Source organism: Nesoenas mayeri, assembly GCF_963082525.1.
Source record: "Nesoenas mayeri genome assembly, chromosome: 1".
Lineage (NCBI taxonomy): Eukaryota > Metazoa > Chordata > Aves > Columbiformes > Columbidae > Nesoenas > Nesoenas mayeri.
Genome location: NC_137541.1, coordinates 45,910,043 through 45,970,990, shown reverse-complemented (window position 1 = coordinate 45,970,990; position 60,948 = coordinate 45,910,043). Strand labels below are relative to the sequence as shown.

The window sequence follows — 60,948 nt, the reverse complement described above, 5'->3', positions numbered from 1 at the left end:
CATCAACTGAAAAGAAAATACAACTTGATTATTTTCCAGTAACTGGAGACACTTTTTGGTTTGATTTGGTTTTATTTACTGCAGAGTGGAAAAGGATTCTGGTTGTGATGGTTTTGTTTGTTTGTGTGTTTGGTTCTGGTGGTTGGTTGTGGGGTTTTTTTTTGTTTATTTTGTTTTGGTTTTTAAATAAAGATCTTGTTTTACATCGTGGCTGAAAGTCAAGCAGACTTGAGGGAGAACTTTTTGCAGTCCTTAAATCAAGCAAAATAAATTCCAGTAAGATAACAAGACCAACCCTGTCTCCTAGTAGTGGCACTGTATGCTAGTACATTATATTCAGGAATGTTTATCAAAAGAGTCTGCACAGTGTTTGTATATTTACAGAAGTTTACCTCCCTGCTCCCCTGAGGGCCTGTTCCCTCAGGCTTCTTCCACATTCCTTAATCTGACACAAGAAAGAGAAAGCCACTGTAGCCAGAGTCCCACCACCACCTGCTTTGCATTTGGTTAGAGCACCCCAACAATTTAGTGCTAACAAAGGCTAACCCAAATGCTGCCTTCCTGAGTACTCCTTTCCTCTTGAAGGTTGCAGGGCTTGAAGCAAGCGAGTGCTTTGGTCTACGTGACAACATACCCACCAGTTACTTGCCTCCTTGACAAAGTGGCCTGGAGATCCTGTCATTCAATTCAGTTCGTCTTTGGAAGCTTAATGCTACATTTGTGTATTTCCCAAGTGTGTTGAGGAACAGCGCCTGGATAGAACAACTGCTGACTGTGGTCAATAGTCATCACTGCTCTAACTTACAAACAGTAAATTCTCTGTGCAAAGAGTTACTAGCAGATGCATCAAGTTTTGCTGGTTCAGAACATGAGAAACTCTATATACAAATACCCAGTAATTTAGAATTGAGAACCGTTAATACATATGACTAATTTGCCCTATCATTCTAATTAGATTCAGAGAGAAAATTAACTTATTAGGGCTGATACACATTATGGTGCACTCTCTCCTGACCACACTCTTTGCACTCCAGCCTAGTAAAAAGTACACCTGGCACTTGCAGTTCCTTGGATCCCTTCCACAGCATCATACCATCTTTTGTGGGCGTGGGCTTGTAAAGTGGAAAACCCATTGGATTAAGGCAGAAGACTGACATAAGCGAACAGCTCATTGCAGACATAGCCAGTTAGACACAATCTGATTGAACAGGCAACTGACTGCCAACAAGTATGCATTTATGTATTTACAGCTTAAAGTCCGAGAGTCTTTGTAGCCTTCTCCATCCAGTCCACACATTTAAACTGACAAAAAATAATTTGTATACATACAGCACTTAAAAAACAGGGAGAGGAAGGAAGGAAAAAAAAAAAAAAAAGGAGGAAAGCAGCCATACCGGCAGCTTCATCTTGGTATAATCATCCTTTCTATGGCACAAATTATATGATCCCAGTTTTTACAAAATATTGCCAGAAGCGTCACTGCGAAAAAAGTGCAAATGATATGAAAACGGCTCTTCATCATAGGAGCAATGAACTTTGCAATAGTAGAAACGCACACTAAGATGACAGTCATGAAGGCCAGGATAACATTTATACATTTCCCCAGGAGCACTTTGGCATTAACCGTTTCAGACTGCTGTGCTTGCTGTTCTTGTTGATGAAGCTCCAGCTTTGAAACCCGGGTCTGGCAGGATTCCAAAGCTTCCTGGAGACAGAAAACAAGAATTAGGGCAGCTGTATTTCCATACACCACTTTTCCCATTTTAGCTGCAGAGCCATCCATCAGCTAGATTTGAAGTGCAATTTATTACAGACTCCTAAAACTTGAATAAACCACCAGCTCTTTTAAATATAAATGCCCATATATATCTGCATGTGTGTATCACTGCCTGCTCAGGCATAATCAAGTCTGACAACACTGTCCAAAAAGTGGTTTTTACATTTTTCATGCCTGAGAAAAAGTATCATAATTAACGTTTCCGACAGATAATGTTTCCTGCATATACTGATGAGATAAAGTACTGGCAAAGCTGTTGCCATGGCAACTTTCACTGCATTAAAACAGCATCAAAGTTTCTTTGTATATGCTCTAGAAAACATTAGGGTAGAACAAGCTTGCTGTGATACTAATTAAATCTACTTTGCAATATGTACCATTTGGTTTACACCACTTCTCCTGCCTACATTACTTTTTCTCTCAAAGCCACCCATCATCCAGCGCTGGGACGGAGTCCTCAGGCAGAGATTGCCTTCCCCCTCTGTTACTGTGAAGACATACCCCAAGTGGGCAGCGTGCAGCAGAGAAATGCGTGGTGATGCTTTTAGGGGATTCTCTCACACGACATATTCCACTTCACATTTTGTTCTAAGGCAACCTTAGGTGCTCACCTTGCTCCTCTGCTTGAGGGTAGACTAAAAATGGTCTTTAAGTAAAATGGTTCTTAAGTCACTAACCCCATGCTTGAGCTCTCTCAAAGTGAATCATGGAAAAATTTCCGACTGCTTCACTTCCTTGCCAAATGCTACATTTTTGCTGGAGTTGGGACTTGGGCACCACTATGTAACACAGTGCAAGGCTATAATTTAATGAAATCAATCAACCTGACATAACCTTTTATCACTGTGTAAGAGAAAAACTATGCTCCAGCACCCCTACTTTATTTCCCACTCTTGAACTTCAAACATTTTTCTTGCACTGGCAGGGGCGTTCACTCCCCTGATCACATAGTAAGATGATTCAACCCAATCCTCTGTGTAAAAACAAACAAAAACCCTGCACAGTTCTCCGTTGTTTCGACAAGCTGAACTGGCCTGCCGTGTGACCAGTTGGGCACCAAAGTCAGCATAAAGCACACAGCACGGCACCTTACAGAGGGCTGTTTCCTTTCACTCTTCCAGGAATTAGTCATAATACAGAAGACAGTTCTTAACAGGTGGTGCGAAGTCCCTTTGGGTTCATGCACGCTCTCCACTACACACTAAAGAACTTCACTGGTCCTTCTTCCGCTGTGACCCTAAGTTATTCTCAAATCATCTCATGCTGCCTTAGAGAAAGCCCAGCTGCACAAGTATGATACCTGCAGTTCCTTATTGAGAGGCTGAACAAGTATTCCAAACATGATTTGCCCATCCCTTACAGACAGAGTGCACCAAAGCTAGGTTGTTACTTAAAATATCCACAACTTAAACGCTTTTATTCTATTTAGCTTATTTGCCAAACCCCTAAAGAGACAGGTTTAAACAGGCCCAACTGTACAGAGATAAAAGAAACAAGGCTGTATCAATGTAGCGCTTAATTAGTTTTAAAAGTCTCTGACACCCCTCCAGGGTTCTGCTAATGAGCTGGTGAACATTCACAGCCCTTCTGCTGAAGAACCTGGGTCTCATTGAGTTTTCACATCCTCAAGATGTCTTTACAGAAAGGAGTTCTGCACGAGAGACCTCTTTTCTTTAACTCTACAAAGGACACTAATAGACTTAGATTCAGTACCATCCCTTTCCCACTCTGTTCCCAGAGGGTTCTTGACTCTCACACCAAGGAGGGACCAGGGTGACAGTCCTCTCTATGGTTAGAAGTCTGAGCACAGGACAGGGTGGTTTGTTGGTTTGTGTTTGTTTGTTTTTTTACCATCTGAGCCAATGTGAAGACAGTTGTCGAGCATTCCTCAGGTTGATAGTGAATTTAAACCCAATGTAAGGCAAACCAATCTTTTCACCATTTTTCACCACTTGCTCAGATTTTAGGTAGAAATATGCATTATATGAATGATTATATTGTATCTAAATATTCAGGTATGTAACTACATGCTGTCAGGACAAACTTGTAGACATTATTACTGGCTTTTGATTGAAGCCAGACACAGCTACAACTGATCATTGGGGTGAACACAGCCTACAGCTTTGATTATAGGGGCTGTTGTGACCATGGATTAAAACTCTTAAATTAGAACTGGCAAACTTACAAGTCTATTTATCAATTAGCTGTCTTTCTTTTTACTTTACACTCGATTTATAATAAGCCTTGCCAATGATATGGCTACATGTTGTTGAAACTGAGCAAGAGGTTTGTGTTAGGACATTGTAAAAAGTGGCATTTTACACAATACAAGGAGACAATTCCTTCTTCCTCTGATGCAAGAAATTAAACCAGGGCATTTTTCATCCACTAGTCTGCCTAGGCTATATTATCAATCCCAACAGAAAAAATTCTGAATCCACTGAAACAAATGGAGACTGTCGCCAATTAAATGTGCTGGGTTTTTACCATAAAACAGACAAAACACAGGTTTAACTATTTCCCCAGATTCCTTATTTACAAAGATGCAAGTATTACAGTACATGATTGCTATAAAATGTTGGAAGATTATGGGTAAGGAAAAAGAAAAAGTACCTGAACATCTCGTGATCGCTCATATGCCTGATACGCCACCTTCTCCTCTATGCTGGCTAGCTCTTGTTTCAAGTTTGCTGTCTCATGTTGATGAAGATCAGTGAGGTCATTTAACTGGTCTTCCAATCTTTCGTATCTTATTAGGAAAAAAGGTCTAATTTTAGTGCCTTTTATTCAAGTAATTCTAGATCATGAAAACAATTACACATTTTAAAAGGTAACTTACTATGGATTCATCTGACTGGCATTACAGAGCACATAGAGAAATTGGTAAAAACTTTGGAAACTCTCCATAAGCATTTATTCAGTGAACTGAAGGCCTTTTTTGAGTGTTTCTTGCTGGCAGTGGATGTTAAAAAGCAAATATTTGTACATCATTGGCAAATTATATGAACTATAAACAGTGGCTCAGGGTATCCAAGTCACATTTTTCAATTTCTCCCTCTTCATTTAGACAAGAGGATATGGTTGCAAAAGTAAGCCTGAACCAGTTAACAGCTTGCCAGTAGTGAAAGGAAAAATAAATTCCCTGGATCCCCTCTCAAACAGAACTGCAAGGTTTGCCATTCATGTCCAGCCTGCTCTGGCATGTCTCTACACGGTAAACCAGTTCAACTAAACCATCAGGAAACCAGAATATATATTTTTTTTGTTACTTTGAAACTTGGTTTAACACACAAAGGCAAACACTGCAGTTGACACAAAAATGATGGAGGTAAAATTGTCTAGCTGTGGAAACAGTGGCAGAAGGCTGCAGATCTCAATGGCAGTGTGCTGTCAGAATGGGCTGCTCTGCCTTCTCCTGAAGCCAAGTCCCGAGTTCAGGACTCCATTCCCTCTGTTCCTTCCCCCGTCATGTTCCCACCTGATATTCAGCCTTCTCTTGTATTCAAGAACTTTAAACACGGGAAATATTAAATATTGCATTTCATACTGAGTTTTTGCCCATTAGTGTAGTAAAGAATGCAAGAATCAACACTTAGTTTAACAAGCAATACGACAATTGGGATATAGGTACAGCAGGTGCAAGCCCTCTGTAGAACGTCTCTCACTTCCCACAGTGGATGATAAAGGAATAAATTGTCAAGTAACAACGGCAAGGGGAAGTTCTACTACAGCACTTAAAATTGTATTTCGTAGCTGTACATTATAGCAGGGTACAAAGTGACAACGCATCCACAAGATGCCAATGTGTCTGAGAAGTCTTTGGACAAGGTACTGAGGACTGAAAGGTCTATTTATCAGCTGTATGTCAGCTCTGCTGCACCATAGATTGGTTAGTATTTTGAAGTCGCAATAGATCAGAATCCTTCCACCAGTTACAAAACAACTGGCATCTCCTATACGGAGTATTCACATCACACAATATGTCAAATGAGAGAATTTTCTGACAAGCCTTCAACAAAAGGCAAAGAACTACCACATCATTTGACAGGAAATATTAATGTTCTACACGTATTTTCAGTTATTGGAAAGAGTGGAATATTTTGGTACCAGATACTGACTGGAATATTTTTTTTCTTGTTTCTGAAATATTACACACACAAGCACACACCCACATTTACACTTTCCAAACAGCTTCTATACCCATTCAAAAGTAATTTCAAGAAAACAGTTTCAAAAGTACCTATATCGTTCCTCTTGTAACATCTGAGAAATAAAGCCATAGTCTCTTTTAAACTGTGTTTTCAAATTCTCAATATCATCAGCCAGTTGGGACTGTGTCTCCTTGATTTCCCTCAGTTCCTCCAAAATCATGGAAAGCTTTCCTTGGCTGTCCAGGGTACCTGCCACAGCAGGACCAAAGGAAGCATTCCCATTACTGTCTGCTGACCCAGAGGTCCCGCTTGAGCATTCATCATCACTAACATATTTTGGTTTGGCAACAATGGTGGCACTGCCTCCATATGTTCTAGAACTCGTTTCTGGCCGAAATTCATCCAAGGTATTTTTGAGATGAGCAATGTTGTCTGCACTACCAAATTTGTTTCGGATCAGGTTTGCAAACTCTCTAGACTTGCTGAAAACAAAGACGGGTGGTGTCAAAGATACACCGGGCACACCCGACTTGCTGCTCTCTGTTGCATGCCCAGAGGTACGGGACTTTCCGTGCTGAATATCCTTCAAGTTATCTTTGGAGGCATCCTTAGCAGTTTTGGAAGATCCATTTTGTTCAATATCCTTGAGCTTTTTGTGATACTGTTCCAATTTCTTCTGCAGCTGCGCAATGGAGTGGGCAGATTTCTGGTTCTTTTTCTCAAATACTTGTTTAATGCGCCCAGCCTGTTGCTTGTCTGCACTGTTTACCAGTTTCAAATACTCAGCCACGTTTCCATCTCTAGCTGTTTGTTCAACTTTGATTTGTTCTGTAACCTTGAGGATTTTCTGTTTCAAGCTATCTGCACTGAGTTTGACTTTGTGAAACTCTAGGACCCCATCTGGTACATCGAAGTTCAGGTTGGTGTCAGAGCCTCCACGGCGAATGTTAAGCGGCAAACTCAAGGTATTCATGTCATGTCTTTCCACCTGAGAGAAAAAAAAGAGATAAACAGAATTTGAATTTTACTTATTAAAATTCAACCTTCCATTTCCTTTTCCACATGTAATTATGACAAGTACACAATATAAAGCAGCTTATAGTAGCAAAATAGAACTAACTTTTCTTTGAAACTGAGAAGCATTTTTCTCAACTTCCCTAGGTTGATAAGCAGCCCAAGGAACTGTCTGTCCCTATTAGAAAAGCAGCAAGATGAATTAGAGTGAAAATTATATAGTATATAGTCTATAGTTTTTCAGAATAATTTACAGTAGTTCACAAAATCAGAACAACACCTAGTTAGGAAAGGCTCCTAAATATATTTTTTATTATTAAGATTTTTAAAGAGTTCATAACTGATCCATCTTTCTCTTAGAAATGGTCAAACACTGATAGAGATGTGAACAGATTTTCCCCTCTACAGCAGTGTTACACAATTCAGTATATTTTACCAGGTTAAATTCCCTTTTTGATACATGCTCCTCCCATTCAAATTCATCACACAATTCAAAGTGTTTGCACAACTAGCTGAACATTCTTGGAAATTTACTGCACGTTTGAGCAGGAAGCGGCTGCTAGTTTTTAGTGCAGAGAGCATAGAGAAAGAATTGGCCCAGATTTGACTTCCTATGCTTCATGAAGATGCTCAACAGCTTTACCTGCTATGGCTAAGTTTGTTTTAATAGAAATTCACTGAGTGTGACTTACAGTCAGAAACTCGGGAAAGAAAACCACATTAGCTCAAGCATAGGCTCTGTACACCTTAACAATGCTCTCAGGAAGTGTAACAAAAACAATCAGGCAACTTGGTCACAACACAAACAAAACAGATTATTCATCTTCCGCAACAGAAAGAAAAGATAATCTGACACAAACATAAAAAGTATTTCCTCATATAAAGTCAAAGCCATGGAGGAGGCATGAGACAAGAATGATCTAATCAAAATAGCTTCATCCCTATTATCATCTTGTATTGGCCTCTGTGACAAAGAAAGTACATTTCATTAAAGGTGCCACAACATCATATCTGTAGAGACTGCTTAACAAATGCTCTAGCCATAATGGGTTTTCAGAGCTTTAGCTTCAGAGGGAATAATACAATTATCAGGCAAGACCATTGCAGAGACAAGGCAGAAGCTGTATTAAATAATCTTTTCAAGATGCATTTGTGAAATGCTTTGACTACTCATTGCTTCAAAATGCCTGAGATACTATGTTAATAGTTTGACTTCCGACTACAGTATTTATTACTGTCTGTGATACTGAAGAACTTGCAGCAAGACCTATGCACACATACATGCCCAGTTGTCAATCTTTTTCTTGATTAAACAACCAAAACCATAATTAAGTATTGCTATAAGGTTTGTTTCCCTATTCTTGTACAGTTTTGGTGGCCCTCCTGGAAAGTCTCTCCAGCATTCCTGTATTGCCCTCAAAATCCAGGCTCAGGAACCAGCCATGGTGTCCTCGTGTTAGTGACAGGCATGATGCACAGTTGGATCAGGAGAACTGTTCTCAGCTGGTGTCTATCATGATGGGTTACAAACACAGAGGGAATAATACAGCCATAAAATTGGATCTGCACCTGACCATATCAGAGACAAGATCATCTCTACTCTGACCTTATATTCTTAAATTACTGAGGATTACAGTACTTTTTATTTTCCTTTTTCTTTTTCTATTGTACTGACACTTGAAAAATGCAAACTGAAGAGTTCTGGAGTTGACAAGATTTTCCGAAGAATATTGGTTAATGGTGACCTTTAAGACTCAGACTCTGTTCCAAGGATTAAACCAGTGCTGTGGCCTAATAGCTCTGCACTTTACCAGTTTGTGAAAAATACCAGATACTGAGCCATATGCTTAATTATTAAAAAGAGGTACAAGTAATTTTTATCAATATACCTAGTATCATCAGTCATATGTGCTTCACAGAAAATTGACTTTATTGACAAGATCTCATTTTAGCATTTGCACAGATATGACACACACAGATGGCATTCTATATTCGGGGTGATGCCTAATTTAAAGAATAACAACAATCACAAACTCACTCAAATTTTTATTGACTTTTTTTTTTTAGCTGGACAAGTCTTAGAAATATAACTAATAATAAAAAAAAGCTTTAAAAGATCACTTTTTAAAGTGGTAACACTCATAGCTAAAATATGCATTTAATATAAGCAAAAACAGCTTGACCTAGGATACTTGTATATTTTCAAAGGCTCATACAGCAAAGAAAAGCAATTGAGGCAAAGAGCTGAAAAGCTTACGCACTAGGTCTGCACTCCATATTCCAAATATTTCCTTAAATGGATTTACTGGGTCTGGATAAACTCAGTAAAGATAAAAAGCTCAGTATAAAACAACAGTTTCCTGAAACAACCTAAGACATTTTTGAATAAGCTTTGGCACAAAATTATACTGTAATAAATCACTGAATTGCATATATACACAAGACAGATCCATCACTGATGTCACTAAGGACAAGCTGTACATAATTCCAAGAATGGGTGGGTCTATCTCTAACCTTTACACAGCATTAAGTGTTTACTTCCTTAGTACAAAATAGTCTAAAAATATATTGTAATAATTGGATATAAGCCCAAACCAGATCCCTTCTCCCTTATGTCCTTTCCCTTACTAGAATCTCAAGCGGTCAGCAAGGTCTATCATCATCATGTACCCCCTGCCTTCCTGAAACTTCAAGGTCACAGCATCAGCAGAGATCAAAAGAATAATAGTGTCGAGGGAATACATCTGCTGAAAGTTGCATTGCTTTTGGAGTTGAGGAAATCAATTAGCATGTGGCAAATCTACTTCCGAAATGAGTAAAACTAACCATAGGGTCAGTTTAAATTCAGTAAAGTTTAGGAAAGAACTGTGTCTAAATTCCCAAAACACCACTAGAAGTAGTTTTTTAGTTTACTGGATTCAGAGCTCACCAAGGGTACAGAATATTCATATCCAATAAATTTCTCTGATTGTATTTGGCCAAAACGGTAGTTGTCCTTTTGCCATCATGACATAAAGTTGGGCCAAGCAACAGAGGCTCTTAAATATTCTCTTGACATAATATACTTTTTTGTTCGTGGAGCAGGGTTTTTTGTTTGTGTTTGGTTTTGTTGGCTTTTTTGTTGTTGGTGGTGGTTTTTTTTGGTTGGTCGATCAGGTTTGTGTGGGTTTGCAGGGGAGAGGGTTTGTTTTTAGGGACTGTTGTTTTGTTGTAAATCAGAAGCAAGCAGACACTGGAGGACCCATGTGTCTATACAAGTGGCCTATCGCTTTCCTGTGATGTGGGCTGGAATCCTCCCCCACACAGGAGGCTGAGCGCACACCTCCCTCCAAGTAGAGAAGTGCTCTTCCAGCTGTGCTATGGGAGGAAATGATGAATGCCACCCATGCCTTCTGTGACTCTCTGGTCACCAGCGCCTGACAAGGGCACCAAGCTGTTAATAATAAAGAAGTTGTTGAGAGATTGATTTGTTTTTCTAAGATTTTCATTATGGTTGCCAAAACAAAACAAACACACAGTAGTGGCCCCAATAGCCAAAATAATTTACCTGAGACCAGCCACACTTTTGGAAGTGAAGAGCAATTAAAGAAAACAGAACAAAATCATTATTCATCTCTCCTATCATGATAACAATTAATAGGAAGCTGGGGATTAGCAATAGATGAGATGATGAGCAAGAGATAAAGTCGAAACAATCCCAAGACAAGTGGTAACAGAAGGAATGCAATGCACCAGCCCAGGGTCTGAGGAAATACCAGAGACATGTCCAGGATCTGGCTTCTAAGAAAAACCGCAAAAAAACAATTTACACATGATTACTGGTATAGCCATAGCTGATGTTAGCTTGAAAGAAATCTGCGACTTGGAGAAACCACTGCATTTTATGGAGCATTTCACATATACACTTTGCTACATTCCAGTTGAGAACTAATTGTAATGTTTTTACTGATTACAGACTAGCTTTTAAAAACAGTGATTTAGGAGTGCAGCAATTCAGGCTTCTTGCCTGCATCAGAGCCGGACACTACTGATGACCAGATAGGTAAATCTCAGAGATAAAGCAACTTTATTCTGCCCCAACTCCCCTTTTTTCCAAGGAGCCAAGCAGATCCTTGGTTGCATGGTCAGGCTGTTCATGCAGACCATTCCAAGCCAAAGTCCAGATTTTCAAAAGGGATGGCAGAACAACTGCTCGGTACAATGACCACAGTCACACTACTAGGAACCTTTCACTAGGCATGAACTGGCAGGTATACTTGCCATTTTAAATGGTAAAGGGAGGACTGGGTGAAAGGCAACCTGTCATTTATAAAGAAGCACATATTTATAAAGAGTCACAAAGATGATTAAGAGAGTGGGGCATCTCCCTTATGAGGAAAGGCTGAGGGAGCTGGGGCTCTTTAGCTTGGAGGAGACTGAGGGGTGACCTTATTAATGTTTACAAATATATAAAGGGTGAGTGTCACAAGGATGGAGCCAGGCTCTTCTCAGTGACAACCAACGGTAGGACAAGGGGCAATGGGTGCAAACTGTAACACAGGAGGTTCCACTTAAATATGAGAAGAAATTTCTTCTCAGTGAGGGTGCCAGAGCACTGGAACAGGCTGCCCAGGGAGGTTGTGGAATCTCCTTTGGAGACGTTCAAAACCAGCCTGGACACCTTCCTGTGTAACCTCATCTAGGTGTTCCTGCTCCAGGAGGAAGATTGGGCTAGGTGATCTCTCAAGGTCCCTTCCAATCCCTAAGATTCTGTGATAAATCGCTTTTTTATTTACAAAAAATTTGAAGGCCAGAGTTTCCAAGGCGGGGCAAGGATTCTCTCCCAAAGGTATCGCTGGGTGTGTGACAGTCCCATTTCTCCTGCAGACAAGCACTGGTTTGCCAGCAGAAATCAACTACCTTGACTTCTGATAAATCTAGACCCTGTGGCTACAGTGAAACCTCACAAAACATAGCGCATCCTAAAGGCTCAGAAGTCCGAAGCATTGAACTGTTGAATAGGTGAGAACATCATGCTTAACAGCCTATGTAGATTGGCCATTACATCCTCTGGTTGCAAAATGCAAATCAGACATTAAAAAGTTATTTCTTCTCCAAAGATCCTGGGTGAGAACCATTTGGGAAAAAGATACCCGTAGTGAATAGAGCAAAGGGAGCATGCAGCCCACCCTCGAGCACACATCTCGTGGCTGCTCAGATGAATCACTTCCTCCGTTCCACTGAGTGTGTCAATAGCTCTTCACTGGCAAGTGAGAGAGCTCAGCCACCTATGTTTAGGTGTCAAACTGAATTCTGCTATTTCATCAATCTCTTTTATACTCTTTTAAGAAGTGGCTGAAAGAAGCACAGAGAAAAAGCATTTGCAAGAGAGAGTCACTGCATATACGCATCAGGCTCCAGAAAGCACACATCTTTGGGTTGCCTCACTAACAGAAGCAAATCATGAGGACACAAAGTGATCTGCTTGTTCAAATAAACCCAGTTTAAAGGTAGTTGTTTGTTTTTGTTTTTCTTTCAGCAAACAGCATCATTACCATCACCAGTCATAGCTGTGCAAGCTAAACAAAAGCTTATGATGACAATTTAAGTCTATCTTGCAAGACTTTTAGAGGGGTATCTGATTAGCACTTAGAAGAAGAATCCCATAAGAAACATACAAGATAGAATTAAGGCAACTCTAAAGCTTTTAGGGTTTAGCAATAGCAACAAAAATAATCAGGAGTAATTATCTTTTTTTTCAAGAAGTATACATATACCAGTGGCACAGGGGTTCCAATGGGTAAAGAAGCGTGCAGAGGAGGTTATGTTACTTTTTCAGGATATTCCAAAGCAGACTCTGTTTAGGGAGAGAGTTTTACCATCTCTTTCATATTGACTGCTCCTTCTAAAACCCACAGGAGAAGAATCCTTAATGGAAGGTTTAAAACCATGCTTAATTATCATAAAAGGTTTTAAATTATATAAAATCAGCCCCCAAAACTCCTGTACAGTACGTTGCAGCAAAACACCTTCTGCTCATGTTTTTTTAGAGCTACTTAACAGCAATATCTAGAAGTACCTACACTCAGAACATCATACTAATAATCATGTATAGGGTTGAGAGTATAGGAATGGAGGGAGATGGCAAAACCTGCTTCTAAAATACTTTTTATCAGGGAAATCAGAGATCCGGGGCAACTGATTGTCTGAGACCACCCAGCAAATGCTGATGGGGTCAAATAACAAAGAAGGTTGTCCTTTTACCATCAGCAGCTTATCTATCACCTATCAAAAAGACAAACATTAAAGCTGTAAGACACCTCACTAACATACATCAGGGGTTTATTCCAGTTGGTAGTCAAAGATAATCCCAGATACCTCTTGGCAAGTATCTGCACTTCAATATTTAAAGGCTGGGGAGCTTCAAGGCCATTTCACGAGTAAGGCATAACACAGAGGTGAACTGACCTGTAGAGCTTGGATACTTTTGAAAATGTTCCCCATTATGCCAACATAGTCTGGTAATTATAAAAATTCAGTTGCTGTACTATGCAACTTCAGCAAGACCTCAGATAGAGACTAAGCAACTAAGCATACTGGGCAAGACCTCAGATACAGAACCCACTCCTTCTCAGGGTCAGTTTGATCACCTGTCTTTCCCTCCATCTTAATTCTTTATATTAGCACCACAGAGCTGAGACTGTAAGCACAGGCACTTCGATAAGGATGGAAATGTAATTTTAGTTTAAGCAAAAAAAGTTCAAAATGCTTTAACTCTGCAGAAAGCAATGTCAAAGAAGGCATAGAAACATAAGTTTAGTGTTGATAGAAGGACAGCTTTTACTCCCTCGGTATATTATAATTTGGTCAATGCAAAATAGCCATGTATAACCTGCAACTCAGGCAGTCAAGTTCACACCAATGTTGTTTTGCCTCAAATCCTATGGACATGCCCAGTTCAATCTAGAAGTATCCCAGAAATAACCTTTTATCTAATTGCTGGTTAAAGGACTGAACTAGGGCCAAATTAGCTAGGTCACTGCTTGTGTGTAAATAAATCTTTAGATATGGTACTATTTGAGATTAAACCAACAATGGGAGAACAATGAGGGGAAGAGGCAGTTTTCTGCTTCATTGCTGACACCAGCTCCTTCAAAACCCAATGATCTCCACTGGAAAGTCTCCCGTGTCACGACTTGCTCTCAGTCCTGTTTCCAGGTTGCTCCACAGCATAAAAATGACATGAGCAAAACAGTTCCAAGACAAACAACTTTTGTGCCTAGACACTGCAAACTTCAACAGACAGTCACGTAAAAACAAAACAAAACAAATCACAGTTACAGGGAAAACAACACAGCGATGTACACATACTCAGATTTACTATGTTTAAGGATCTTAAGCAGGCAAGAGGTAGGCTTCACACCCTACAGTTAACTATGTTGCTTTAGATCAGTCCCACTCTTCAGATAAGTGCCAATAATTAAGGAGGAGCCATTAAAATACTCTCTCCTAACTTCTCAAATAAAAATAAATGCGACTTTTATGTGTATATTTCTTCTGTCGCAGGTTTCCATAGCAATATAAGGAAATACTTGGGAGCCTCAGGTGCTACATGGGTGGCAAACGGAGAGGTGCTTTTGAGAAGCCTGCACTCCTACCGAAGGAGAGCGCCTTTCACCTGATGCAAATCCTTCAAAACACATCCACCCTGAATCAGTGCGGGGGCGACACATTTTTGAAGAGTGATGCAAGACATTCTGTATCTCTTCTTCTAGACTAATTGTTCAACTCACTTCTGGTGTTTCTAATAAGTGCTTTCCCTCCCTCCCTGCTCCAGCTTCTATGGTTTTTCTTCCCCTCCTATTCAGTAATAAGCTTTCTTCTTCTAAATATATCCAAATAGGTGGCAAGAATGAAATTTTCCAGAATACTGTGAAATACTCTGAAAAGCCACCTGCTATACGTTTTCAATTATTAAATCATTTTCTATGAATGAGAATTTGAGGAAAAGCCAGCCAAATCCCCATCATGACTAACCACTTCTCACAGTCACAGCATGTGTTTCTGATTTTCCACCACTTGTGATTTAGAGTGTGCTTTCCTTGGTAGCACTCCCTTGGCTACCTTCACATCACAAATTATCTATTCCATGCTGACAAGGCTAAAACAGGTCGCCTGCTCCCTCCATCTGGTTCATTCTGTTTCACAGTCGACTCTTAAGTTCATTGTTATTCAGATTGTCTAAGCGTTTCCTGAAATCCAAGCTCCTGGAACTGCACAAACATAAGAGACTTCCAAGGAATATTATGAAGTTTCTTGCCCTCAGCTACAGAGAAATAACTTGCACATCTAACTTAAGAGTCAACAATCAACCAAGTCCTCCTTTCCCCAAAATGCTGACAATTTAAAGGAAATTTTAAATATGTGATTTATAGAAATACAAAAACCAAACCCACAACCCCAAACTGATTTTAGAAAGTCTAATGCATTACTATTTACTGCTTTTTGATTTCAGCACTTATATAAAATCTATTTTGTATCAGGAACATTTAGACTTTATGGTAGCAGGGATTTTGGAAGTACTATCACTCAGAGAGAAAAAAACACTCTAAATCGATAGAAGGGCCATCGCGGGCAAAAGACCCGAGATGTGGGTCTTTTTGTTTATTTTATGTTAAACGAGAACAATAGCTCCATCACGCATAAGATCTCTTCATTTGCGTTAATGTTGCGGCAGCACATCCTGAGCATGTAAACAATCACATCTTGTCCTGTACATGAACTGAGTCACTTATTCAAAGCAGCCTGCTTGCTTCTGCCTTTTTTCTCTGCTTCTCTCCACACTAGGCTGATAAATTAAAATTTTGAAAACACATTTCTGTTCTATCAGCAGTTCTGCCTATGCACAGGACTTTGAGTTCATTTTTTGATACGAAAGCCTAATCAAAAGATAAGGTCTGCTTCATTACATTACGTGACTAACAACCACAGGCTGTTACACAGCTGAAATGTCATTTTTCACTTTTATGGGAACTACTGGAAGGCCTACAGCCGTGGCTTTGATCCCTCTTTAAGAAGACTTCACATATACCTGACATTTCTCCCATCTCCCTAACTTTTAGACATGAGGGGCTCTAAGCTTTGCTTGTTTGTTAAGTTCAACACCTGGAAGCTTCTCCTTCCAGGTTCCAGCAGCAAACAAACCGACCTGTTGGAACTTGGATGTGTACTGGACACAAGGTCGCTCCTTCCCCACTCCTCCCTACCCCTGCCCTTATACTTCAGGCTGCTCTTCAGGAAAGGATCTCCACTTTGAAGAGCATTATATTTACCCCTCCATGATACCTAGTACATCTCTTAACAAGGTAACTTCATTTTGTAAAGCTTAGTTACTTCAATACACAAGCAAACTTTCACTATTTGCCAAATTACACATATATTATTTTTGTCTCACACCTGATATCCAAGGCTCGTATTTGTAGCCAATATCTAAAATAAACCCCAAGGAGGAGAACTGCAGGGAGACTGAACCACCAAAAATCAAGAGCTTTGGCCATACTTCATGATCTACATATATTGAAGGTAAAAAAAAAAAAAGAACAAAGAAGACAAGCCCAGAAAAGAGAGATGAAAGATTTTATTTTAAAGCCTGCTTTTGCCCTATTGGGAAAAAAAAGTTCTAGATTTTTTTTATTAACAAAATTGTATTTCATTATGCAAGATAAGGACAACTAAAACTGGAACCACACAGGTGCATTATTATACAGGTTATTCGTTAATGCTGCAATAATGGTATTTTAAGCTACTATACATAACTGATTAACACTGCTCTGAGTGAACTCTGAAGAAAACAATTGCAGCGTGGTAAGCGCCAAAATGCCCTGCAGATGCAATGGATTGAAGCCTCTACCTCCTGAAGACCCCAACAACAGAAATTTAAAGCATTCTCTTATTTACTTTTCTTCTTAAAATTGCAAAAATATTTTCTTTTCTTTTCACTTAAGGGGCAATATACAGCATTAGGCAAAAGAACCACCAAGAAACTCTTGCTCCGTATTCTTTGTGCATCTTTCTCCTGGAAGAAAATGAAACATTGACCCTCAAGTTAATATAAATAGCATTGGTTTAAAAAGTAAAATTATAATGAACAAGGTTTTCTGCTGCTTTGACTATACTACTAAACTAGGTCACAGGCAATGCTTTCAATTTATTAACAGAATGAATCAAATCTTCTTGAGAGCAACAATAATAGTTCTCCTTTCTCTGGAGGAAATGTCTTCAAGTATTATCTGTATGTTTATTATCTTCTTATTTATATAAATGTACAGTATTAAAATATGCTTTTATAAATATTTTAAAATAGGCATCAAATTATTATTACAAGCAAGTACTAGTCCACAGAAAATCTCATATACATTAAAAAAAAATAATGCAATGTTTCAGCTGATGTGCGCCTTCTGGCAAGCCTGCTCTTGGCACAGTATTTTAAGTTCACAACCTCACAATCAATTCAAATAGTTACAACTAAATATGAATTGGGGGGCAGGGAAAAGGGGAGAAGATAACTTTTCCAGAAAAAATTAGACAGGAATAGCACACATTTTGAAGATGAGCACGTCTCCCAGAATCCTCCTTTTAAAGAGGCTCCATGTGCACATAACAGCAACACAGCAGAGTGAATGACTTCAGCTCATATTTTGTGTCCTCTCCAGAAAAACGTTTTGAGTGTGCGCCAACTGCCTATTTGTTAGTTGCAAAAGAATACAGTCCTTTTAGAAGCCTACAAAAAATGTAAATTAAACTCTTAGGTGAAGCGTCTTGAAGGAATCACTGTACATTAAAACACCGTCTGTAGCACATGATTTTAAATAGTTTCTCACACAATCTTTTAAAATGTTTATGAGTTCATACTGGAAGGAGTCATGAGAGGTTGGGGGATTGTTTTCTAAAATAATACAAACAACTTTCCTATCAGTCTTTTCTCTCTGAACCAAGTTCAGCTGAGACTGTTATATCAATTTTATTGAGGTAAAATAATTCACCATTTGTACTTAGTGATACGTCATCTCCATAGTCTTGTTTTTCCTTTTTCTTTCAAATTTTTGTATACACCATACACTTCAAATACTAATGCACATTATAGAAGATATCTCAGCCCATAAAAGAAACTACCGTACAGAAATTCCACAAGTCAATGAGATAACATCAATTAATTAAAAACCAAGCAGAAGGCTTGCCTAACTGAGAAGAAAATCAAGGAGATTCATTAAATTAGAGAGGAACAAAACCCTAAAGTAAAATTATTATCTAGTCTTAAAAATATCCCTATCCTGAGAACATATTTCCCCAATTAGTGAGATTTATTAAAGTGAATTACTTTGAGATAGCAATTCAGACAATTTTGGAAGATAAACTAGGTTAAATTATACTTATGTCACTGTATTACTTGCAACAGAAGTGTCAAATCACTATTATTCTAAGTTTTAGGGGTAAAGAACGAAACTGTTTTTCAAACAACTGCCTTTAATGGGGATTCACAAACTTTTGAGAGTACTGTACAAAACCTCTGATGTCATTTTGAAGAATCTTGAGTAGTAACTTATGTATTGCCAGGGTAGTACTGGCAAATGAAAGCAGACTTTTCCTCCCAGCAATGTTTGCAAACTGAAAATACAGCAATCGCTGTTTGGCCAGAATTAAAATGTCAAGGGTGGAATGAACTCCTGCAGAATGAACTCCTCCAGATACTAAAGGCTCTTTACAAAGCTCACTGCCTTCCACTCCAAATATAGAGCACATTTGGGGAACACCTCTTCATGTAATATAAATACACAGGAGAATGTATATTATGCACAACAGCTAGGCACAAATTCAGTGCTCATAAACTAAATTAAATATCAAACAAATATAAATATCAAACCAGCTCCTTTCTTTCTATCATCCAACACAAAAACCATTCTCAAAGGCAGGACTGTGAGATGAGAATCACAGGCAAGAAACAGTAGTGACTTTGTTGAATAGATTGCTGGAAAAAGCTCAGAAACTGCACAGTTGTACAGCACATGGAACTGCAGAGAACGGAATAGATACAGTAAAAACAACTGTGTTCAAGTTGGTCTGTCTTAATCTGCTAAAGCCACGTTGCTAATCTAACAGGTGTTTAATACGGTGAAATTAAACCCCTTTATCTCAGATATCATAATTGAGTGGGTTAATATTACAGACCAATTTTACGCAACTTCTTTGCTATATTAATATGTTTACACAAAACTGTGGTCAGTGTGGCACAGATCTACTCAAGAACGATCATAGGAGACAAGCAGGGCTAAAAAGGCAACACCAATGATGCAACAGCAACAGCAAGAGTCACATAAGAAAACGACAAGCCATGACAGCTTTGCAGCCTGTATTGCTTTGACTGCCTTTTCTTGCCTTTGGGTAAGTGCTATAGGCCCCGTCCTTCACATTCAAGGACTTTGAGGTTTTTTAAATTTTTTGTTAAAACTCTATCTAGGAGGACAGACAGGATCAAGGCCTTTTCAATGTTTTTAGAGTCACAATTTAATTAGGATCTCAGCATCATTAAGGATGTTTTTGGTGTTTCATCCCAGCCCTTCAGGGCAAGTGATGGTGTCAGAGGGATTATTTATTTAATTGAATAGGGCAATACTTGGAATGTTTAGTTGTTCTGGGATAACGTCTCTCAGGTAATGATAAAATTATTCTTCAAATAATATTTGTTGAAACATAATTAAAGTCCAGAGAAGTTTACTTTACCAAGATGTTTATATATGGCCAGATAAAGACAAAGAAGGCAAACCTTATCAATTCACATCAATGAAAACCTAATCAAACTGAGATTTTTTTTGAAGAAGAAACTTTAATATTGTAATTAGAATACTGTAGTACAGTCAACTTTACATAAGTAAGAACATGTATAACATGCTACAGAAATAATATCTACACTAACAGTTATGTGTTTATTAACAGTCTAAGTTTGTATATTTTATTTTGAGTTACATCTTTCCTCTAATCTTCTTGCTTTTGCTCATCTAATATTTGAAACCTCATCTTTTCATCTGAAATGAGTGTAATCATGCTTTTTATCTGGGCCATATTTTACCTGGTACAATATTTAACAAGATTTACAAAAATTGCCTATCTATGCATTAGGTTTCTTAAGAGTCTTACAAAAAGAGCTATAGAACATCAAGACTATCCCAGAAAAATCTGTCTTTTTGAAATACTACTAATGATTTATATTACACCACACAAATGACAAGTGTTTTATTTTGGATACTGCAGCATTCAAAGTGCATGATTTTATGCAATCCATGCATTTCAGTTGGACCGGATACTTGAAAAAACAACTGATAATATTGCTTAACTAATAAAACACAATCTAAAATGAGAATAGATTTTGCTATAACTCCAGTAGTGTCTTCTATTAAATCCACAGTGATGGGTAAGTCAACTGGTATAAATACATATGATAAAAACAAAAGGCTCAATTTAGACTTCAGTGTAGAGCTGTGTTTTACATTGAGAATCTCTTCCAGCACTGCTGGTAAGCTTCACATGCTCTGAAGAAACATAAAAGCCACCTATATCATCTAAGCAGGAATGGCAATAGGAGTTATTCATTCTATATCTAACAAAAACTTCAAGAAGGAAATGGATATTTCACATTCTTATATAGCCATAACCTGTGTTAGCTAGACCAGCATAGCAATAATAATTATGTACTTCTGAAACAAGAGCACATGCTCTTGCTTTTCTGCTTCGTCAAATTGTCATACACACACTGGCCATCCATGACTTACACCTTCCAGGAACTGAGTCACACTTCTCTGCCCAGTGTATTAAAACAATAGAAGATACTTCAGAGTGTTTTTAAGAGTTATTTTTCAGCTTATTGAAAGTCACTACTTCCCTTATCTAACCATAGAAAACTGGGAGAGCCTCTCTCAAGCCACTGCCATAGACAGACAGTTGCACGCATCATATTTCTGTACGAAGCAACAGGCTGCCCAACTCACCTAATTTTGTTCCCCACATTCTTTGGCTGTTACAGCACAACAGAACCATTTAAAGCAGGATATGGAACTTGAGTCACGTGCTTCCCTACCTACCTTCCCCGTATTATTTTATTATGCCATAAAACACTGCAATAAGCCTGATGGTCTTTTTAAGGCAGCTTGGAATGTCAATTCTGAGCATTTAAAAAAAATTATCAACAGTGTTCGGCTTACGTTCAAGCTAAACAAAGGATTTCTCAAAAGCACGTAGACATAAATGCTAGTTGCCAATTCTCTTTTAATGCTAGTTCCTACGTATTAACCTCCAATTAGATTTTTCTATTTTTAGACTTGTGGAGATATTAGCAGGCTATTCACCAATATGATTTGATTAGAAATTAAGCTGCAATCAATATTCCACTCCTAGCTTGCCTGCTTGCCTCCCTCTCCTTTGAACTTTCTAAATAGATTCCCCCCCTCCCCTTAAGTTTCTATTCAGACAGTCTAAAAGGATGTGCTTTATCACATGGTTACCTCTGGTGTAAAAGATTTATAAACATATTACCATATTCAGTCATAGCAACAGCACAGAGAAAAGGAACAAAGCGGAGCTCAGTGGGAAAGGAAGCAGACGGGAGTCACGCTGTCCTTGGAGCCCAAGCGGTTCCTGGCACGGTGCTGAGCCAGGGCTCTGTACCTGAGCAGGGAGCTCTGCTTGGCCACACGATCCCGGAGTAAACAGCCCAACATTCGACACCGGAGACCTCAAAGCATTGAAAGTGGGAAAGCAACACAAAACCCAACACACAGTACTTGTTTTAAAAGATCAAGGCAGTAGAAAATCGTCTAAGTATCTTTTCCTTTTATCTCTCATTCAGTCATGTCCTTAGAGTAATTTAACCTGCATAAACTACCATCTATAAATCAGACATTTATTATTCTCAACAGGCAGATGAAGCTCTGTATCCACTACCAAACCCTCAAAAATATGCCTCCTGTCAGATTAGCCAATAGTGCTAGCCTAACTACAACTTCTGCACAGTGCGTTAATACTCTAAACTGTATGACATGTTGAAAAAAATATTTTCCAAATACTCTTCCTAAACAAACAGACTGACAAATACTCTCATTTTCTGTACTCAGTTACTTGACAAGTTCGAGTAATGCAAAAATCACACCATAGCTCTTTCACAAACCGTTGCTGCCAACGGTTTCTCGAGCAAGTCCCACCTTTCAACTACTGCTCTTTGCTCATCCATGAAGTTTGTCTTGCCTCAACTTCAATTCCATTATTCCTAAGGAATGCTTTTACCTTTTGCCTCAGTGAAAACTCCACAACATACGTCCAGGTTGGCCAAATCCAAAAATTCAGAAGCCACATGCATAGAGGTTATGTTAGAGACTCCCTTTCCAGAACAACTTGTATTTGCTGCTGTGTCAAGAAGCTTTTGCTGACACACCTTTAAATTCAGAGAAATAGAGGGTTGTTCAAGAAATCATAGTGTAAACTGCAATGGAAGCTACTTCAGCTTATGCTCTCTAGTTCTTGGCATGTACGGTGAGTGGAAGGAGCAGGTTGGAGGCCTCACCTTCTGTACGCAGGAGTTACACACTTATGGCTTATGTTGTACATGAGCTAAGGAGGAAGCTTATAGATTTTCAAACATTCACTAAATGCTTTGGGAAACTTTAATAACACAGTTTCAGTGATCTGCACAGGCTAAAACCTTCCAGGCAACAGGAACAAAACATGAGCGCAAGGAACTCTGACCTCACCAAACAAAAGAGCAAATGACAAGTCACTTCTTTAATTGATCTGCTCTCCAACTAAACATTTTAAAGGTCTGTCTCTACATACAATTCTGTTATTAATCAGGCAACATTGCATCATTTTAATTTTATGGAATAAACTGATGTAGTTAATTATTCATCCCATTTGGTCTGTAGGCTTTTCCCTTGCTTTTGACAACGTTTCTTGTTCATTTACTGCTTTAACAAGAGTGTTATAAAAATAAAGGTCAGTACAGAAATAAATACACCAGGCATTATATTCCCCTGTGTAATTTAACAATATTTAGACAACAGTCATATAGCCTGAAAGCTATAATTCAGTAAAAATTACTGAAAAAGCCTGTTAGGACTGTCTGCTAGCTGAAAGCCAATGATTCACCAAAATAAAAGCAGCTACACGTTCAAACACTTTCAGGTTCTCTTAGTCACAGATACTGGGACCTCTATAGTGTAGTATAGCCAGGTAGAAACTCTTTAGCACATTTAAAGTAGTATAAATAGACCGGTAAAAACAACTATTTTTCATTATTTAGCTTTTTATTGAAAAGTTGTTTCACCCCTCTTAGTTTGATGTAGGTGATGTTTAGCTTCTGATATAGACTTCACAATACAGGATTTAAAAGATTCATGCACAATTCTGTGCACACATTCTCGTTTAGCGTGCAGAGCTAGGGCTGGAAGTTAGAATGTAAATAACTTAAGACACTTTTGACATGGCATAATAAAAAATTAATACCATTTTGACGCAGCTTTTCAAGTTCTCTAGATGGCTTCTGGGTCACATGAGGTAACAGATATGAAAAGTTCCTCCTATGTTTAAAGTATCACAATATTGTGATATTCGATTACCTAATGCATTAGGGTTGAGACTTCTGTGAGAACTAATCACACGTTTCCTTACAGTTTTACTATTATCTGTAGGGAAACAAAAGGACTCTTCCTGAAAATACCTCCTGGAAAGAGCATTGCTCCAGGAAGTATGTAGTTTCATTACATGCAGCAACAATGGTTTAAGCACTATGTAAGTTTTAAACCAACCAAAGAAAATTTGTTATAGCCTAGAAAGCTAAGACGCAACTACAAGATAAGCTTACCGTCAGATAAAATCTCACAGTGCAACTAAAAGAAAATCTAACAGATTCAGTAGACATACTATCAGATGGTCATGTAAGAGGCTGATAAATGCGAATGTCCATAAAATGACTAGAGACTCGGCAGCCTGCCAATATCCCTTACAGCAAGCGAGTCTGGCAAGGTCTAAATATTTTGAGAGTAAAATGATCAGAGTTGGGGTATTATGCCTTTGTGAACACCGTCTGAAGAGTTCTCATTTTTAAGAGTAGAAGCTAAAAGTCATAGCTGGTAGTTCTAGGTATCTGTCTCTGGCATAACCTACCAGAATTATAAGAGTGGTACTTCTGACCTGTAAAAAGGCAAATCCTAGAAAATCTCCACCAGTTGCAAGAGAAGCACCAGTGACAAACTGTATCTCAAAGTTTGCACTGAGAAAGCCATGCCAAATGTACTTAGTGATCTGTGCCATTGGAATTTGCCTCTCTCCCAAAGCACACAGACACACTGGTGGGCAAGATGAACCAGGGATGAAAAGAAATACTAATCATCACATTGTTCTTTCAAACCAGCCACAAGTTCTAAGTATTAAAACATGATCTATTTATTTCCCTTTTGGTTAGTGTTGCCTCCTGAACCTGCTCGGCATGTGTTCATAAGATGAAGATTTTGTGATCTCCTGCCCACAGCAGATCAAGTGTCACAACTGCTTTCATTGTTGAAACATTCAGGGACTTCTGTTAGGCCAAAAGTAAACAAAGTGTGTCTTTGACAACCATTGACACTTGATCTGTGCTTACATTTAGATTCCACATAGCTCCTGTAGCCACCTCAGGTGAAATTTCATCCTCAGTCTGATACCACAGGCATCTGGCACCTTGTACATAGCGATTTTGCTACCTGCAAATCATAACCTGGGCTCTTAATGTCTTCACTTTTTCTCATCCATAGTATGGTTGGCATCCGTGAATGATGATGGTAGCCACTTTGGCAGGTGGAAGCTGAACCAGTCACTATTTTGGGTGAAACAGGAAGGCCTGAAATTTTTTTTAAGTATTAAGCTCAGATAGGACATAACAGGACCCATTCTGCTTCATCCTGGAGGATGGGAGGGTGCCACATATAAAGACTTTGCTTCAAATCACAGCTTACTGGTTGAGCACAAATTCATGAGTTCTGTTTGAGCAGAGTTTGCATGAGCAGAAGCCTCACATGAGCTCAGGCTTTTCACCTTACCACTTTCTACCCTTCCTTTATATTATTTTTTGTGAACTCTCTGGTTCTCAGTTCCTTCTGTCACTGATTCCCTCTCACTTTTCTACCTATATATCCTGCAATATGTAGGTAACTTCCCCTCACCCAGAACTTCTGCAGGATCTACCCACTCCACAAAATTTCCTGACTCAATTTAGATTTTGCTAATCTCTGAGCCAAGGAGTCTAGAAGCTCAGATCTAGCTTTATAACATCTACAACAGAAGCATACAATTTGTCATACAACGTCCTGTAAATCATATCAGTATCCACTCTCATTAGGAAATTTGGAGAAAATAATCTCACAATCCAAGCACAATCTTTCCAGTAGGTCATTCTCAGTCTCTCAAAAGATGCCTTATCAAATGCACAGATACTCTTTAGCATACATACTTGTACAAGGAAAGCAATAGTAGCTTTAATTCTAGGAGTTAACAATAAGTTAACAGCAGCAACACAATGCAGCTGCAGAAATAAGAAACAATGTGAATGCAGAACGAGCAGCTCTATAAACCATGAGGCTTCCCCACCAGCCTGCCAGTGCATGAAAGAAGCTTTTTTCTCTCTAGTCTCTTCTGTATGCGCCTTCACTTCTCAGAAATACAAAAATAAGTATGAAAGGGCTCCTATATTTAAAACCAATACAAACAAAACCCAAACAAACCCAGGCCATTAGTGAAAGCTTAAGTGCTGAGTTACTATTGGCCATAATCTACTCGTGAGGTTTCTTTTTTAAGCTTACAGCAATTGAAAGAATAACTTAAAGCTCTGTGGCACCTGCATAATGAAAAGAATTGCCAACATCTTTTTGTCTCTCTTTTGCACCACTCAAACAACTGAGATTGGGAGGATGGTAAGTAATATTTCAAAAGCAATTTTAGCTGAATGAACCAGAGCCATGATTCTAAACAATCTTCAAGAGAACTAACGTAGGTAGTCTGAAGACTTTGTACTAAGGCAAATGTCACTGTTGCAAGTCAGATGCTCTTAGCCAGTCATTTCCTGAATTCTTTTTCTTGTTATTTCACATGCTTTAAAATCCATTTTCCTGAAGAGTTTATTCCCTCATTCTCCAGGAATTTCTTTGCAGTGACTTCATAGTAGTCCACTAACAAAGGCACTGATATCATAATCTGTTGCCAGGGGAATCAGTTCAGATGCAAAATGTATCATGACTTTACTGCAGAAATGAATGGGGAAGGAATACTCCATCAAAGATGAATGACATGTTTAGTCATATATGCCACCAGCAATGGGCATGAGGAAAGAAATTACCTGTAGGCTTGCTTGCCTGTCAAGATTGTTAATGAAAGAAGAAACAGTTGGGTTCTAGGCTTTCTTCAGCTTAAGACAAGTTCAAGGAAGCTTCAAGGAAGACACCCCAATCACCAAACTGACAGCTAAGAAAATAGCATCCCTCTGCCTCTCCTGAAGAGCTCTGGCCACTGGACCCCAAGATTTATGAAGGGGTTATAAAAGACAGTAGGATGGTGAGGACACACCCCAGCAAGGGGAAAAAACTGTCCTCATACCACAGACATGTTCTAAAGAAACACACTGTCAGTGAAAGAAGGCCCACTAGCATGTTGCTTTGTGTTCTCAGGCTTCCTCTTGTGATGCTTGTTGCTCTGAGCCCCTAAAGTGCGGGGGCCAACCTGCCCCAGGAGGTGCAGAGGCCTTGATCAGATTCCGCGCCTCAGAAACATGAGCTTCCAAGCAGCTCAAACAAGATGGTGGGGAATGCACAAGATGTCCAACAGACTTCTTTCCTTAGTTCAGCAGCAGCTTACCCATACTGCACTATTTCTATGAAATACGTTGAGTCTAATTTTTATCCTATTCCTGTAAAACTGTATTTTGGACCTTTTTTCCCCCCCCACATTACTATCACCAGGGTTTGAGCCACACATCTCTCCCTTTAAAAGAGCAAATTGTGCTTTAATGTTCCCCACCAGACATGACCTGAATGGAGCTTACAAAAAAATGCATCCATCACTACTTAAAATTACAGGAATAGCTTGAAAAATTGTATGGTATGCAAGGCAGAGTGCTTAAACGAACTGCAGGCAGAACCCAATTTCCCTACAGTGTTCTTACCTCTTCATTAAATGCATAACACAAGCAATGCCATCCAGTTACCTCTAAAACCATGACAGGCTGGAATTGGCTTATATATCTAAATAATTCACCACTGATGAGAGGTGATTGCACTCCAGCTTGAAATCAAGACAAGACAGCCTGCCACTGTTCAGGCTCCTCTGTGCATATTTCCCCACTTAAGAACCCCAAGGTGTTGGTTACAACAATTTTAACTGTTGTGCCTGAATACTCCATGTTATTTTAAAACTCTACTGGTTTTATTTTTTTCCTATTAAATATACCCATGAAAGAGATTTTCATCAACTAGTCAGAGGACAGTAAGTACCTGCACCGAAGAGCTTACAACCTTTGGAACATTTTATTAGACAATCGTGCTCTATATGTCAAGTATGAGAAAAGGTGATAGGAAAATTGTGAAAAAAAAACCCAAACACACACACACAAAGACCACCACCAAAACTAACCAAACAAAACACCTCTATCGGCTGATGCCTCAATTTTCAGATTATGCATCTTCACAGAATCACAGAATGGCTGGGGTTTCAAGGAACCTCTGGAGATCATCTAGTCCAATCCACTTGCTAAACCAGGTTCACCTGGAGCAGGTCACACAGGAAGGTCTTGAATGTCTAAGAGAAGGAGACTCCACAACCTCTCTGGGCAGCCTGTTCCAGTGCTCTGTCTCCCTTAACATGGATGTCTACAGTTTGGCAAGCAAAAGTTGAACCAGAGCTAAAAACTTACCTGCAATGTCGAGCTTTGTATGCAGCAAAGCCCAATACATACTAAAAAACCAGATTTTATTTCTTTAATGAAAGCACAGTAAGTGTAGACAAGCTGTTAAACACTTAACACTTGGTAAGATACTATGCAACAGTCCACTCCCCAAAAAGCAACATTTGCTAATTTTTTATGAAGGTCATGATTTTCTTGCTTCAGTGGCCATGAAAGTGAAATATTAATGTCATGCACAGGAATGAAACATACTGAAAATTCCTAGGACTCTACCAAGACACCCAGATCCAGAGTTTCAGAAGCAGCAACCAGAGCTACTTCAGTAAAAACCATTCTTCCACACTATGTGGCAGCTAAGTAGTGCAGAAAGGCATTTCAAATATTTGAGTAACATCAATTGCTTTTTGTGATCACAAGCATGGATGAATCCAGATTCTCAAAAAAATTTCAGGAACATCACTACCCTATGCACCTGAAGACAACGAAACGCTGTCAAACAGAATCAAGCGTGTCAAAAAAAAACAACCACTGGACAGCAATGAGCATGCTGTGTTCTTAGAGGAAGAATTCAAAATTCAGATTGACAAGAATTTTCCATTTATCCCCTGCCACATGAAGCATGTGTCCAAATTTAGTTAACACTAGCCTTCTGTGAACATAGATGGAAAAAACAAACAAACAAGACCAACAACTGTTCAAAACTAAAACCTAAGATTTTAGTTTCCAATAACAAATGTAATCATGGAAATGGCCAGAAAGAAAAAAAAGGAACCAATTCTAAAATTTCAGTGGCACATTCTATATGTATCAACACAAACACTTCCTATGGCATGTGTGCTCAATGAAGAGAGCAATGGTGTAATAGGAAACAGTCACATCAAAATGCAGTGGATACAAGATTAACTGTGCGCATCAATTGTGGAAGGAAGCACTTTGAGTAACACCAACCACCACACAGATTAAAATGTTCTGCTGTCAATATCTGCTTCTTCACTTGACGTGTTTTGCCTTCCCAAAGGCACACCATCTCATTTTGAAGACATCTACCTTTCTTCACAGTGTTTTATTTGGCCACATATTTGCTGCTAAGAGCACAAGAGTTGGCTGGGATGTTGTGTTGAAATAAAACTTGCCTTTCCAATGTTCCTACAGAGCTCTCTCTCTGGCAGGCTCATTTGCTCTTTCTATACTCCAACATGACACACTTACGATGCTAGAGCACCTTTGCCCAAGCATTTAGGGCTGATCATTAATAGAACTTTCACTATGAACACACTTTTGTCAATTTATCTCTACCCTGCTGATATGGAAACTTCATTCAAGTCAGAGTATAAAACTCCCCTTTGTGGGAGAGCTCCATGGTAGTCAGACACTATCAGAGGGCACATGTTACACTTGATTGGCAGCTGAATAAGTGCTAGTGAGGCATCAGATGGCTAACTTGATTGTATATTAACTCCCTGCTCCTTCTTAAGGGTGTCATTATTGTTAGCAACACAATGCAGAGGAGACCACAGATTATTAAGAACTTGTTTTCACAGAAAGACAGAGAACCCTTTTGCAGGGCTGCTTACACGCAAACTGACGGTCAACCCAAAGATAGCAGCACCAGACTGTGTTCAGAACCAGCATACAGGCATCTGCTTCTAAGGTTACTAAACAAGCTAAATAGGAAACCACATACCTGAGCACGGCCTGTATATTAAGCAAGCTGTCTGCAGTTTTACAGCTCAAAAGCAAATACCAGTAACTGCTTTAAAGACAACAGCAACCCAATTGTCTTGCATCTGACAATTGACAGATGAACAGCAATTACTATGACAAGTTGGGTGAATTTTCCAAGAAGCATCTCTAAATCACTGCTAGAAACCACATATGCACACTAAGTCTAGCCAATCCATTTTTTAATAATAGATTGGATGTCCCTGGAACATTAATCTTCTGTTATGCTGTGACTTTATGCTTGAACTGGCAAGCACTATGGGCAAGAACATCTACGTGTTAACATAGCATTGCTATTCTTTAAGCAGTAATTTGTGGATGGCTTAAATTAACCAGGCTACAAACTCCAGCACCACACTGCTCATCATATAACTTTTTCCAATACACCTGGAGGGTCTCAGGACCACCAGCTAAGGCAGAGGGCTACACTGAATATGTATTCTAGTCCAACACTGTTAAGCAAAATTAAGGCTTACCCATCACTAAATGGATTGCATTGTTAGCTAAGCAGTTTAACATAATAACTTCATTTGAACTGAAATACAAGCATGTATATATTTCTCTGTGTGGAAAAGCATGAGACAGGAGACCTGACAGTTCTCTACCCCTAACAGAATTTTGGAAAGTGTTCCATAATGCAATATTATCCACTACTTCTTAAGAGATCTGAGCCTTTGCTCAGCCTGAGCAGCTGCATGGCATGATTGCTGTATTCCCTTGGATACATACAAATTGACAGAGAGGTGACAGGTACAGTACGCTGTATAATCTCCCCGCAATCCAGCAGAAGCATTAGTTGGGCAAAATTAATGAAAGACAGTATCATGAGGACTCCAGACTTGCTTCCTACAGCAATAGCTTCCCAGATCCCCTCACTCCCCAACACCTCAATACCCTCGGATTCTCTTCTGTCCCTTCTCTTCTGCTAAGAATATCTTCTGCTTCTTCCAGTGTCCTTAATTGTCTTTTATAATGGCTCCAACTTCATCAGTGTCCCTTGCACAACCCTTATGGCCCAAACAGGTGAGCAAGAAAGCATATTCTGTGGACTATCTTAAACTATCTGCCTACTGAACGACCAGCAGGCTGGCCAGTGGACAAGAGGCAAATTGTCTCTGACTTTCACTCCCTACAAGAATGGATAAGTACGTAGAGAGGACAGATAAAATTAGTTTCATAAGATGTCTGGGATCATTACCTTTGAAGTCTCAAGTCTCCTGTCAAATTTATTAGTCAGAATATATTCACTTCAAGAGACCTGAGTGATGCAAAAGCCTCAGGAAACATGGAAAATAATTTCCAGGACAGAAACAAAGGACTTAAAGGAAATTCCTGGCTCCTAACACTGAAGTTACATTTGTAAAATTATCAGGCTTCCTTCCCAAAGAAGCCATGTATTTTTCCTCCTACTCAAGTTTGGAAAGTAATTTCAGAACATCATTATTCCCATAAATAAAAATTTTATCTTGATTTACTACCTTTACTTGCAGTTAGAGCTTTCTCTTCTACACCCAAGCAGATTTCAATCATTTCTCCTTGTTTCCTTTGCTTAAAGGAAAATTATACCAGATGTTTTGCAAGATTATTAACCATCTCTAACCTGATCTCTCTTCTATTTCCCTATGGTCCATGAAATCTCCACATACTGTTTATCACATGGCACCATAGCAAGATTGACTCAGGTCCACACTCATAATTCTACGCACAGGGAATTCAGCAGACATGGTGTTTATCTTTGCTAAGATAACAGATCATATTAACTGCCAGGATCCACCACCGGTTAACCCAAAAGTTAAATTTATTTCGCTTCCTATTTACCTCCAAGTCGTTAAGTCTGTCATCACTTGTTCCTTGAAAATTTGCCCAGAGATCTATTAGCTTTAAAGCCTTCCAGGTCACTGAGGTTATACTAAGGCCTATATTTACTTCATTTCTCTTTTACAAAGAGGTCCTACAACTGCTATTCTCCTGGAGGAGCTTAGTCCTGTTAACTCCTTGCACATTTCTCTCCACAAGTCCATGTTTTATTTTCACCTTGATTACAAATACCTCTAATTTCTACACATTCACTCTGATTTGTCATTCTGCCTCCACTCTTAAACACCAGTGTCTTGACAAACAACCAGGTCAAAAGTTAAATGTTTAAATCCTATACGCGTATCTAAAAAGGCTAATCTCATTCCCAGTTAACCTTCACTGAGGAATTCACCTATTCTCTTTTTATTTACACAGCAGAACATACTGTTTCTAATGCTAAGAGATTAATAAAGTAAGCACTTTGGAAACAATTGCTCAACAAACAATTTAAAGGTATCCAAGAGAGATGAAACCTAATGAGACAGAAAAGCTGAGAATGTGTTAGTCCAAAATGAAATGGATGCAGAGGGAAAAAAAGAGAAAGGTTAATCTAGGAGATAACAGGCAATCTGAATGCTTCAGATTGGGGAAAACATGCCCAAAGAATCTGAAAAATGATGCATCATTTTCATAAAACCTCTGGACCAGACGTAGAGCTGTTAATGTGAGGAATTTTGTAGGGTTGTTTAGAGGGCTTCTGGGTCTTATTTAATGCTATGAAAAATCTATACTGATATGGTATCACAGGTTCTTTGTTACCAAAACTAAGTACTGTCAGCACTACAGCTACCACAGACAGTTCAATTTATGAGACTACTGGCTAAAATCATGGTATCACACACAAGAACAGGAGCAGTTTAGCAACTGAAATACTAATGTTTTAAATAAAAATAGTTAATACGTGTTGCTACTGTAAATCGCACTGGACCCCAAAAGAGGATATGTCCTGAGCCAAGAACAATCAAATTCTCTTTTCTTGTGGTAGCTTGCAGATGAACAACGATTAAGAGCAACTTCCTAATCTTCACAGCCCTCACCCCTATTCTCTCTATTTCATGCTTTCATAGTGAAGTTGATAAACTACAATTTCTATACAAGTTTTCCCACAGATGGAAAACTGCAGGAACTGGTACCAAATACAGCTCCTGTAGAAAAAAAAGAAAAATAATCACATTCCATGCATTTCACATGGTGTGATTTTACAATTTTTTTTTTTTTTTTTTTACAAATAAAAAAGTGGAGGAAAACATCAGCCAGATTTTCTAAGATAAATACAGTATTCATCCTGCAGTTCTGTTTGTGCTCATTTTTCCAAAAGGAAACATTAAATACATAAAATATAGAAAGGGTATAAACAGTTTAAATATTTTATACATGCATATATGTATGTATGTATAAAATACACAATGGCATATTTTAAGACAACAGAATTACATCTGTGTCCTCTTTGTTTCTCTCCCAGAAAACACAGACAACCCCAAGTCCAAAATCGTTACTACTGAAAACACGTATTTGGCTCAAACTTGTCATTTTAAATTAATGTCTAGCAATTAGGAAACTCCATTTGGCACCTGCAAGAGTAACAGCTTGCATACCAAGAACACGGAGTTCTGAGTCCATTTAGGATAAAAGAAGTTATCTTGAGAGAGCCCTGTTGCCTGAAGAACACACCTTGCCAGAAAAAGAGCTTTATAAAGACACCATTATTTGTTGGGAACACGGGGATGGCTTGACATAATTCAGAAGAAGGAGATTAAAAATAGGAGTGGTTTTTTTCTGGGAAGTTCAAATATCAGAACATTGCAATATTTTCACACTGCCAATTTGTTCACTTCTGAAAAAAAAGTCATCCTCCCTTTCTAAAATGACAAAGGGCTGAATAAACAATGCAAAGCCTGCTCAGGCAGAAGAAAGCTGAGCATAGCACTAGCCTAAGGAATACTTCTGAGCATTCAGCATTCAAAAAAGCAAGCGCATCTGCTGTGACAATGCTATGGGGTTTGTGTATTTGGAAATGAGCTGTTGCATTGAGGACACTTTGTACCTTTGTTAACGTAACTGTCTCCTAAATCTTATTGCTATTGCAAAGATAATGACAGCAGATAGGCTTGTCTACCCCAGGAGGAAAAGGCATTTCAGAGAATGACGCAACTTTATCACAAGTCTCCCAGCACTGAGAACTGAATCTTCTAAGTATGTTAATCACAGCACTGGAAGGTACCAGGCACTACCCTTCTAAAATTAAAGCTTCCCCAAATTTAGCAAAGAATAATTACTACAGAAAATAAAGATATTGCTTCATGTGTTGGCTAGTAAAATATATGGCAAGTTCACTGCCCCTTACATGAAAATTTCAAAACCACAGTTTAAATACAATACTTCCAAGTCAATTATAACTCCATAGCATTAGAGCACGCTGATAGGATGATTCAGTATATTAAGACATGAAACTGATCAAAATAATCTTGTAATGAGAATTTATTCCCATTTCCAATTCACTAACCCTGCTTTAATAAAAGCACGTATTTAACAGTCCATCAGCCAGTTGGTCACCAAAAGAGCAACATCATGAGCAACATATTTGGCCCTACATAGAAACACACAGTAATAAGTTTTAAATAAGTATTCAGAGGCAGCTATTAACACTTTGTCTCACTAAACTATGAGGAGTTCACACCTCTAAAATTAGCAAGTTACACTGGATGTAACCAGAGACAAAAATTTATTTGTAAAAATAGAAATTAAAGAGTCTATTGCAATGTGCAAGGGATATTAATAATGTGAATTTAACTCTATGTGACAGTTTAAAGCTATCTTGCTAGGCAGTCTACATATTAATTGTAGCCCTTTGTTTTCCTATAATCAGACATAAATGTGATTAAAAACAAACCAACCCAAACCAGTATGAAGGTTCTGTTTTACACATAAAATTACTTTCTCCACTTTTAAAGACAGACATTCTAATCCAAGTCCTCAGCTAAGATTTCAGTTTCTGTATTAAAAACTTCAGAACAAGTTCACCCAATCAGCATCTCTAACAACTATATAAGGCTGAACAACCTTTGTATCCTCATTGCTATAGAAAGTGGCAAGAGAAGCTACGTGTCTGCAGGGACCGGTGCTGCAACGCCCTACATAGCACCCATGAGAAGCAAGCAGGCACAAATATTAACTACATGGTTACCCTTGAGGAGTGATGAGCAACAGACCCAAAATTCCTTAACTCCCAGACAGTGATTTGAGCGACAGCACTGTAGATAAAGGGCAGAAATTTCCTCTTTCCCACAGCTCCCTCCTTTCCCCCTTTCTCTTCAAAATGTCCACTCAGGAATAGCAAAAGCAATTTCATATTGAAGATTACAGGGCACACTCTGAAAAGAAGACATTGCAGTCTGGGGAATTCCCTGACAGATCATCCTGAAGCAGCACTTACAAGGGGAACTAACACATTCTTACTCTGAGGACTGGAACAGAGGAAATTAGAAGATCTTCATAGAGACTAAAAGTTTAAAAGGAATTAGGACACAGTACCATCTGTATTTGGAAAGCCAGGATTTACGCAAGATAAGTTACATATATGCTCAGTCAGCCTCTAGTATAGACCTGTTGGAGCCACTGAGTACAAATTCTATACATGCTTTAATATAACAGTATTGCTCCAAGACAGTCTTTCCACCTGAAACTTCAGCCTTCTTCACCCTTCTACCCCTGCCACTGTGCTACATGGGCTTCTTTTTCAGCCACACCTACATTACAAAATGAACACAGCAGCACTAATACTTGCCATTCTCTAGGCATAGTCTTATATAAACAACATGTAAGAGTGACATTGAAAACTCACCACACAGCACTTCTTGTCAAGATGTAAAGACTGGCTGCATATGCTCAAACACTATATGACTTTATGCTTAGTCTTAGAAAACTAGACTGCCGCACCTTAGGGAGGATTAATTTTAATTGGCAGAACCTATCGAAAAAGTTAAGGTAGACTGAAGTTTGATGGACACATCAGGAATAGTAAAATATCTAATATGCCTTATCAGTACATCTTTTGCTGTAACACAGGCAAGGTCAAGATGAGCTCCTTAAACCAAGAGAAAAATGAACTGAAAAAAGTAGCTTACTTCAAACCCAAAGCAGTACTGTTTACATACAAAGAATTCCACATCCTAAAAACTCCTATATCAATTTCTGCCTTAGGCTTTACAAAAATCAAGGTTTGAATTTCTGAACCTGGTGATGCCCACCTTGCTGAAAAAATAACTTTTTTTCATTTTTTTTTCCATCAGCAACACCTATAACAAGACAAATCAAATACTTTACACTGTGGTTATGTACTCCCGGTTCTAACACTAAAATCTTGTCTCCTTCTGACTACTTACTGACATGCTAGAAGTTCATAATTGCCACTTTTCATTAATAAAACGATAACAAATAGCATCTGCAGAAGGCCTAATCCTTACACCACTGAAATTACCACGTGTTGCTGCTGGTTTATCCCAAAGCAGGGCACAGTTGATGGGAATGCCCTAAAAGCAGTCTCATAACCTCCAGTCTCCCACGAGATGACACATGGAACACAGTATCAGCCTAATTCCAATCCCGTGCACCACTTAAAAAGTGCAAAACACTGTCAAACTTAACCTTATCAGAAGCACATGCTGCTATCAGAAGTAATAAGAGCCCTAGAGATTTACAGAAGCAATCTTTTACTTTCTTGCAGTAACAATAAGGTAAACTTGAGATTAATTTCCTTCTTTCCAAGTCACACATTGGTATTTTTTCACCCTTCTTCCTTTATTAGGAAAACAAACAAACCAACCAACCAACCAACAACAAAAAAAGCAACCTTTCCACAATTTAATTCTGGCTTAACTACACAAAATAATTTCTGTACAGCACTTACAGCAGTAACACTCTATGATAATCATAATAGAGCCAAAATAGAGAAAAGAATGGAAAGGTAACATGCTGTACTGCCAAATTTCTGAGCAGAGACCAATGGCTTCCATGCATAATGGCGAAGCTGGCAAAAGACAAATGTAAAAAGAAAAAAAAATCCTAAAACAGAACAGTTATGCATAAGTGAAATGAAGATTCAGTAATATTAAGAATGGATTGTGCAAAAGGGAGAGCCAGAAAAGCCTTTTGCTTTTCTGCCTAATCAAAAGAACTTGAAGTCCCACTCCAGAGTAAAGCTGACTTGGCACAAATGCCTAAACAGTCAGTACATACATCTATTTCTATAATACATGAAAAGTGGTGAAACTTGCATCTTTTATGCAGCATCTGCAATATCCACTGCCACAAAGCAGCATAGACTGGATTTAGTCTCACCCAGTTTCAGATGCCCACCTTCGTGTGATTTAGTTTAAACCTCTAAGCTTCTACCAAATCAAGAGAGATGAGACAGATCACGTGCAAGAGCTGTACCCCTCTGGCTACAGAGAGTGCCCTACACAACTACTTTAAGAGAAAATGCCCAATTTCAAACACTTACAATTTGGGAGGAAGAAACCACTATGGCAGCTAATCTTAAAATCCGCCTGATGTGAAAAGCAGGAACATGCACCCACTGGGCATTTTTGGATCTCAAAAAAAAAAAAGTCAAAGGTTTTGTTTGTTTGTTTTAAGTATCCACCCAGATGGCTAATGATTCTGAAATACATATCCTTCACAGTATTTATCCTCTCCCCAGTGTGCACGTTTTCAGAGATCAGACTCTCTTCACAGGAATTAAATGACTCTCATCATTACACAATGGCTGAAAGCTGCCCCAGTAGCCTGAACCCACATCACCAGAGCCTTAGGCTAACACTGTCACCACTGCTCTAGGCTTCATTGCAGAAACACAGGACATCAACCTCCTCTGACATTAAGTGCCACACCACATGATGACACAGAGCACACAAGGATTATTCTAATTGACTCTCTCAAGTCCAAACAAGAATAGCTGAAACAAGGGCTAGGCTATTTCAAAACATCACAAGCGGGTGTATCTTCATTGTAAGAGTACTTCTTCAAAACTGAAAAGCAGTTCACATATATGCTACAATGCTGTGTACATATTCACTAGTAAATGAGAAATCCCACCCAAAGTACCCATGAAAAGTGGCAACATAGGTCAAAACATTTTGTGAAAGAACGATTTGTAAGCTACTACACTCAAAGCCCAGCTTCCCAAACCTAAAAGAACATAATAGCTTCTGTCCTCAACAAATCATGAACAAAAGCTTGACACCAAGATTTATGAATGTCACTAGAGATTCCACTTGATCACTTTCCAATCGATCTTTGTCAGTTGATGTCTTACTCGTCCTCCTGAATGCAATTGCAATCCAAGACCTTCCAGTTCCTTGTTAAAAAGGAGAAAAAAAAATAATTCCTTGAAGGCAAAAACCAAAATGCACAGTAAAGAAACGTGCATCTTTTTTCTACATTAAATTTCTATTGCAAGACACAGGGATGCCCCTCAGGTAGAAATCCATAGGAAGCCAGTTTCATAAATATCAGAAATAGAGGATTTGCTTGATAGGATTTCTCTGTGCATGAGAAAGAGAATACCACAGGCATTCATGCTGGAAAGACACAACAGAATGACCTGATAATGGCCCATCTCCTTTACCAGTAAGTATCTAGCTCTTACAGACAGCCATGCTCCTTGGCACTTCCCAAGGCAAATTACTTATGACCAAATCCATACAGTTTACGGGAACAAAACACACAAAGGTCAAACAAGGACAGTCTCAGAATTTCTTCATATGCCTACTGCAAACAGAGGAGAAACTCTCACTGATTGTCTAAGCTCTTGCTGTCTTCACTCTTAAGTCTTCCTCAAGTCTTGTTAATAAATGCTTTGACTTCCTCTCTCATTCCGCAGCTTCCCCATGCCTCTGGTACAAAAGCCTGCCAAATTCAGCCCTCTTGCACAGGACAGAAGTAGCATAATTCTTGTACAGATCACAGGCCCTCTTCAGGCACCTCTCTGTGATGATGCTGTATTTCTGAAGGGCCCAAGTATCATCCATTGCATGAATTCATATGGGAGGAAAGGGTTCCACTGTATACATCTTCACAAAAAGCTGAGCAGGATATCAACTTAGGAACATGGCAAACTCCCTAGGGTAACAGGAGCCTGGCAGCTACTGAATCAGTCTGATGCCATTTAATATCTGGCTGTAAAAGAGACTCCTAAGAATATCCCCTTAATTCTTCTATTAGGAGCAGGCTGCCATCCTTCTTTTGTTCATCAAAACTGAAATAGTGTAATTTGCTCCACAAAAGGACCGGTTACATGTGACAAGATGTAACCAGATTTCTTCCATAAGATATGGGGTGGGGGGAATGAACAAAGATAACCACTTTTTCTGGACGTGGTAGGCAAAGGGGGAAGAAAGAAACCAGAAGCCCAACAATGTGAAGAGATACTCTGCTGATCTGGTAACAAACATCAGGGACAACCATGAGACAGAATTGTGTTATTCCTGCCAAAACCTCTAGTAAAACAAAGATTCCTAACATAGTAAAAGCCACACATCCCCATATTGCACATATGCATCAGTAATTGGACTAACACCAAGTACTGAAGCATTTTCTTTTATTTTCAAGTCACCTGTGTGGAGTTGAGAAAGGAAACAAGAAAATTAGCCCTGATCTCTAGTACAAATTGTTAGCCTGATTCTAGACAAATCCACGTTTTTCACACTTACTTCAACACATCACAAAATCTTCTTAGTGGCTTAAAAACAAACAAACAACAAAAAAAGACAGTTATATAATTCAAGAAGTGCTGTCAAGTTCATTTTACCAGACCAAAGGGGATCCAAAGGCATAAGATACAGGATGCATCTTCTTCATAACCCAATGTATCAGAAGGTTATTGGTAAATGGTAGAATTGAGGCAGGTATGAGAAGAAAGGCTTCCAGCATTTAACAAAGCTTTCCTTCAACAAAACGCCTTAACAAAAAGATATATCACAGGACCAATCTACACTTCTTGCTTAATGATTTTACTGTATTAAGTCATTGTCATGTTAACAATATTTTATTACCTTTTCTTCCTTTGCTTTTTTAAATGTGTGCCCCACCCCCAACACCAAGAAGCATTTCTCCTGTCCTTTCCTAGTTACTATAATTTTCATATTTGAACTCATGTGTCTTGTAGACTTACATAGGATGACAGTATTTTATTATAATAAAATGATTATAATATATTGACACTGGTATGATACTATTGACACTGATAATTCAGTGTCCACATACAGCACAAATATCAAAGCATAGATTCAGAGGCTCCAGACTAGTACATTCAAAATTTAGCCCAGATAGAATTCTGTGTTTCACTTACAGCACCTACAGCATTTAGCCACTTCTCAAAAAAAAATAAAAGAAGTGGGAGCAAAGTGACTCCAGTGTGGATAGAAGTACATGTGAAGTCCCACCTCTGTTCTCTCCATTCCTCACTGTTGTCCTGGCCACGGCCAAAAGCCACTGAGAGCTGCCCAGTTACACCCACACACTTCCCCTGCCCCTCAGCCCTGGGACAGGGAGCGAGGCAGCTTGGCACTGGGGGGGGTGCAAAATCCGTGAGCATAAGATGACCACAGTGGGTGTGAAGGAGCCCCATGCTAGGGATTTGATACCAGATAGCTCTGAGAAGCTGGGGGAAAGCTAGCAGGGTGAAGGTGGCAACCCACAATGCTGCAGACGGGAGGAGAAGCTGTGAATGCGTGCGTAGTCAAAAGCCTTCTCTAGCCCTCCTTAACTAAGAATTCCTCACATCTGATCTAAGCAACTCTCACTCAACAAAATATGTTCATTTAGTTTTTCTAATACTAAATGTCTCTTTGAGAATAGTACTGGGTTTGATCCTACTTGGTTGCGGAGCTTCCACTTTTCTTTGCAGGTGTCTGCAGTGTTCAACCAAAGCTGCTTGTCTACAGTAATCCAAAACATGGTCAATGGCCACTGAGTCCAACAGCCACATCCTGTATGGCTTAAATTTATCTCCTAGAAAGTGAAGGTGAAGCAGTGAATCCTCAGAAGCCCTTAGCACACTTACAATACAGTATCCTACTAAGCTGTACTGCCCTCAATTAAAAAAACGTGAAGAGTCAGTTCTAATTGGTCTGTCAGTTTGGTCTTTGGGCGTCACTCATCTGTACAGACATGTGGGTATAAAGCTGCACATTTTCTGCATATTTATATCATTTTACTTTTTAACAATGAGACTAGCTTAATTGTAATTTCTGTATTACATACACTGGAATAACTTGGAATAAAAGGAAGAGTGAATGCTGTAAAACCAGAGAAACTTGCTACATCAGCTTACCCTAACCAGGTTTCTCTTCCTGTCACAGTAATTCTTGTAGTGTAGCACTGAAAGCCCACTTAGAAATTCACTTAGATTTAAAAACTAATAATCTATAGCCCCAAAGCATTGACTCCTGTCATTTCCTGTAAGCTGTGTCACTTGCTGTTTTGGTGGTGGGAGGCAACTTCAGGTTTTTCTTAAGAATGGAGGACTTACACTTCCACCAGCTCTGTGCAAGGCTTTGTCTCACCTTATAAATCCACACCTCCTGTGCATACAAACAGACTTCAGAGCATTGCAGTCTTCTCTATCTTTAAAACACCAACTTCCACCATAATGCTTCATCAACTGAAAAGCCTTGTTTTAAACACGGGATTAGCAAGTCAACAGAAAAAAAAAGGAAAATCTTATTTATTACTTGAAAAGCCAATGACTAGTATCTTCTAAATGCAAATAGCCTTTTTGAAAGCCACAGTCCTATTAACTTTAACCCCCCCCCAAAAAAAAAAAAATCACATGACACAGATAATCACAGTGTTTAATTTTTGCAATCCTTAAATATACACACAAACACACACAGGCTGCTCTTTTTGTCACAACCTTTGCCAGGAAATGAAACAGGTTTTCAGAGACTTTTAGGCAAACCCACTACAAAAGCATTTATTTACAAAACAAAAACAAAAGATGAAAACTCACCTACACCATCCTGGTTTAAGCTGGATGAGACTATAATACAAACTGGAAGTAGCATCTACCATTCTGTAAAGAACACTGAGAATTTTCCGTAAGGCTGTTCTAATTCATCTTGGATTGATTCTGCAGGCCACCGGTATCAATCAAAATATTCCAATGGATTCAGGACAACTTGGATCACATTTTTATTTTAATTCAATAGCAAAGTGTTAATTCTTTGCACGCCCATGTAACTTTTTCATACAGAGCTACAGAAACAAAACTTTACAAAGGAAGGTAACTGTTACCAAACTGTACACAAAGAGGTAAACCAAAGAAAAGGTGTTTACTATACTAATGGTTAACTGAGAAATATTTAGAATTGAGGCCAAATATTTCAAAGTAAAGGTCCATTAAGTACACCACAGTCTCAGCGTGCAATACAGAGGTAACTAAGAAAATACTAATAGCAGTGGTTTCCATAACTTCTGCCCTCTGGAAATTTATCCAGTTGCAACACCTAAATAGAACAATAATGAAGTCAAGCAGCTGCTAATATTACTATGCTTTTCTGGAATTTTTTTGAAAACAAAAACCCTATTTCAGCTTTCTACAGTAACAGTATCACAACTCTCAATTTGTAGATATTCTTTATGCCTCAGCCAGTAGAGACATCACCGCACTCTCATCCTTGTCCCTAAATTAAAGCATAGATTATGTAAAATGACACCAAAAAAAAACTGCCTTGGAGGAGTTTTCACTTGCTTGGCGTCTCAGAAATATTAGCTGCACAGCCACAAGCCATCCCAGTTGCACACCAGGTCCCATATGTCAAGGCTTCAGAACATCATGTTTATTTTCAGCTTTGCATATTAATCCTCCACTCCTACTGTGGACTAAGGGAAGAGCAGAAAACTTGCAATAGCCAAGATATTATATCTGCAACTCTCACTAGCAATAGTAAATGCTCTTTAGCAAAGTTTCTCTATCTGAATACATAAACGAAAAGCAAGAATTATGTTCCACCATTCCCCAACACTACATAGAATCTAGTCTCCCACACGAGTCTTTCCTAAAACCACACTCATTGCAGGGGTGAAGATGAAAGCTGTACATTCACTAACGGTGCCAAAACAACTAAAACTGAACAACAGGCAGTGGCAATCTTTTTAGCCTGAACAATGTCAGACATCAAATCCAGCCAAAACCTTAAAGGCTTACCTATAGAGATGCTGACAATAAGCAAGCTAGGGATCTAGAGCTGTTGGCATCCCTCTACATCACCACTGGCAACCTGACAGAAGGACAATTACATGTCCTTGAAAAAGAAAGCAAACCAGAAGGTTGGTGATTTTCACTGAGTGACCATTTTTTAAAAACATACCTAATGTTTCAAATGGTGGTAAGAGATGCCCTATTCCTGCAAGCAATACCATTCGCTGCAATAAGGATGAATCAAAAGCAGAGCTAAGTAAAAAAAAAACAACTGTATAATCTTCAGAGACATTAATTCTCCAGGTATGAAAATATGAAAGCTCTAAGTATAAAACTTCCAAACCTAATAATCAGCTTAAACCTTGAAAAGAACATGCATCCCCACTTCTACTTACTGTTTAAAACTGTCTTCTTGGGTTGGAAGGGAAAATATGAATTGGGTGAAAAAACAACCTTTATGGCTTATAATTCTACCAAAGAGGTTGGCCTTGCAGGATTAGGGGAGCACAGCACTACTATGCTAAGGCATACAGCAACAATTTCCCCCTTTATTTCATTTGACAACAAGTTATACCTAACACTGACCTTTAGCTTTTAGATGTATTTAATCTCCAAACCTCAAAGTATATGAACAAAAGATACCAGCCTTGTAAACTTCCAAACATTCATTTCCAGCACTGGGAAAAAAAGTTACAAGTTTTCCGAACAGTTCTGCCATGACAAAATAGTCAAAACTTGATTACTGTTTTACATGAACAAACCAGGCTTTTCTTCAGTTGTAACCAGTTAATCTGTCTTTTTAGGTTCACATGACAATTGTGGCTTCCCTCTCTTACTCCCAATACTCTTGCATCACGCAGCCTACTCTTTGACAGGTTTCACACATTTCTAGATACACCATGGATTTAAAACCAATGCTCGGAGGCCTTAACAATATTCCGTCTCATCAAATTATCTTCATCTCTTGTCAAAACATGAGGGAACTGTGGGAAAAGCGTGCATAAGTTCTTCGAGCACAAAATATCTGGAGGTTTGGTTACAAGTCACAAAAGCCCAGAATAAGCATTTCTTCTATGGTGACATTTGCATTTAAAGAGATGCCAAGAGATTAAATCTCCCTTTCTCCCTAAAGCGTGGGTAGGATGTTTTTTCTGTTTTGAGTGAGTTTTTGTTTGGTTTGTTTTGGGGTTGTTTCAGTTGTTTGGTTTGGTTTGTTTGTTTTAATCCTTCTAGGTCCCTTTATGTTATTTCCTCTAAACACAGTAAAGATTTTAAGAAATAAAGGGAATCCAAGGACAGATGATGAAAGTGATTAAAGGCTTAGAAAGACTTCCATATGAGGAGAGATTATTAAAAAGACTGCCTCGATTATAGACAAGATGAATGGGAGGGGTCATAAGAGAGAAGAGTTTCCACAGAATGATTTTTCATTACTAGAAACCAAGTGGATTTCTGGATTCTCTTTTTAATGTAAGCTTGTGTGTGTGTGATAACGCAAGAACCCGTTCATCCACAAAAAACTGAATCTACTGCTATTCTCATAAACTAAGGCTGAAAGCACAAGAAGATTGAAATTCAGATTCTCTAACTGTTAATAAATAAACCACATCTGCTCCAGGTAAGTTTTGTTTTTAAATAAAGGAAGAATTCTTACCATTTCAAATATAAATCTACCACTAATAAGGGAAAGTTCTGAATAGGCTCCAATGTGCAAGAAATGACATAATTAGGATTCCTGCATCTGGTACTTGTTAAAAGATATCACTGCACAGATTTCTGATGGGATGCAGTAAAGGAACTCACATGTTTTAGTTGTACTAGAAGAGGATTGTTCTCCTACAAATCAATCCATATAAATTTATAATTCCGATGAAATGTGGAGGATTGTTGTACGGTATGGGGTAAGAGATCAAGAGTAAAGAGCAATTACCTGATCATCAGCAGGAAAAAAAAAAAAAGTGTAGACAGGTTTCTGAGGTCTAAATAAGACAACCTAGTGAGCATTCAGAGATTACTGCTTTAATAGGGCCTTGAAAGGTAGTCCTGACATAATGCTCTAGAAGCAGAAGTCAACACAGTGAGGCAAAAGTTAGCATAGCCAAGTTGGTCTGAGCATCGAGAATGTTAGTTTCAGTTGCACAGATCTCTGCATGGACTTAGTGCCTAAGAAGCACAGTGTAGCCAGAATCTGAGCACCTCTAGTCCCCCACACTACTCACTGAAAAGAAAAAAAAAGTCCCTTAAGAAATCACCATGACACTATTAAGCTATCTTGCAAGCTACATATTCCAGCAAGAACAGTACTTGGTGCATGACAGCTTAAAATGCAACCCTTGTTCCCAAATCTTGTCTTACTTTATGTCTTAGATCCTGATTTTGACAGATTTGGATTAGTTTTCGAAGCGTTGCAGAACTGACTAGCGGTGGATGTGAAGCGCAGTGAAGCTGCAACAAGTGGCTCTAAGAAAGGCAAAGTGAAACATTTTGCACAGCTCATTGTCCACATTGATTCCATCTGTGGCACCTGAGCAAGCTGCAGTAATCCAGATTATAGCAACCAAATACCATTAACAAGGAGAGGCAGAAAAGTGCCCTGGAAGGGCACCCTTCTCAAAGCTAGTGGTGGATGATTTACCAGAACCAAGATAACCACATGGCTGTAAATCTATACCCACCAAATAATACCAAAACTGTAAAACACTGATACCATTACATTACGAGCAATAGCAGTTTTATGCCTCACTCTGTGCTGCTGTGCACAGCATGGCTTGGCTCTCTTGTGACTCGTCCAAATAAGAGAACAGGAATCCTGCCTCTCCCTCAAAATACTTGGCCTCCTTAGATAGCAATAACTCCCCCCATACTAAGAACAACTCTGCTGTTTTTCATTAAAGTGTTTTATCTCTTTCAGGCCCTGGGAACTTCACACAAAATGTGACATATGTTTCATTGGAGAGTTGTTAGCAGAGCTCAGGATATCTTATGCTTCAAAGGGCCTCAAATAAGGTATTGAAGAGACCTGCTGCCTTCCTTGAAGGAGTTCTTTAGCTGCAGCAGAAATTGTAAAATCCTTTTCCCCTCAGATTCTACCATTTACAAACTCATAAGGCTATATTCACAGCAAGTTGTTCTAGCACTTCTGCAAACTGAGTTGGGTGATGCTTTCCTATCATATACGCAGCTGCAATTTTGGAACAGTCGTCTTGCCTGCCCATAGAGAAGGCTTCACTTTGTTGTCAGATAAGTCCTTAGATGAATGTGAAAGACACAGGCAGTAACCTATAGGATAGAGAAGTCTTTCAAAACCTGCCCACCCAAAAACTAGACTCGCTAGCCTACGTTATACAGACTACAAGATCCAACAACTACTTTGACACCTCTCTTTCCCCCAGGCTGTATTAAATGTATCTCACCCTACTTACTATACATTGTCCCTATCCTACTGACAAAACCAACTCCAAGACTCCCTTCACACAAACAAGTCCCTCTGGTTTGTTCAGGTTTTCTGAGTACCTTCCCATCAGCTCTGTATTGCTGTGTTCATGCTCTGCGTAGCTTTTCTCCATTAATGTCTGGGAATGGCAGCTTTAATTCCAGCTGCTTTCACGCTTTCTATTCAGTCTCTAAAAGAAAAACAGCATTCTGCTTTCTCGCCTCTTTCCTACATAATATCACCAGTTACTGCTCCTCCAGTGCCTGACCATTTCCATACCCTTGGTTAAAGCAGTAAGAGGAATGTTGCAGTTATCCAGGTCATTTACCCAGGAAAAAATCCTGTTTGTCTGGAATAAGCACAAATTGATTTAATGCTAGCTCTTGCCATCATCTGGAATATACAACCTGCTGCTAGTACCTCTAGCAATTATATTACAAGTTCTGTGATATCTGACACACAACTTGTAAAGTCAAAACCTCAAGCAATATAACGACATACAACCCTACAAACTTGTTACAGAGATGTATTTCCAGTTCTTAGGGTCAAAGAAGGGGCAGGCTGATCCTGATGTAAAGAAACCCAAAATCAGACAGAAGCACAACGTTTTCATAAAAATTTCTTAAGGATGAGATTTTTTTAACTTTTTCAACACACAAGTACAATATACAATATTGCATGTTAGCCCTGATACTTCATGCTTTCAAGCAGATCATCTAGACTACAGAATGAAGGCTTCAGGTTTAACTCTCAAACATACCAAAAATCATCCTTGAAGGTATGCAACTTTCTTCCATGGCTGCAGCAGGCTATGGAGCACATTATTCTTACAGCAAGAACAATGAAGAAAAACTACTTAGTTCAACTTGTGAAGAGAAAACCCAAAGTAAATACATACAATTTTTAACTGGCTTACGACTAGTATGTGCACCCAGGTTACACTGTGAAGAGCACTGTAGACTCCAGTAGTAAAGGTTGAGTGTATAGGGTTACCTAGTCTTAAAACATTTCATTATGCAGCAACAATCTGAAGCACACCATCTCTTTTCCAGCACTGCCAATTAATGAGCTGGAGGGATGGAAAGAACAGCTAAGGTACAGCACAGGGAAAAAAAAAAAAGGCAAACCCAATCAAAACAAGAACTCTCCCCCCAAAAAAACCATTTTCCTTAACAAATAGCTAATCCCTACACTTCAAACTGTAAAGCTCATTTATTTACATGCAGGATCTCAGCACAAAATACAGAACTCCTGCTGACATCCCAAGTCAGCCAGAGCAACCACCATTTTTTCATGTCTTTCTGCAATGCACGGGAAGAAAGAGTCATTTGTTTTACACCTGTTTGAGCTAAGCATTTCAGTAAGAATTTGAAATCTGTGCATTAACTGGAGAGCCAACTGCCTTCATCAGTGTGACATTCACCACAAAGGCTACTAAATATATGAAAGGATCATAAGCATTACCTATACATAGCTACTGTATGAACAAATCATCAAAATAGTAAGATAAAGACAAACTTGTCAGCAGACTATAAGAAAAACTGTCCCATAAAGCCATACATCATGGATATGCAGTATATTCTTACTTGATTCCCAGCACACACAGATACACTTTTTCTGTTGATCTTCATCCCTGCCACAGCCCTCTTGGAAGCAACTTCAGGAAGGAAACTATAATCAGTCTCTGTTGCTAAATGCAATCACCTGATGATCCACAGCTTATTAAACAGAAACAGGACCAAAACCAGGTACCCACCAGTGTGATCCAGACACTGAGTCACTTCATTAAATCCGCAGCACTGTTAACTTTGGTGAGTAAGTTACTACTCTCGCCTCCAACTAGTTTCTATGGGGGAAGATCGGTTTCTGTCATGTCAACAATCAGTTTAATTTCATTTTCTGATACCAAAGCGTACTTAGAGTAGGAATATGGAGAAAAAAAAAAAAGCACAGCTAAAAAACTTCCATGTACAGTGACAATGTAGGAAACACAAGGACCTCTTGGGTAACAAGCTGCAGGTTGGCGGCTGCCCCTCAGAGCCCGGCGGCCCCCCACCCTCACCCCCGGACCGAGGCCGCCTCGACAGCCCTGCCCGTGCCCTCACCCGCGTCTTGCGGCGCCGGTGCCGCTCCGGGTCCGAGTAGGTCCTGTCCACGGCCAGCGCCGTGTCGCTGCCCGGCATGCTGCCCTTCCTCCCGCTCCTCCTCCTCAGCGGTACCCGCCACGCGCAGCTAGAGTCCCGCCGACCGGCCGCACAAGCGACAGCCCAGCGGCCCCGGCACTAAGTGGGCTCGGGGCGGCCGCGGCGGTGCGGGAGGACCGGGCACGCCCGGGGGCGGGTACAGCGCCGGCAGCCGCTCCCCCGCGACACTCCCGACTTAACCCCTCCGCGCCACGGCTCCTGCCCCAAGGGCTGAGGCAGCGTCGGCCGCCGGTCGCAGCGCCCAGCGGTCCGGTCGTGAGGGGGTATCACAGTATGTTTGGGATTGGAAGGGACCTCAAAAGATCATCTAGTCCAGTCCCCCTGCTGGAGCAGGAACGCCTAGGTGAGGTCGCACTGGAACATGTCCAGGTGGGTTTTGAATGTCTCCAGAGAAGGAGACTCCACAACCTCCCTGGGCAGCCTGTTCCAGTGCTCTGTCGGGGATGTGGTGTTTCCCCCTCTCTTGGAAACAGGGAGGACGCCTGAGGGGAGGAGAGAGTGGCGGTGGGCTACGGGCAGAGGGAGTGGGCCATAATTGAGACCGCATCTGGAATATTGTGTCCAGTTCTGGGCCCCTCAGTTCAAGAAGGACAGGGAACTGCTGGAGAGGGTCCAGCACAGGGCAATGAAGATGATGAAGGGAGTGGAGCATCTCCCTTATGAGGAAAGGCTGAGGGAGCTGGGGCTCTTTAGCTTGGAGGAGACTGAGGGGTGACCTTATTAATGTTTATAAATATGTAAAGGGTGACTGTCATTAGGATGGAGCCAGGCTCTTCTCGGTGACAATAGTAGGACAAGGGGCAATGGGTTCAAACTGGAACACAAGAGGTTCCACTTAAATTTGAGAAGAAACTTCTCAGTGAGGGTGCCAGACACTGGAACAGGCTGCCCAGGGGGGTTGTGGAGTGTCCTTTGGAGACATCCAAAACCCACCTGGACGCGTTCCTGTGTAACCTCATCTAGGTGTTCCTCCTAGATTGGACTAGGTGATCTTTCGAGGTCCCTTCCAATCCCTAAGATTCTGTGATAAATCGCTTTTTTATTTACAAAAAATTTGAAGGCCAGAGCTTCCAAGTGGGGCAAGGATGCTCTCCCAGAGGTATGGCTGGGTGTGTGACAGTCCCATTTCTCCTGCAGACAAGCACTGGTTTTGTTTAGGCTTCTCACTAAAGCTCCATCTCTTGGAAGGAGTTGCCATCAATCAACTACCTTGACTTCTGTTAAATCTAGACCCTTTGGCTACAGCAAAACCTCACAAAACAGCACATCCTAAAGGCTCAGAAGTCCGAAGTGGAAAGGAAGAAACCAGAAGTATTAAGTACGTTGTTGTTTTGGGGCAGACTCACTTGTCAGGCTTTGGCTGTTTGCGGTAGCATAATGCACCCTGGACGCAGATGAGTGCTGCTGCTGGAAAGCCTGTGATATGTAGAGTTTTCCACAATAAACATGTTATAAAAATTCTGTCAGACCAACTAAAAAATCAGGGTCTGCATTCTTCAAAGTGGTCAGTGAAGCATAGCAACCAGTTCAGTCCCCATTTTTGTGTATTACACAAACAAAATACATCCTTCAGTGTCCTAGCACAGGAGAGTTTCAACCATACTTGTGAACACCCAAGGGAAACAAAACGTTTTCTGGGACATATGTATGCCAATGTACTTAATTCCTAAGAGTTAGGCAGAGTTCCTCACTAATTTTTGCTTTCATCTTCAGAACAACTATGCTGATGAATGCATTTAAATCAGTAACACTTGATACAGTTTAAGCTACTGGAAAGCGTAAGTAGAGTATTGTTTTTATAATCACTCACTAAGTTGTACAGGAGATGTACTTTTCTATTTTCTGGAATCAGTAGTTGGGTTATCACTTCAACCTTTTTACACAAAGTAAATCTGGAGTTCCTTCAGACTGATTCCCTTGCAACAGCAGCAAGCTTTACCTTTTAGGGACAGTTATTAGGATGCTCATGCACCAGACACACTGCTTTTCTTCTCTAGTTGGAGACAGCAACAGTCTCAAGGCATATGCATATATATACATACATAGACAAAGACAGCTAACTACCCTAGAAGGGGCTTGCAGCTTTTAAAAATATTTCTCCAGCACCATTTAGATTTTTAATTGGAATTTTATGTTCTGAGATACCACTACTATCAGAGGTTAATTCTCTGACACAAGGCCCTCCTTGGTGTTTTCACATAATGAGGTTTTCAAAAATGAAAGACCTGAAATTCTTAAGTAAAAATAAATCCTAGACCTCACTATCTTGGCAGGTGTTTCTTCTTCAACGAGTTTTTACAAAGTTATCCCAAATTAAGTAGTGAGTGGGTTTACTAAGGAAGTGTTATTTGCCCAATGCAGTATTCAAAATAACCAAACTAACACAGGATACCTGCACACAGGTGATGACTTGCCATCCTTCCTGTACTTCTTATACAGCTGAACTAGATAAAGTGGAAAGGCTGCTGGGAAAAAGCTTTAAAATGGGAATTGGATTTCTTCAGTCCTTCAGCTCAGACATGAAAGTTAATTCACAACTCAAAATGTGCCAGAGGGTGGGGAACTCTGGAGGTGAAGGTCAATAAGAAATTAAGTAGGCAAATGTTGTGGGTTTGGAGTTTTCACTGAAGTTAAAATTGCACATTTCCAAAGGGGACTGAGCAGTTTCCAGCATCTAGGATGAAACATCCTTATTTTCTCAGAAACTTTTGGGAGTTTTTTAAGCTTTGCCAAATGTAGCTGATCAAAGCATAGAGAAGGTAAGTAGTGGGAAAAGGGGCACATAAAAGGCTTCAGCTGCTTGGCTCTTTAGTAATACAAGGCATATAAATCACAGTTTATTCAGAAGTTTAAGAGTTTTATTTAAATAATATCAGCTTTATTTAAATAATACCAGCAGACTAACCAAAAAATGATGAAACTTCTCTTCCTGGCCTGTAGCAGGAGCAGATGGACTTTTCTCCTGTGGCATGTTTGCAGAATACATTTCATTTTGTTTGGCTGAGCAAAGACAACTCCCCCTCCTCTCGCACACACAGCTGGTTTGTACAGCTCCCCTTCCTCGCCCCAAAGCAAGAGACATGACTCCCCGAACATGGCAGAGCCTTGCACAGCACAGCACTTCTGACAGCCTCACCAGATACCTCTCTCACTGCTATTTTTCAAAAGCCCACGGAGTTTGAATAAATGCTCTTCCCACACACTGCATCTACCCTACTCTAAACTGAACCTTCAACCCACTAAAGCAAATCCTTCCAGTTACTGTCAGGAGCATGAGACTGGACTCACAGTGACACAGACAGGTGGCAGCCCATAGATGAATTCCCTCATCCTTTGTTTTTCTCACAAAGTACTTTTTAAATTAAATTCTATGGTTTAAATTAATGATGAGTGTTAAATCATCCCAGCCATCATGTCAATTTTAAAGTTCAAATACCTCAAAATCCCTCACTGACTGCCCAGCTGTCCTTAAAAGGCAGAGAGTACTTTTCATCTTTTTCCAGTGCTTTCCCTCACTCCAGCATACTGGCATGACCCTCAATGCTTAATGACTGGTATTTACATTTTGCCTGCCTTTTTAAAGTGACCTTTCAAAAATAATGCCAATTAGGAATGGAAGGTCTGGTTAGACTTAAGATCACTGTAGAAGGGCGTACACCACTGTATTCATCATTCAGAGAGACTGACATCAATACTGGGTTTGCCTGCATTTCCCTGTTTTAGCAATGTCAAATCTCTGGAGAGGCAGCAGAGGCACCTCTTTGACCAAAACAGCCCTGTCAGGCAGAGATTTCTACCAACAACTCCCCTCTCACTCTTCCCCGTGAAAGCTGCATCTATGCCATCCATGTCCTGCTGCATGACCCTGTGCAGCAGACACAGCAGTCCCACTTGTGAGCCATGAATTATCTATACAGACTTATGTATAGGCCACGGAGGGAGAAGAAGCGATAGTGGTGACAGTGGGATTACTTAGCAAAACCCAACTCCCACACAATGTAATCCCATAGATGGAGCTGTGCGCGCACACTGGGAAGTATCACAAGAAAGGAAACCTTTATGGAGATGGGAAGCATGGAAATCCCATCATTAGGAGGGTCTCTTGAGGTTTGGCTCTCTTCTTTTTCCAGATTTATCAGGAATCTGGATCTTGACAATTTCTTTATTTGGACTTCCACTACCACATTTGTAAAAGGAGAAGCACAGCATATCTTTCTTTTGCGGAGAACCTTGAGCTCTCCAGAATTAAAAATGCTATTATTTGAATGTTGTGTTCTGTTGTTGTTGGGAGCAATTAAACGTGACAGGTGTATATTGGCAAAAGTACAATCAGGAAGAAGGCAAAGGTCCCTTTTTCCACAATGGCAACATCTGTACTCCAAACAGAATACTGGGGCTTCTTATGAGAGACTTTTTAACATGCTCTCCAAAGCATTTTTCCAAAAGCTTGTAGCAGCCAGCCTCCAGGGAAAAGGCTTACGTGGTGACAGACTGTCAGTGCCATTTCTAAATCTGACGGCAAATGGGACAGTGCCGAGTGACGTCGGTCTTGCAGTTATCCATGAGCACACTGCCACAGTGCTCAGTTTATCTGCCAAAGCATGAGCCTTTCACACCCACAGGAAAGGAGATACTCTGCTTTGTCTGTACCCAGCACAAGCTACCACGGGATCACACTGAGACTTACAGCTTGAATTGCCAAGCTGTGATGTTCATTCAGAAGATGTTGATAAACATTCAGATATCAAAGTAAAATTTTAAATCAACTCCTCTCCTCCCCTGTTATCTCCTCATTAAGAAATGTTTTATGTGCTTTGAGGATACTACAGCCATGGACACTCCATGAGTACCCACTTCCTATACGGGAAAAATATTCCAAAACTAATACTGTTATCGTGCATTAGTGAGATACATTGATAGGGGGTGAAGGATAGAGAAGCAAGTAAAAAATTCCAGTTGAGGGTAACAGAAGTTCTCCCTCTTGGTTTTCCTCCCCACCGTCGCCTACTATCCTGCACCCCTTGCTGTGTGATGAGAGGCAACTTCAAGCCCTTTCCTCATTCTCGTACAGTCTAAGTAATTTCTGCTACATAATTCCTCGTTGCTGCTGCTGAGTGACAGCAATAGTGCAAAGAGTAGCTACAGGATGGTGGCAGTGTTTTGCATTTCAAATGCTGGGAATAAGAGCCGCCTCTTCAGTAGACTTGAATGACAGCTCTTCTGTATACCCAAGAACTTACTTGGAGCGCAGCTGTTTACATTAAAGGTGACCTGTGTTGCAGAGGCAATCACAGAATTATTCCTTGGGCGATGTGAACTGTTGCTGCTCATCAGATTTAAAATGTTCGTCTGCCTCATAGAATGTGATGTGGGGCCCTCCTGGGAATAACTGTATCCTCTCTGTCCCAAATCGGCCACTGTGATAGTGCCATGAGCTATGCAGGACCAACAGCTGCAGCCTGTTGGCACAAAAATTTGTACCCCTTTCCAAAACACAAATGTGAACTTGCATCCAAACCGTTCAGACTGCAGCCAGAAGATAGACAGCCTGAATCTCCTATTACTGCATATCCTGATGGTTACATCAGTGAGACCTTTTATACCAAATTAAAACAAGCCAAAACCTCAAACTATACACAGCCCGCAAGCACAAGAATTGCTCTCAGGATGTGCCACCTCTACCTGCTGTTCGGAGAAGCACACGCAGCCCCCCTGAAGTGGCAGGGAGCTGGGTAGCTGACACCTGAGTTCCCAAAGGCTCTGTAAGTGAATATACTACCACTTTCACCCTACTGCCTTGTGGCCATAGCTTAACAGACATCTCTGAGAGCATGTGGCTGATGGTTGCACGAAGAGATTGTAGATTGTGCTGGATAGGAACCTGTCAATTTTATTTGTCTACGCATTGCATGGCTGTAGCTCTGTGTAAGTTATTTCACGCTAAATGCGAGACATCAATTATTTCCATATCAAGAGACAATGTCAAGCACAGGATTAGGACTTCGTTGACAGTCAACCAGAAAACAGAGATGGGTTATTAAAGGACAGCAAAACTAATGATTATACAAGCAGGCCTGCACCTCTTCCTGGTGAGCATTGTTACAGCACAGCCCTTTGGGGTTCACTAGAGTGACTCTCTGTCTACAGAGATTCAAGTTGCAGGGGACCACCTACAACTCATCTAGCTGTGGTTCTGCTAATTCTAATTCAATGGAATATGAAAGCTCTCCTTTAAAACTACATGAACAGGGAACTGCATTCAGTCAGTTATCAGGTGGGTTAACAAGGGATTAATAAAAGCCATTAGATAAATACGGTTAAGAGATAGCGTAATAAAGACAGCGTAGAGATAAGTGTAATAAAAACAGAAAGCTCCTTCTAGTTTACTTCTCAGTCTGTCAGACCTAAACATAAAACATTCAGCTCTGATTTGGGTGACAGGGACTTGAAAGATTGACATCAACTAAGCAGAAAAGCCCAAATGCCACTATGTTTAATTAGCATAAATTTTCCAAGTGCCTGATTTTCACAACAAATATTTTAAAAACCACAGAATAGCAAAGACATTTGCATTAGGCTAAATAAATTTGCATCAGGTATCATTTATAAGTATCCAGCAACACACTCCCTTTACTCATCTCAACACAGTAATTTATCAAGGAGCTGGTTCTGGCTTATTATTATGTATTGCTATATAATTCTACAGCATAGTTTTCACTGAATGAAGTATTTGCCATATATGCTTTTCTTGGTTGTAGTGCTAATAGCTATTACATTCATTTTACTTTCATTTTATAATGCTTTTTATGGATAAAATCCAGGTCCACTAATTAAAGTTTTATAAATTGTTTCAATATGCAAGGCCTTTATCACATATTTCTGCATATTCCACAGCAAATTCACTCACTAGTAATGTCCCAAAGATTGGTGCAGAGCTTCATAACTCCCTACATGTAAGTAAGCATTTTTAACTACATCAAACTGTATGCATATGTTCCTGGATCAGAACTATATGACTACTGGAATCATCATTTAGATTGGAATTTAGATTGAGTGAGTTTAGACATGTGATTAGTTGACCATGGAGTCAAGTGGTAAGATACAATATGATTCCTACTTTTAACTATCCTGGTGCTATCAGATGCTTCAGAATAGTCTCTGAGAGAATACAGATTTTAAGCAGAAAAAATAAGCCTGAATTTTTAACATATACTCATCCTTTTGGGCCTTTAAAAATCATAAATTCATCAGCTATTATTAATTAGGAAATTTTGGGATCAATTTTTGAAAGATTGAAGTCTTCTGCTTTGTTCTCATACAACCAGCAAAATGAATAAGATCCAGAGTACAATTTGCTTATCCCTGGGGACATGAGTTTTAGCAGGAATGTATAAGAAGCAGCTTATTTTGCATTGTTTTTGGAAACTGTAGCAACACGAGTTAGACGCCTAGCATTTCAGGGGAGTTTCCCCCTGAACTCCCATTATGGAAAATATTACAGCATGAGGTCACTAGAAAATGGAATACATTTGCCAATAAAAACTCCTATTCTGCTATATAGGAATATCATTTTCTGGAACAAAATTAATAACTTGTTTCCCCATTATTATTGTAACTGAGCTTTTCTTACTGAAGTTATATCAGTGCAGGGTGGGATTTCTTTTTCTTTACCTTCTTAACCAATACAACTATGTTGATAAAGCATTTATAAGTACTCAAGGTGGAGAACCTGAGTGTCCACAGGGGCTGGATGGCACAAGCAGAAGACACCTTACAGCAGCCAGACAGCTCTGAGGCTGGAAGAAAGTGAAACCCCTTGTCCTTCCAGCACCCACCGTGTATGAAGCGTCAGGCCTACCCATCCCCAGCTAACCTCAAGTGGCACTGAAAGATGAAGCCATCCCTCTTCTTTCCTCAAAAAAACCCCAATTTTGGCAACAGGGTTTAGGTTGGTTTGATCTGGAAAGCTGGCAGGTAATTGCCTCTGCTCAAGCTACAAGCAGCTCCCAACTTCTCTTCTGTAACCACCCCAGGCCAACAATTTTATGGATATCAGACATATTTTTCAAGCCCAGTATAAAGGCATGACATTATCAACAAAAATCTCACAGGCACATGCTTACAAATCAAAACAGAGGAAAAAACTGTAATCATTATAGGCTTACTAGTGAAACTATTTTTTTACCATGTTTCCTTAATTGTGTTTGTGTGTGTACCTCTCACACATACACAGCTTTATAAACAATTTTATTGAAATTATTATAAGGGGAGAAACAGAGTGTTCCAGCTTTCCTATTCTGCTAAAAAAGATTCATTATTAAATACAGGTTTTGAAACACTTGTAATCATGAGTCTCAGTAGAAAGCATTGCAGCAATATATACTCTAATAGCAACATGGTATCATAAGCATATGTCATATATCATAAGCATGTATCATATATCATAAGTATATATAATAAATAATTAGGAGTTCTAGCAACTAGGCATATAAAAGTTATGACAAAGTAACACAGCTCAGGAGAAGATGTGTTATACAAATCAAAATAAACCCTGCAGAAACAAATGGTATTGCAGAGGTGTAGGACATGAAGGGAAAGCACCTGCCTTGCAGCTTACTCTGGCACTCACAAATTCCAATGGTTTTCAGCATCTCAAACACACAGGTCTGGTACAATTACAAAACAACAGAGCATATTCTTCATTAACACTCACCAAAACCTTGCATTTCTTTAAATTGAAAGGTTGCCTTTTTTCCTAAATGATGCAAGTTCTCACATATTTTATATTTTTAAAACAACATATCACAAACCTTCCACTGTTTGAAAACTTAACAGGAAAAAACCTCTTACAAGAGGGTTTTTTAAAATTTTCATTTTCATTTTTCATTTCACTTATTTTTCATTTCTGCCACAAGTTTTCACTAACATCACCTACCATTTTCCAGCAGTTCTGTTTTGCGCTGCTGAAACTCTGGGCATGGTTTGAGGATTTGCTTAAGCTGACAGGCAGAGTTCTGCCTTGGCTGGTGAGCAAAGCCGCGCTGGTCACGTACCTGGAGCTGTGCTGTAACTGTGCAGAGGGTAATAGCAAGCAGCTGTGGAAGGGTGTTCTTTATATATGCTCCTGTTGTGTAGATAAAGAATGATCCCAGGTACAGGTGGGGCCTCCTGATAGGGCAGCCACCATCTGACATCAGTGGCCTTGAAACTACGGGCAGGGGAAGGGATCAGAAGGCCCATAAACAGCAATGGCCAGTGACTGATACCAACTTGGAAGCAACCCATGCGAGCTGCCCACAGGCAGTAACATGGGCAGAAGCCTATCCATGCTTTGTACTTAAGCTACAGCAAACCCCACTGACTGCAGTGTTCCTATGTAGAATTGATGACTGGTAGGTGAAGGGTCTGGAGAGAAAGTCCTACGAGGAGCAGCTGAGGAAACCAGACTTGTTCAGCCTGGAGAAGAAGATGCTGAAGGGACCTTATTGCTCTCCATAACTACCTGAAAGGAGGTTGTAGCATGGAGGGTGCTGGTCTCTTCTCCCAAGTGACAAGAGCTAGGACAAGAGGAAATGGCCTCAAGTTGCACCAGGGCAGGTTTAGATTGGATATTAGGAAAAATTGCTTCACAGAAAGGGTTGTCAGGCACTGGAACAGGCCGCCCAGGGAAGTGGTTAAATCACTATCCCTGGAGATGTTTAAAAGACGCATTGATGAGGTTCTTAGGGACATGGTTTAGAGATAGACTTGGCAGTGCTAGGTTAACGGTTAGACTCGATGATCTTAAAGGTCTTTTCCAACCAAAATGATTTTGTGAGTCTATGTGTATGTATTATCAGGGCAGAGATAATGCCTGTGTTTGTTTTACTGTCTTACCCTTGAGGCTGGTTTGTAATTTGGATGCAACAGTTAGCAGGTCAAAGAGCTGATCCAGGTGAAAACAACCTCTGTCAAAACAGAATAAATCATTAGATTGCAAAAATACGTAAATATTAGTTTCACAGGCTCCCTCATCTGACTGGCTGCTCAGTTCCTCAGGCCATGGTGTTGACTCAGGAAAGTGGGCAGGGAATCATGCCTGAGGGCACAAGGCAGAACCCAACAGAAGTCAGGAGGACTAAAGTAGATCATGCAATCACACTGTTAGTTGCCAAGGGTTTAATTGTGTCATGGCATATTGGGTACATTTCCATCCAAAGACTCTTAACCTCAATATTTTCTGGATCTTTATAAAGGCTAATTATCCTTGTAAAAAATATGGAGGGAGGATGCAGTCAAATGTAAAGCCATCTAACATTTACATAAATCGAGAAAGGCACGGGCATCTCAAAACGAACTATTAAAAGTTTAAAATGAACTATTTTCTCATTTTCTAACAGAACTTCAATAATAGTATGAGTCATTCAGGCCTTGAAAAAATAACAAACAGCTTAATCCAAGCAAAAACCTATCTGGAAGCTTCAGAGTGAATCTTCTGGTGAAGCTGAGATCAGCAATTATATGAATATCATGAAACCAGCTGCTGAAATTATGATGAGGGAAAGATGAAAAGCAACAGGGCTGCCTGAACGACCAAGAATAATGCAAATGTAGCAAATGAACATCTGTGGAGATAAAACATCTGAGGTATGCAAACTATTATCTGATTTGCTAGAAAAGGGAAAAAAAATCTTTCTATATAACAAAAATAAGTGACCCAGCATGAAAGCTATGTTCTTGTCTTCTCTAAGAACGTGTCATCTCCAGGGGTGCTTCACTAAATCTGTATAAACTTTGCCTTTGCTACTAACAATGAAATTACCTTTAGTTATCTGAACTTCATCTGGTCAGTCCCCAAAACTATAATGTATTTATTTTTCTAAGGGACCTAATAGTAACAGATAAGGGTGCATCTGTACACAACTCAGCTTCAATGATGCAGAAAAGAAGTATATAAACTCAACCAAATCAGCAGGGAATTCCTGCATTCCTTTGTAGGCAGCTGAGTAAGCATTTAAAAGTTAAACAATGTCCCTAAGCATTTAAATAGCTTAAAGTGAATCCTCTTCTTAAAATGAGAATAAAAACAAACAAATGTTTAGTAACTGCTCTCAGCACAATATTTTCCACCCATCTACCAAAATCATACAGTGAATTTAAAACAGAAGAAATTAACATACCCCAAATCAGCAGGTTTTTCCCCTGCAAGGCGTGTTTTCTATTTACTGAAACCTTTTCCTTTCCTCTTTGCATGCACAAATTCCTTGGAACTTGTTTGCATTGCAATAAAGATCTTTTTGACTTGATTCCCCCCAAACTTCTTGACACATCACAGCCGTCTTGTTTCCTTTTGTAGCTTCTACATCTACACACATACAAATGTGCAACGGTAAATACACGCACATGAGCATTTTCCCCTCCTTTGGTTTTCCAATACTCCTCAGTAGCCGCGAATGATGCTTCCAGCAAACAAATCCCTACTATTTTCAACACGTCTTTATATTGGCCAGTAATCTCAGAAATAAGAAAAACGATAAATGGAAAACTTTGAGGTTAAAAATACATTGCTCAAGCCACCTTCTCTTTGTTCATTAGATATTCTACAGACACACATATATATAAACATACATTATTAATTTATGTTTCCCCAGTTCTTACAGCATTTTATCAGCAGAGTGAGCAGTTCACACATGGCACTGCTCGGTGTGTAGGGGGAACCCCCACATAGTGCCTCCTTGACTTTGGTCTGCTAGAAGCCTGAGCAGTTGTCAGCCAGGCACAGTGTTGGATGGACAGTAAATAGTAAAACAGGGCAGAGCGAAGCAAGTTAAGAGTTTCTTTGAGAAATGATGTTACCAGTCTTGGTACATTTTTACCCCAAGAAGGAAAAAATAACTGGACTTGTTCTGCATGTTACAGGTTGATTTGAGCTGATTTTTAGTAACAAATTATTGCAACAGATTTTTAAGATATCATGAAATTGGGACAAACCTTTTTAATTCTGTGAACATCACCAATTTTCAACAGCTAAGGAACCTCTCAGATCTCTTCTGTTGTTGCTGATGGGTTTTAGTTCAATAAATTGTGGACAGCCATTAAAGTAGGGAAAAAATCAGTCCTGTAACTGGAACGAGCAAGTTTTCATGTTCTACAGAACCATTCAAATAAGATGCAGCATCAGTGTCTGTAGTTTACTACAGATGTGCAATCAAATCTTGCTTTCAGTCACTAGTAAATCTGAAATTATTTTCACCACCAATTCTATGCCACTTGGGTACCTTCGAATGTCGGATACGGAGCTCTCGCTCACACATATGTGTAGCTATTTCAAGCTAGAATTTATATGCACGAATTATACTTACAGACAAATCCATGTATTTATAGATACATATATATACATATAAAAGAAATAATAAGCAATAACATCATTTCTTAAATCAGAAATATGAGATGCTGTATGAAAACTTGCAGTTTTCATACTGAGTAGCTGCAATGTTTTCATATTAATAGGTAGGCTGCTAGCTAGCAGGAGCACTTCCACCAGGGCAGCATCTCAGGAGGAGGGAAGAAATACATAATTTGTTCTAGCTGGCTTTCCCTAATTCCATTTTCTAGGATTTAATTGAATGAGTGCAGAAAAGCTACCTAAGAACCATGTACATAA

The 60,948-nt window shown here is 39.5% G+C and overlaps 1 protein-coding gene across 1 annotated transcript; it reads right to left on the bottom strand.

Annotated features, from left to right (window-relative positions):
• Window positions 1-1,034: 1,034 nt before the first annotated feature.
• Window positions 1,035-48,436, bottom strand: TMCC3 (transmembrane and coiled-coil domain family 3). The gene is made up of 4 exons (XM_080353566.1): window positions 48,207-48,436; window positions 6,018-6,916; window positions 4,391-4,526; window positions 1,035-1,705 (listed from the first exon to the last, which is right to left on the bottom strand). The coding sequence occupies exons 1-4, from the start codon at window positions 48,282-48,284 to the stop codon at window positions 1,403-1,405; spliced, it is 1,416 nt and encodes a 471-aa protein (XP_080209692.1). The 5' UTR covers window positions 48,285-48,436; the 3' UTR covers window positions 1,035-1,402.
• Window positions 48,437-60,948: the final 12,512 nt, after the last annotated feature.

Coding starts and splice junctions, on each gene's coding strand:
- TMCC3 (XM_080353566.1), bottom strand. CDS start 48,284: ATGCCGGGCAGCGACACGGCGCTGGCCGTGGACAGGACCTACTCGGAC. Junction 6,917..48,206: donor ACCGGCGCCGCAAGACGCGG/GTGAGGGCACGG, acceptor TTTTTCTCTCAG/GTGGAAAGACATGACATGAA. Junction 1,706..4,390: donor AGCGATCACGAGATGTTCAG/GTACTTTTTCTT, acceptor TTCTGTCTCCAG/GAAGCTTTGGAATCCTGCCA.